We start from the raw sequence: 61,537 nt of genomic DNA, 5'->3' as shown, positions 1-61,537 counted from the left end.
CAAAAGAGCACTCTGCATCCATCACTGTTTCCCACGCTTCCGTCAGGACTAGTACACAACCAGGGACCATATTATACAATGATCCCAACACAAACCCGTCACAAACTGACAGATTAGGCCCGCTCCTATAAGCCAATTCTAGCCGGCAGACATAGTGAGGCTGATAGGTTTGAGAGTCTTTGTGATGTAACCGTTGAATCGCCTGAGGAGCTCATTGCACGAAACCCGCGTTACCAACGTCTTCAACGAAGTATTCGTGTTTCAATTCGCCGTGGTGTGTGAAAGCCTGCGTTCACTGCAGTCTGTCTAGGTATCCTCCCCATCAGCACATGCAGACTCGTCACTGCAGCAGCTGCGATTGATTTCAGCATAACAAATGGCATCGCCTGCAAAAATGCCTGAGCGGAACAATGGGGCCAGACAACAGGAAAGCGTCGGCAATAAACCCATTGAATACTTAAGTCTGTTCTCGATTACCGGAGAGGCATTTTTTCCTCACCCGTGCTGCCTGCTCAGCTGCTTCTCTGGGGGGCTGCACCTTCCAAACAGTCGTCACTGTAAATGCTCCTATGCCCCTTTACGTGCTATACGGCTGTGCACCGGGTCGAAAACGCGCCGGAGACAAAACTGAATTCTGAAATACGGCGTGTAACCCCAAGCCTATTTCTTTGGAAAGCAAGTCTTCTGATGGCACATACAGAAATCTCCCCTACCGTGAAATAATGCTGTACAATGTTATGCTATGTATTTTCGCTTTGAGCTTGAATGTGGAAGCGTACATCCTACTGCGAGTACAGTACAGAGAATAAGTGCAATAAAATGCAATAAGGTGCTTTCACTAGGACCCCTCATTTTGACTTCTGTATTCCCTGGTGTTCAATACTACTTGCTTCAGACTGCACCAGTGTGCATATGAATGAAGTTTGGTTTGGTTTAGGGGGTTCAACGTCCAAAAGCAACTCGGGCTATGAGACGGCGTAGTGGGATTTCGAAAAGATTACCTGGGGTTCCTTAACGTGCACTAATTGCACAGCAGTTCCGTGATAAAGGCCTACTATGAACAGGCTTCTCGCCTTACCAGAGTAAAGAATTCCAGTAGTTTCAAACTTGCTACAGTCACATACAGGCCGCTGTTTCAGGAAAGCCAGCCAGTGATCTTTAAATATGGGTTTTGTGAGGTGTAAATATGGCCTCTGAGGTAATACCAGTGTTAGAAGACATCAGAAGAGGTAAAACATGTTAACAGGTAAATCTTGGATAACTACTACTACGTAGTTTCAGCAATTTCCTCTGGAACAAAAAAAGACTGCCGATAAACGCTTGCTAGATAAATAAGCTAACCACCCTATGAAATTATAAGCAACAGACTTCTTATGCATCTGAATTGCTTGATGTGGTCCAACATAAAAAATTCCCTCTCACCCGTTCACAATGCGACAGCAATGCCTATTTTAAACTCAGTTAATGCACACCAATATTAAGTTCTTGCTTCCAATCTCCTGCCTTTTCATGCAATTGCTCAACGCCTATCAAATATTGCTTCCAAGTGCCTTTTATTTTTTTGGTTGGTAAAGCAGTCACGTTTATAATTGGGCCTGCATGTGCCCACTTGCGCTTGCTTTGAATTAACTTGCGTATGAGTGGAAGTTGATGAACATGTCATCATGAGAGGCTGGTAGTTTATTACATGTCATGCCAGGTTGCGGTGATGACGCAGTGGACACCCAGGCAGCGGCCAAGCGGAGCTGCCCGTTTACACCGCCATGGAGCAAACAAGTAGAGTGAACGGATCCAATAGCATGTGGCATTTATGTCATACCGCACCACACAATCAGAATTTACACGGATGCCGTCGCAGTTTCTCCTCCAATGCGGCATTTATGCTGTTGCAAAAATCAGTTCATTTATCATCAGCAGAGTAAGATTTACTGCTGGTCTACAGCAATATCAGTTTCTAAAATTTCAAATGCGTATATGCTCGGCGCTGTGACTCTGGAAACTTCTGAATATCACACTTCATTCCATCCCCACGTGCGCAGCAACATCAAGCGAGGCACCAGGGCGGCACAAAGAAGTAAATTAAATGCAGCCCTGTAATCCTGTCACACAGGATACCTGTTCTTGCTGGGGGAAATGGACCCTCATCTCCGCTCCCGCCTAATCAATGGCACATATCAGGCAGAGACACTCTCGCGATGCAGCCAAGCATACGTGATAATGTGACGGTAAGCATGTAGATTTGCTCCACATAAGTCATTGTCTTGCCTGACCTGGCTAGATGCGTCACTGAGCTAAAATGTGATGCGTGTAATATTCTAATTAAGCTTTACAAGATTATCAGTTGCTTTCGTTTTGCATCACCTTTCTGGTGATGCTTCTGTTGCAAGTAGTTCTACAGGGCAGAGGAAATGGCAGAGGCACAGCCAGTGGCCAATGCAATGAAGTACAGGTACCATGCACTCCAGCACTTTTATTGTCACAGGGGGAAGGCAACCATCTTGAGTTCAAAACAACACATTAGTTGTGGGGGACAGGTTCATTTGGGAAGAACATACAAAAATAAAAGCAAATCACAACATTTCAACATCATCTCTGTTTTACACAGATAAAAAAGATAATACAGTACTTTTTTTTCCCGAGAATGTGAATGCACCCAGCACATAGGCAGCACATCTCATTTTCACAGGTCACACATCTACATTGGGCTCTATGTACAGAGTATGGAGGGAAGGAATGGGGGGGTCACGTCAGACAGCATTGGCGAAGCTTTTGAGCTTCGTGCAGTAACAACAATGACCTCGAACTGCATTGGTCACAAATAAAGGTGAGCCGACAACTATGAGAAGATGAATGTGAAATGGTCTTCTTCGGTGAGATCAACTTCGGGGCCCATTCACCGTCGCTCGCGGTACCGGCGCTCGACACGGCTTGGCGGGGGGCGTGCTGTTCTCCTGATGAAGTCATCGACCGTCATTTCATACTGTGGCACAAATGAAAAGAGGGGATGGAGAGTAAATTCGGGTGACTGAGGCAATCAGAGCAGTTAGTCGTTAAAAAAAAGCGGTCTTAACTAGAACACTTCCCTCTCTTGTTTTGTTTTTTTTTTTTTTACAAATTTTTTCAACCCTGCATATCAACAACACATAGTTCATAATACCCCTTATAAAAGAATGGAACCAGTGCAGCTTCTTTGCATAAGTGGATACAGGTGTCCATCACCTAAGAATGCTCACTGAACTAACAATTCTTAATTTTGCATTGACAGAAATGACACAAAGGACCGATCAAGCTGACAATAAAAACGACTAACTTGTTGAACAAGTTAGGAACGGACTACTATTAATGCAAACTCAGTTAATCTGAACTGCTGGTTTATGCAAACTGTCACTTTGGTACCGTCAAATGTATTAAAACGGCACCGTTATTTCAGTCACACAGTTGGAATGACTGCAAGTTGGCTGTATGAAGAACAAAAAAAGTAGTCAAACCCGGTTATAACGAACAGCGTGATTTTCCAGGATTTGTTCGATATACCAAATATACCGTTATAGCCGAACTCGCTTTTAGCGAATTTCAGTACCTAGTTCGTTATACAGGACATTGCGAGGTCGGCGAAAACATGCTAATGAAAGTAATGCCACACCACTCACCATGCATAGTCTGCTCCGAAAGCAATTTATTGTTCAGCAATCTGCACTCACTTGCAGTCGGAAAGTGCTTCAGACAAAGTAGGACAAGGGCGATCATCTTCTGGCAGCGGCTCCTCATATTCCATGACGCCAGATGCCAGCACACCAGCAACAATTTCCGCATCGAGTGGGCTTGCCGTCACGGCTATCTCGTTATGAACAGCCACGAAATCTTCAAAGCAAACTTCATCGGGCACAGCGTACGGAATGCGGACAAGTTCTTCCCAAAGAGTGGCCAATTCTTCGGCTTCAGCTGCACTCGCGGTGCTGGTGGCCTTGGCACCCGCCTACGGAGTCCGGCATACCAAAAACAGTTCTCGATTGTGTTGCGTGTTACGTCTTGCCAGGTGCGGTTTATCATTTGGTTTGCGCCTAACAGATTTATCCTGGGATCTTCTTTCATCTGCAGGTTCACCAGGAGCCACTCAACTATGCACTTTCGGTATCCCTGCTTGAATCACGGATAATCCCCTGGTGTACTGGTTGCAACACTGTCGCCGCGTTCGGTGGCAGAAAAAAAAAGAGTTCAATGTTCCTGAGCGAGGTGCCACAATGGTGGGTTAAACAACTGTTCAGCAACAAGCAAATTTTGCATCCGCTAAGCGCAAGCTCACCGTCCCAGTCACTCAGCCACAACTCTAACAATGCCCTGGTCATCCAGGCTTTCCTGTTGGGAGTGGTACGTGACCAGCAGCGAAGCACATCCCCGAAGGCACATTGGTGACTTGAATTTCTCTATGACAAGTGGGTGCCAGTTCGATAAGCCGTCCATGTGCGCAGTAAGAAGCACTGCCACATGCTTTATGGAGTTTGCCGCCATGGCACTTCTCATTTTTAAGTGCCAGGGTTCTACTCAGCAGCATCTGCCAGAACAAAGCTGTCTCATCCATGTTAAATATTTCGCATGGTTTTACTTCTTTGTTACCTCATTCCAGGCATCCTCTATCCATTTGTTGGCATTTTCCGTGTCAACTGCCTGCCACTCTCCCTCAACCACCTTTCCTGTGAAGGGGCATAATGGTCCTTAAACCTCTGCAGCCATCCACTGTCCCCCCCCCCCCCCCCCCTCAAATTCCTTCAATATTCAAAATGCAGGCGAAATCTCTTGCCTTTTGTTGCAGTACGAGGCCACTGACAGGAAGATTTCGTGCACGCACATCCACAAAGCACGCATACAAGGATTTCTCAAGTTCGTCATAGGCAGCAGCTTCCGGATGCATCGGCCGTCAGCATTCAGTCATACGCAAGCATTTGCCTGAATGGCTGCTTTGTTTTTGAGGATCGTGCTCAGCATGCTCCTCGCGATACCAAAGTGCGCCGTGATGTCAGATGTTTTTCCTGCACGTTCGACGCAGTGAAGAATCTCCACTTTGTCGCAAAGCGGCAGACCTTGCCGCTTCTTCATCGTCATCCTGAAGCACCGAACGCACGAACACAGCAGGTACTAAGCTTGTTCAGAACCTTTACAGCACCACCACACCACAGTGACAAACAATGCGACAACGTCGTCGACTAATGTGAACAAAGAAAGAATGGAGGATAAAAAAAAAGGAGATAGGCTCTCTCCTCTTCTGAGTCCTGAAACCATCTCTGTCCGGTTTCTCCTCATTCATGATCGGCCTGGAGCAACAAGCACGTAGCTAGATCACGTGGTGAGCAGTTGCCGAATACAGTGAAGTCCATTTATAACGATACCAGATATAGCGATATATCGCTTATAACGATCAAATTCTTGAGATTTATCATTTTGCCTATTGCCCCTATGTAAAAACAAGCCAGATATACTAATCGATTATCGGCGGTACATTGGATATGATAGCTTTATCGCCACCCGATAGGTGTTTACTATGAAAATTTGACTGAATATTCAATAAAAGTGAAAATATTAAAAAGATAATGACGTGAAAGTTCGACATATGCAGCGAAAACGGAAGGAAATGAGCACTGTCATCATCGCAATCACAGCCGCGCAAAGGGTGCTGCTGTGGCCGTATCGCCATCGCCATCACTGATTCTGCGTTCGTGGAAGATGGCGGCGACCACATTGATGGACGGCGCGATAGCTCACGAGATGAAATGGCAGATTCATAGAGATTTTTGGCAGGGTTTCAAGGTTGGAAGCCTCGTGAAAAAATACGGACATTCACATTCTACGATTTTAACAATCATCAAGGCTGGGGATGTCCTTCAATTCATCCAGCCGGTAATGTTTCGTGCACGCAAAAAGGACTCCCGCAAGTGTGCACGCTACTGGAAGCGATGCTCACCGCGATTGTCAAGCTTCATGTGCTGCTCAAGCGAGCCCGAATTTGCAACTTCTTTAAGTTATTTAAGTTATTTACGGTGATTAGCATTATTCAACCAGATGTACTTATCGCTAGTAGCAAACAAGCCTACAACATGGGAAAATACGTGGGTGTGCTTTTTTTTTTTAATTTTTCTTTTTTTTTCCGCCAGTCCAGATATAATGATAATCAGTTATAACGATTGGATTTTCAGGTTTTCTCAATATTGTTATCAGTGGACTGTACTGTAGGAGCGCTGCAGTGCAGCGGGGCGATCGCGGCCGTGACAGCGGCATTAGCGGCGTCAAGGGGAAAGAGATAAAGGGAGGATGCGCAGAGGCAGCACAGAAGGGCTGCAGGGATGCTCGGCTTGTTTGGCGCTTGCCCACTCTCAGTGCGTGCTCTCCAAAGCAATTTATTGTGGTGGCACCAGCCGGCCAGGCCGTTTCCGGCACACCCGTGCATGTGGGTGTTCATCAATCACATGAAATCAAGTTTGCTATAACCAATGTCATTATAGAAAGTACATTTATCATGAATAATGCTAAGACAGCTTCGAGTGTTCGACATAAAGGATAATTCGCTCTACCCGGGTTCGTTATAAACGGGTTTGACTGTACAGTCACAGAAAAAAATTTGGGCCCCCAATATTTCGGACACGCTTGATTATTAGGTCTGTTTGGTAACACTGCAGCTTGTTCCATAGAACTAATGTGTATGAGCACCTGAAATTACGGACGTATTGACCGATTACTCCATTTTCCGTACTCCATTTGCATTTGCAGTGTCACCGCTGCCAATAGCCAAGCTTTCACGTATGATGGGACATTTTAGGCCTCAAGAGGATCCAAAATGTTATCAAATAAAGCAGAATTTAAGCTAGTAAGATGATATTAGAAATGGGGCCCTTTTCGCAGTGCGACGCAGTAGCAGCCTTCAGACAACCCTGCAGCGTTTTGAGGACGGTTCATTGCAAGGACTGCAATGGCTAATGCGGGCAAGCACCTTCAAGCTGATCTGATTCAGCGAACTCACAGTGGCAGATTCACTTTCGCATCTGGACTTCGCCTAAGCTTGTGCATTCATCAGCAAATGCACCAGCTTGTGCATTCACAGCCATCAAAAGCCGGTTACCACCCGTCGCCTGTGTAAACACTGAGCGGTGAGATAGTCAAGCATCGAAATTGACACAAAACTATTTTTCGGACATTTTCGCGGCCCCTAGCGTGTCCGAAAAATTGGTCGCCGACTGTAATTTGCTGTGCATACCGATCGCTTCTCCGGTGGTCTTGAAGGTCGAGAGGAGACTCCATGGTTGTACTCAATGTGATGAATGGTGCGGTCATAGTGATAAGCCATGGCATCCATTGGGAAAGGAGGCTATGGAAATGAGATGCCAAACCATCAGTTGCTTTCAGTGCCGGCTGGTCAACACGAGACCGGTCAGGTCCAACCACGTTTACGGCATGAAAACTGAACGTAAAGTGATGTGAGCAAGCATCCCGAGTTTTCACCTTGTCCTGCACATTTAGCACGTACAGTTTGACCATTTCTTTACCACTAGTACTGATAGAAAATTTTTCGGAACAGATGCCCAGCGCATAAAAAGAAGACTCACCGGTGGGCCATATGGCATTGGAGGCAAAGGTGGCCTCTGGTGGTGGTGGTACTCCCTGAGGTAGTCTTGGTAAGCCTGAAGGGTCAAATAAGTTTTATAACTGAAAAAGCATCCCAAGCTCATGAGAACAAAAAGCCCTGGGTGGCTACAATGCATCACTGCAGCATATTCTGTTAACCACCTACATCATCAGGCTCTTTGATAGTTTTCTAATTCTTTGACTTTAAGTGTAAGCCGCTACTTCGTCAGTAATCATAGACAACCAAAAACACAAGCGAAAACTTGACAAGTCCAGCTTTAAATGTAGATATGAAGGATGCAAGTCCTGAACCATGAATCTACTACAGTGAAAAAAAAAGAGCACTATTACTAGTACATACTTCCAATAGTAGCATTGGCTTGCGAATAAGCTGATGATGCACTTTGTTTTTTCACATAAATACAACTTAGACAGTTACAATAGCTCCTGTAGCATTCTTTGTGACGGCAATACAAAAGCGACCTTTACATAGAATAACTTGTAAATTAATTTTCTAGAAATATTATGGTTTATCTCTGCTTGAACTTGAACATGAACTTCCTCCACAATGTTGACCAAGCTTTCACGGCACCCTGCTCCCAAACATAAAAAGATTAAACCGTTATAAACGTAGTATAGTACAAAATGTTATGTGAGGTTATGACACAACTATCACAGCACACTGTTAGTCAAAGGTGTACCAGTTGCATGGAGGTCACAGAGGACTGAAAGGTCCCTGATGCATGCAATCTAAGCAGCCGTTATCACACACACAAAAAAAAGCAAAAACAAACAAACAAACAAAAAGGGAATGAAAGAAGCATTCCAGCCATACTTGCAAGTGTATCTCCCAGATTGACTTCTATGCATACAAAGAAATGCCAACCAAACAATAAAAACAGTGCAAAGCATGACAGTCATGCAAAAACTCAATAAAATAACCCTTCAACAAAAGTCAAACATTTAATTCAGTTCACGACTTTTCCCCTAATTGTTCACGATATCACAACTCAGGAATGGCTGACTAGCCGACTGCAGTTGGTCGCATAACACATGCCAATTCTCTACCACTGACAAAACCGCTATCATGCTTGGAAATGTTCAAACTTAGAGTAGCTAGAAACCAAATATATTTCCCAAAACACTGCAGCGCAATTTCCTAATATACCGAACCTACATCATCTACACACTATTTACCAACTTCTCCACTTTAAGCACTAAGCCTGCAGACCAGTCATATCCCAAAGAAAGCCAAGATATACATGATGAACAAGAAAGCTGTTAGACAAACACTGAAGATTCGAAGAATATAGCCAATTCAGAAGAAAAAAAAAGTATATAGCAATTTTGGCTTCCAACATAATACTCACTGTACACCATGTCTTCACTATAGCATGTAACATAATTATAATTTATTTCAGTGAAAAGCACAGTTTGTTTAAAGATATCAGTAACAGTATCAACATTAAAAAGTAAACCATATGTGGTAAATACAGATGAATCCTCATGCAGGCCTCGTCTGCAGAATGCAACGGATGAACAGTCAATCTTGCTATGCTGCCACTATGGGGGTCATTCATTCCACAGTTGATTTCAATTCCTTCCTGAACTGCCGAAACTCAGTTTTTAGGGGAGACATTACATGTCCCACATGTAGTTTAGGTCTTAAATTAGTTTCGTTCCCACAACAACAAACTTTAATGTCAGTGAACAAAGCACAAAAGATTCCAACAAAACAAGCCAAAGTGAATAAATAATCTATGCGATTAACACTTCAGTAGCGACACAATTGAAGATGAAACAACATGTTATGTGGACTTACTCCATTCAGTGACGGTGGCTCTCGTCTAACGGGATACCTATCCATGGGCATCCTGTGAAGAATGTTCAAGAATTTATGCAATTTCTATAAGAACACCAAAAGAAAGACACCACTGCAGCAAGTTGAAAAATGACTCCATGACAGTTTGTTCAGACATTGCTAAAAAGCACCAGTTTCCTAAGACTCCATGAAAGATCGTGGATTTAAGCACTATGCACAGAATTGCACGTCGTAGCTGCATTGTTTTCTACGCTTACGTTGCCAAAGACAGCGGTAAGGTCGACAGTATGAAGGAAAAAATTTTTATTTTGCCTTTCTTGCATGAATAGAACAAAAGAGGGCAGAAAATATCAGAATTTTAAAAGAAATGTTATGATTATAATGCAATCTATACCCCTCACCCTAATCATAACCAGGAGGCATGTTAAAATGCGGAAGCAGCGGCTATGTTGACATCATTTAAGACACAACACTAAGGGTGCACGTGCATGATTGAACGAAGCCTCACATACAGCAACCAGCAACACCAGACCACTTTAGCTAGCTTGGAAAGTTTAGAGAAAAAAAAACAAAAACAAGAATACATGCACTATATTGACTCCTAGGTTCCAAGGGACTTGCAGCATTTCGTGCAGCATTTTGTCTCTTTAATTTCAATTTGCAAAATTTACAATTTCTCATCACAGAACATGAGAAATTCCTTATTCAAGTACTTTCGCCATCTCCAAGCACCAAGACATACAGAAAGGTACCCACAATAGTTTTTGGCACATAAAAAAATCACACACAAAAAACTAAGCTGCCTGGCACTCTGCGTACCATGCACAATGCAACCCTTGTTGCCCAAACCAGCCTCCAGGCAGCAAGAAAATTAAGCTTATTTGTGGTTTGGGTGGTCTAAAAAGGTTTAAAACAACAAAATAAACCCCTACATTTTAGCTGCACACATACTTTTACACATTTTTTAACAGAATGCTGTAAAAGTGTCCCGTTCACCCCGCTTGCCTGTCTGTTGTTAGTCTCTATGCGCTGCTTCTTAACCAGACAAACTTATTCAGTTTCCTGGCTGTCTTTGCAATGAGCGAACAAAAGCAACATCCCAATCGGCTCTCAGTGGCCTTGATATCATGTGCATGTTGCAATACTGTATGCTCCATGCACCACCTACAGGGGCGCCACTGAAAGCCACCTAGCCGTCATAGCCACTCGTTCGCAGCGGCGATTTTGAATTTTTTTGTTTGGCCGTTGTCAATTTTTTTTCTACGCTGGCCTGAAGCATAAATAAAAGTACCCCTTTGAGCAGAAGCGAAAACTATGTATGACGACGCTGCAGCCACCTGGGAGATACTAATGCATAACACCTGCCTCTACAAACCAGCGCTAAATGCCTATCCTGAATGTAGAACAAAGCTCCATTGTGGGAGTGCTTCACCGGCTGATCATTACTTAAAGAATTTGCCGACCCTGCCTTTGCTTTGCAAGCATATTTCTTGTGCACATACTGATGCAACCTGACCCAATAAAATATTAGCGCCACTAGCCAATGGATTTTGCCAGCATCACTTTTATATTGATTGCTTATTGGCCAAATTCCGAGGGCTAACACGATGGCATTGTGACGTAAGGGTCTGGCGTGACGCAGGAAATCCGGCATCGTCATCATTGGCCCTGAGCAAGAAAGTCCTAATGGAACAATATTTAGGAATATGCCAAATGTTAGGACAGGTATTATATTTCTCACAAACGTTTCTGCAACTAAAGGAAAGTAATTAAACAGAAATGAAAATTGAGTTAGTTTAGAGTTGAAAATTGAGTGGGTGAAAGTTGAACACGACTTTAAGGTTGCGAGACAGACATGATGCTCATAGGCCAAGAAAGCTCGCTTGTTCAACAGTAATAAAGGTATACCCATCGAGAATGCGCAATGCGAACGGCATCCAACAGCACAATCGCGTTCTATTCTTAAAGGCAAAGCCTAATTAAACATCCCTATGTTTAAAGCATAACCCCATGGGATTAGCCAAGATGATTGATTAGATCGTGACAATGACCTGTTTCATAGGATACAGAGCCGTTAATGAGTGAAACGCGATAAAGCGAGCGCTTACAACCTTCGACAACCTTCTATGCTTCGCAAAGCTAGCTTTAGTAGTAACGCTTCGGTAAAAGCCCAAAAATATTTACAGATACAACTCTCAACAAGCACCACATATAAATGCAACTACCACGTGCTCATCATATCCATTTTAATTTGCACTCAAGATCTATGAAACAACTTGAAAAATTAAGCGCCACAATGCAGCACATGTTGCCCAAAACAAGGTGAACTATTACAGGATTACGTAGTAACCACCACATTTTGTTGCATGCACCTAAACACGAATGGTAGCGAACATCAGAAAATTCACGGCGATGCACCAATATTGTTACGAATACTTTCATATCCAAATAGTCACCTCAGTTAGTTTTCTAATTAGGCAGAATTAAAAAAATACACTCAGGATCTCCACACGACAGATATGCCGTTGCTTCGACCCCGCTGTGGTTTACTTTTTTTTTTTTAATCCTTGGTTCAAGCTACATGAAACGCGCTCTGTAAGCACGTAATGTGCATTTAAATTGGTATAGAATTTTACATTTGCTTTCAAACACTCCTGCTAGGCAAACATCTCGGTGTGTAACAAACCAAGAGCCACATTAAGCTGTCGGTACCCAATGACATTTTATTTCATTGTTACACGTTACACATTCTTTATATTCATGTTTTATTTGCATTACATCTGCCCTCCCTTTTCTGCTAAACCGGCTGCATTTTCTCTCATCCCCTCATACAACTGAGCACAGGGAACAAATATAAATGAGAACCTGTACAAAGCCCCCCACCCAATCCAGGCTATCACTTTTCGTGCTATCTTATTATGTGACTGATCAAATCGAACACAGGGAAATCAGAACAATGGCATCATGCCAAATACTAACTCATGATCAGGCCCGTACCTTCCACGGCGAGCCAGGCGGTAACCTAAGCAGAGCAGAACAAAAGAGAGCAATGGCAAGGGCAGTGTCACCATTACAAAATCCATAGAAATTAGAAAACATGAAAGGGCAGCCGCTCGCTACCATGCTCTCATGCACAGTCCAAATGCAGTCTTTTTGTCTCGCCAAGTTTTCTTGTAAGGCTCACAAAAACAAAAAAGAACAAATTGTTCACAGCAACGGCTGACAATCTACAAACATGAATTACGGCATTTAACACACCAAAGCAACACATGGATATAAGGGATGCTGCAGCAGAGGGCTCCAGAGTGATCAGACCCCACCTGGAGAACTTTACCATGTGCAGAGATCGCACAGCAAACGCAGGTAAAATGCATGTGAACTAGTGTGAGCACATAAAGATTATCTGTACTAGTCACGAAACTGACCTGGCACGAAATTTTCATGCCGCAAAAATGGTGCAAGAAAAACAGACTGGGTGATGACACTCACACCTCCCCGCAGGTAAGAGTGCTCACATACCGCATCTAGAAATAGCTTCAAATCAAGAGTAAATCACCACATTGTGACATAAACAAAGCTTTAACTCAGGTATCCAGGCGATGCTTATAAGATTAATGCCAGGGGTGTAGGAGCTTTTCTTTTTCACCAATACCCAAACAAAAATCCACTTCAAGCTCTGGCCACCTGGCACAAAAAGAGGCACCATTTACATGATCAATAATGAGCAGAGACTAGAAGCTCAAACCGAGTGGAAATAAATACTAATCAGTTTATCAACCTCCTGAACCCAACCGGAAATTTCAAAGGACCAGCTGTAAGAGGGACGTTAGCATGCAATTCACTCTCGCAATCACAAGTCTGCACGAGCCGAGAAGCACAAATGTGCAGCATGGAAAGATTAATCCTTGAATCTGATAAGTTCAAAGTTTCTTTACTGCCAACTAAGAAATTTAAATTAAATTTTAATTAAGAAGTTTAAGAAATGGGTGCAGGCAACACGGAACAGAAACAGTACTCAGCTTAGTTAATAGATGCCTCTCAATATAGGGCTATTGCAAAAAAAATTTATTAGTTCACATTATAAATATTCTAATTCTACATCCCATTTGACCTTGAATTACTGACAGTCGACAACTGCTGTATTTGAAACGGACGCAACCTTCATACCAATGCACAAGGCCTGCCCAGCTAGCTTACAATACATTTCCCATGAATTCTAGTTTCAGTAATGCCAGGACTTAAGACCTAACAATAGTGGAGCCATAGTAGAGCTGGGCAAGCAGCAACTGTGACAAACAAGGCAGAACTATGATTTGGAACTCAAGCTTTCAGGAGATTCGAGCATAGCAGGTACTGTGTTTCTTGCACCTGTACTATCTAGAAAAGCTAGTGGAACTTATGCAAAGCTAACTATAACAAAGTTAACACTTCAGGCCACAACTTGCTACTTGACCATATTTCACTTCCTTGTACCTTGAAAACAAAGCTTGCACTTTCAAAACTAAATTTTCACAGCCTACCCCTTCTGTCCCCACCGACCCTCCAACGATTTGCCATAGGTGTAAAACTTGAATGGACATGTTGAACTCCCCCAAAGCACAACAAGCTTGCCACTCTGTAAACCAGACATCTGAACACTGGAGGCCAGCTGTGCTACCATTTTCATGCAATCATGGGTGGAAGGAGGCTCGAGCCTCATGGAACCGCTCAGAAAGCAGCGATAAATCCAGTGTGGAGCAGCTTTGGAGCAATAAAATGAGAGCCTGGGATCACTCGAATTATGTTTTGGAGCACGTTTCTAGGGCCAAACACTTTCAATAACTGCAACTTCCTTTTGCTGGTAGTAAGGTTGAAAGTTGGGCGAGTTGAATCTGGTTCATTTTGAAGGTAGCGCGAAAAACGAGGACCGAGAATAGAAGGACACAACACGAGCTCGTGTTGTGTCCTTCTATTCTCGGTACTCGTTTTTCGCGCTACCTTCAAAATGTTCCTTTTGCTGACATCCAAAAATATTTAATTTCCTTCTTTTTAATTTAAAATTCAATGCTTTGCTGAGTACTGAGCAAGTTTAGAACAGAGTAGCAGCTAGAGGAATGCTTGCTTCTACACTTCATACCTGAACTTTAAGTTTCACCAAATGCTACTGACTATTTTGACTTGGCAGATTAAAACTTCGATCAGTTTGTAGTTCACATCAATGAGCAGCCCATTTCCCTTTCCTATCTTGCGTATATTCTCTTTAATCTTATGCCTGTGCTGAGCGATGCTGGGGGTTCTTTAATTTGAACATGTTAGCGATAGGATATGCTTTCCAGTACTCTTGAAAACATTTTTAGAGACTGGCACCACAGTGGCGTCACCCCAGTAACATCTCAAGCATGCTTTTTTCCGAAACGGGCTTCACACGTTACTAAGAGGCTCAATGGTAATGTACCTGCTTGTTTTCACAGCATGAACTGCTCGGGCAGTGCTCTGTTGCCAGACAAGTTTCTTAATGGCTCAAGGTAGCCCACAGAGACTGCTCAGCTCTCCGTTCTCGCTTCTCTCATCGCCGGCAATTCAAAAGGTTGGGGGAAGGTGCTATGCCAGGCACACAAAACATTTTTTCACAGCTAATTTAACTGTGAACAAACATTTATTACGCTCTATGCTTTGATACTTTATGAAAATTTTATATGTATAGTCGAACCCCGTTATAAGAGACACTGATGTAACAGACAGTCAGGTATGAGAGACACTATCCACCCAAATTGTTGGCAGCCCTATCCCATTAACTTTTTTTTTTTTTTTTTTAATAGACGTTGTATGTAGAAGACAATCGGCCGTAGAGGACAAGTTAGCCTTGACTTTTGGTACTTGGTTTCGCTTGTAACAGACATTTTAACATTAGATGCGGCCCCATCCATCTCCAGGTTCAGTTGCAGCCATGGCGAAAACACACAAGAGAGACACCTGCGCTGTCATTATTAATTAACGCGTCAGCAAGCAAACAGTAGGTCAGTCAGTTATGAAATGACTAAAAGAAGCCTCTACAGTGGGAGAAGCTCTTCAGGCTTGCCACGAAGAGCACAAGCGCGAGTGCACATTCGATCATCTGCACGAGTCTATCGGAAGCGCACGTTGGGTTCTCCAATTAGTGGAGCTTTGTATCAAGAAGCACCATAGGTGTTCTGTCCGTTAGTTTGAAGAATACAGCAGAAATTGTCTATCACATTACATTTCAGTATAAACAACAAATCTATCCAGTATATGCAAAGAAAGTGATCAGGTGGTGATGTAAACAAGCCATTGTGCTTAAAAGGCGAGATTTAGCCAAGCCAAGACCAAAACAAACGACATAAAAACAGAAGTGGTTCTGCTTTGGCGAGGACAAATAAACTGCTCTGGTTGCTATTCAACCACTTTCAACTCCACTCAGAAAGCCTCATTTGCTTTTTATTTTTTGTCAGAGTAGCAACATTCACAGACTTCTTACTCATAGCCTCTGTTACCATTCGTCCAACACAAATTTCTACACGGTATTTCTGCTGGTGATGTTTTATAGTTTTGGCTGCTTCTAGCACCTTGGTGGTAAGCTGGCTACTTTTAAGATTTCGTGGCACTTTTTAGACCTAAGTTCTTGAATTGTTACCAGACACGTAACCTTTTTCGTAACTGCGAATCGCTAGTTGCGGTGCCACGTCAAATCGCGATGGCACTATGCAATCGCTGCACTTTGAAGAGGCCGCATCAGCTGGGCTGGTCTCCGGTTCCCTCTTTCAGAAGCGAGATGCCTACAGGCCAAAGGTCTCAAGTAGGTCATTAGTGATGTCTGCACAATACCCCCACCCCGGCAAGGCAAACACAGTTTCCCACCATATACAGCTTTGGCCTAGCAGCCATGAGACACTTTACCTGATTGTCAAGCTCTAAGAGCTGTGTTGACAACAGCATTGATGCAGCCATGAAGCAAAGATTTACAACTATTTCAAAGCAAATAAATGTAAGAAAGCTGCCAGCTGTGCTCAGTGCCGTGGTCCACCAAGCAAATGCAATATGCAAGTGAAAGCTATAATAACGCTTTTGCTATAGGATATACCCTTCTTTCTTTTGCGTATGTTAGCCGTAGGATGCCCACATCGAAATAAGGTCTGGTTAGCAAACGGGAATGTGGTACCCTGCTTATAAGGGACCTCTCATATAAGAGACAAAAAACTGCTCCCCAGTGCATGTCCTTTATAAAGGGGTTCAACTGTATTAGGCCCAGGGTGAGGTGCATAATAACTCTGTCACCATTGTGCTGTCACTGCTTAGACTATGACGGCCCATACAGCGTGTACGTGCAAGTCACAGTATGCCATCGCCTCGCTGTGCTTCTCACAACCACTTAATTGAATTGCATTCGATCACATTTTTTGTAAAATAGGCAATATCACTAATGGTCTACTGTGCAGAAAAAATCTGCGTTCTGCTAAATCTGATGGAAGACCACCGAAGCAGCTAGCTTGGAGCTGTTTTAAAGCAATATTACGTTTTGTAGCAGGAAAAGCAGTTTGGAGCAGAATGGAACGAATGGAGCAGCACTTCCGACCCCTGTGCAATGTGGGTGATGAATACACTCACAATGGGTAGAGTGCTATTTAAGTTGCTGTGTAAACTTTAAAAGCAACCTGTGAAGCAGGGTAGCAGAGGGCACTGCCAGGCTCAAGATACTATTCGATTTAACTACAAAACTGGTATTAGACAAATGCACATGGGCACTGTAGATGTGATGGCTATACGTATCTGTTATGGAAGCAACTGCGCTGCATAAGAAATAGCGCATTCAATCACAGCAGCCAGCTGTCGCTTTGCATTACAAAGGCACACAGTAACCTCAACGAGTTTTTGCCAACTGCTCCGTCATCATCCAAACAGAGTCACGATCATGTCGTGTGACTGCACTTCTAAACCTCATCTGTTTCAGAGTACCTACACGAAACGGGTTGGCGAGACACAACACAAACTTCACAGCAGTGTCACCACTTGGAGATTTCTTGCACCATGATCGCAGCGTACAATGTTTAGAAACATTTGAACAAAATTCTGGCCACGTGCTACAGTTTCCGACCCTTGCCCTTGACATAGCTGTGTCAGTGTATGGACATAACCACCATTCAGACTTTACCATCGTCGGAACTCTCCCTGCGGTGCCTTGGACGGGGGGAGTGCGAACCATGGCTATTGCGAGAGCGCCGGCTATGCAGCCTGAAAAATGGTAAGGGGTGCAAAAGTAAAGGCCAATTAAACATGCACAAACGCACACACAAAACCGTCGCCACCTGCCGAGATGGTCACACTGATGACCAGTGTGCGACAGCACTGCTGAAACTGCGGTCACAAACAAGCGACAAGTGGCCCTTACAAGTGGGGCGCCACTAGAATTGGTGGGTCACTTGCGATTCACGTCACACCTGCAAAAACAGCAAAGGTGAAACAGCCAAGGGAGGAACAGAGAGAAAAATGAAAGAGGACATGTGCGATAGGTGCTTTCTAATTTTAGACTTGTACGGGTGCGTCCTTAGTACAAGAAAAGAGATGTGCTCTTTCTACACAGGGGTGCGCCTCAACCTAAAATACGATGATGCTCGGCAACCAATCACAATATCCTATGAGGTAAAACTCGCATCGCGGAGAGAAGTCTCCAAGAGTGGTGGGTCTGCACTTTTTGTCCCGACAATGAAGTAAGCCAGCACCAAGCAATGATACCTGGGTCAAAACTGAAAAAGCGCGCCGCTCTAAAGACAAAGCTGCCATTGAGGAAGGTTCAACAATACAGTCGAACCCGGATAATTCAAATTTTGGTTATATCGAACTCACGGAATATCCCCTTGAAAATCCCATGTAGAAGTTCAGGCAAGCTGCATTGTACCATATCGAACTCAATTTCATAGATCGTTCGATATATAGAACTCTGCACCAGGCACTGGAAGGTGCGCCTTCCCTAAAGACGATCGCATCACCCTCGGCCATTTGCCGCATGACATTTTCAAGCCACGCACGGAAGGAATGAGACGGAACAGGTCGGCGACGGCTAGTCTAGAGCAGCGCCACACCCTTTCCCCAAAGGCGCGCGCATCTGCGGTGATCGTTTGCTGCACGCCAGCACGTGACATTTGCAAGCCATGTGCGTGAAGGAACAAGAGGGAACCGGTTTGGCAACGGCCGGTACGGAGTGGACGCAGTTAATGCAGCCGTGGTGTTCGGGAGAGGGGAAAAACACGATAAAGCGAAGCGAAAGGGTGTGTCCATTCTTATGCTGAGCTTTCTCTCTCCTTCCTCCATAGGCCATAGCAGCGGAGATAGCGTACAAGAAGGCCGGGTGAGCTGGTGCTGCACAGTCGGCTGCTATGCAGAAAGTTGCTTGTTATCACACAAGCCTTTGTCCTCACCAAGTAGTCAGTTCAGATACGCCTTTATGTCAGGCTAGCACAAGGGATATCCGCCGCTACCGTAGCGCGCCTCGATGTGGCGGTAGGGACAATGCATAGAATGATGCTTGAGCGCGCTATTGCAGCCCGAGTTGGAAGCGACTCCACGCGCGGTGTTATAAATAATTAGGATATTTGTAATCGCAGTTTTGCTATGCCGATCGCCTAAGGGACAACGGTTGCGAGCTGTACAGCAGTGGTGAACAGCTATTCGCGTTAACTGCGGTTAAGTTCGATCCACAGTTTTCGCGTATGTTGATGTGGTCTTTATCACCTTCACCTTTGCATCTGGAATTAAACGGCTTAAGTGGAACGCTATCAACTTAGGTGCGTTGTTAGCTGCACTTCGTCTATGTTCGTCCATGTTTATATGAAGCCAGTTTACAGACGAAGGCCAGTATACTGTACCTGAATATTGCCCAAATGCATCGCCAAATTCGGCATTGTGAAATGATGTAAAAAAAATTCGGAGGCAGTGTGCAACGAGTGCATCGCGAAACGGCGAGGTAAATAGTGTATCCCTTCGGCCCGCCCCGTGGTCCAGCTTGTTGGCTGCTATTTTGGCATGCCGTGTGGATGCTGTCACGGGCCAGACCAAGCCGGACCGTGCGCGGTCGACACCACGTGACCGGTCCGCGGCCCAATCCGTGGTCCGTCGCGTGGATACATTTTAAGAAGTGGCAGATTTTTATTTTATGCTTTCCAATGATTTTGTGGCAGTGGACTACGCCCGCCCCAAGCACAGCGTGATAAATCGAACCAGGCTTGTGCAATCAAGCCATCATGAGCACACTGCCAAGTTCGCTCCCCGCCACCACAGGAGCTATCAAACGATAAACACTATGACGTTATCGCTGGGCAGCATCTTGGCGCACTGCCAATAAGCTGTGAAAGCAACGGCCGAAACCTGAAACGGAGGGACGCGCCACCGACTAAACGCTGTTTCACAAGCAAGTGGAAACGCTCACAATTTCTCTCGCGGCGAAGCAAAACCTGTTTTGAGCTGTTGCGGCGACTCGAGCGACGCAGTTCCAACAAGTTGGAAATTTTTCGCTCTGCTGTTGCCACTCATCGGTCGCATGTGAACCGACCTTAAAATTTTTTTTTTCTTTTTAATCCTCGGCGGCAAATGTGTAGGATGGGTTCATTATGTGAGTGGTTTGATGACGCGACAAATACGGTATTATTTTTCACGATCGTAAGCGGCGTCTCAAGCCGATTTCTGTATACCAACTATCGATACAGCTAACCATTTCACTACCCTATTCGAGTTCGATATATCCGGGCTCGACTGTACATGCACTGCACAGCCCTGAAAAGTTCTTTTTTAAAGCCGGCGTACATTTCATTACGTGCTTCATTTGGCTCACAAGCACTGCCCGTCATAACGCACCGTATAATTCAACACTAGTGTAACCTCAAGATAGAGACACTAGTAACCAAACAATTATTCAGAAATTGTTAGAGCTAGTTCAGCACATATACTGAGGTTAAAGTCTGCTACGTTTACGATGAAGACCATACGGGCAACCAACTAGTTGTACAGGCACTCCGGTTTCGCATGTATCTTTAAATGTTGACAAAGTAGGATCAGCAAATAAATCAAAGTGACATAAGTGCCAATGATGAAGCAAGGTACAGAAAGCACGCACCTACCGCCAAGCGATCTGCGCAACGTCCCGCACGTGTTTTGACGTCTCACTTCGCGCACACATCACCGACCGAGTGTCCCATAGGGGGTAGCACGAGCATAAAGAGTTCCAGCAGCAGGAGGGCAACGAGAGAAAGGGGGAGGAGGAGGCACTTTTTCCCTTTCTACAGCCTTCTGGCTGGAGCTGGCTGTCGCTGGTCGAGAACGCTACACCCCTTCCGAGAAATGTCCAAACGCGTGCACCTCTTTCTGCTTTCCTTCCATGCACACACCGTGCACAAATTCTTCACACTTGCTACCAAAGAGCCCCCCAGTTAAAAATTTAAAAAATCTCCACAAAAATATCTATATATATGTTCACACCGCACCCGACAGTTTTCCCCACGAAGTCCTCATTTACAAGAGGGGCACGTTCACCAGCACAAGGGCGCTCGCGTAATCCTTGCACCACCAACACAGGTGCAACACCTGGTGTGCCGGAGTCCAGAGAGATCGAGCTCCTTCCACCTCTCTCCGGGAGGAACGCACTCGAGCCGTCAAGAAGAAGAGGTCCATGCAACAGCCCTCCCCCTTCCCTTGCATGCTGTTTCCTCCTCCCCTCCCTCGGGTAACTGGCGCCGCAGCTTCTCTCAATAACTTCATCTCCAAACGGGAGGAGATAGCACGAGATGTGGTAATAAGTCCCGGCAGCTGGGGGGGGTAGAAGGCTTGTGTGACAAGCGACGTCACAGGAGCACTGCCTCACATCACAACACAGTCCAGGATTGGAGACACGCCAACTCTCCAGGCGTAATGGGCCGAAAAGGAAAAAACAAAAAATTGCAAACGGTGAGCAATGCGTGAGCAACCGACATCTCATGCTCTCCGCTCGTTCTAGCGCAATGCAGATAAAGTGCTGCAATCGGCTTCAGCTAGAGGAAAAGCTGCGTGGCGATCTCGAACCACTTGTTGAGGGCCGATGCCTAGCTTCAAGTTGGTATTTCTGGCACACTGCACATGCTAGCTACACAAGCCTATCTGCTTTTAAACTGCTGTCTCATTTCTCACACTTTTCAGAGTGACAAGTCTGGCATTACGACTTCAACTGCACTCCTCTTAACAGCAGGTAAAAGAACAAGTTGTCCTGAGCCACTGTCTCTGGATACCAGATTAAATGGGTGGTTTCGCTACAGACATCCACCACCAGAACTGTTTCTTCTAACGAGACTCACGCCCACCACAGTCCTCCAATCCAATGCGCGCTCAAATTAAAACCCACGCCCACTACACCCTTCCCACTAAATCCGAAAAGTACAATGCTCAAAGTGAAGTTCAGGCAAACTAGACAGATTGTCACTTTTCTAATGCCTTTCTTTCGACAGCTGTTGTTGCCTGCATTTGGTTTCGCTTTTCTAACACCTTTCTTTCGACAGCCGTTATCGCTTGCGCTTGGTTTCGCTTTTCTAACACCTTTCTTTCGACAGCCGGTACCGCTTGCGCTTGGTTTCGCTTTTCTAATGCCTTTCTTTCAGCAGCCGTATGACGCAGCGGAAGCCACCGCTGCAACTGCCCACGCACACATGCTTTGTACACGCACTGCCCAAAATCCGAACTGGCGGCAGCCTTGCGATACACGCTCAGCCACCCTCCAGAGTCCCACGGCACGGGTCGAACACAGTCTGGCACCACAGCCACGGCAACAAGTCCGTCGGTCCTAACCTCGCCAGGCGCAGGCGAGCTTCGTCTCCTCCGCTGGTGCGGTGGTGGCGCCGGTGACGAGAAGAAGAGACAGAGCGGCGTGATGGCGAGCGGCGGTGGTGCGTACGGCTGCGGCGAGAGGAGCGGCCGCTGCGGTGCAGGATGCCACGGAGGTCAATGAGCTCGTCCGCGGGGAACAGCCGGCACAGCTCTTCAGCTACCCGAGGCTCAATTTCCTGTTCCAAGTGAAACGAAGAATGAACGCAGATGAGGCTTGGCACACACTGCAACAATAGTGTGCAATTTTCTGCTGCTGCCAATGCTATCGCATCCACCTTCTTGCTTGTGAAGACTACTTTGTGAATTAAGGCAGACCATCAGATAGCTTTAAAGGAGCAGAAAAACCAAAATTTTGAATCTAGTTTTTTCTCTCTGGAATAGTGTGAAGACAATGGCGTATACAATACATGATGTGGAAAACACCAATGCTGGCTAAACAGCTTATAACTGAATTTTTTTCTCATGCAGTTTTGATTTTAGTTTCAATCGAACAATGCCTGTTGCGTCACAGAGGACGAGGAGGAGGAGGAAAAAACTATTTTACGAAGAATTTAAGACACATAGGCCTCCTGCGCCTCCGCACGACCTCACTCGCGACCTAAACGTTCATGTGATGTTGGTCCATGACGTATGCGACCCGACTCACGACAATCTTCTGCCTGGCCGGGTCCGCTGACCGCAGTGAGGTCTCCCAGTCCTTTCAAGTTCAGAGAGGCACCAGCCCGGCGGGGGAAAGAGACGCCGGGCAGGATAAAAGAATGTGGGTGAAGGTGGCCTTGGGGTGGAAGCACAAAGTGCGTATGGGGGATACCGGCTTAAATTTTGACAGTAGAGCTGGTGTCGGTAGCGTTCGTGTCTGCAGGCAACGCCACATTGACTGTCTCTGGTAGTGTGGGATGGGTGGGGTGACGGATAGATGAGGCGCTCAGCGCGGGAGTTTGCAGTGAACTCGGCAAACGAGTGCATGCGCTCCTTCGAGAAATCCACCCCGAGGTCCGCCTGTGCCCAATTTCTAGACCCTCGGGCTAAGGAGTCAGCGGCCTCGTTGCCGGGATTTCCCGAGTGCGCAGGCACCCAGATGAGCTCAACCCGTCGGGGAGGTGGGGAATGGGCATGTACAGCAAGCAGTGCGCCGGAGAATGAACCCGGCCCCTGGCATAATTTAGAATGGCCTAGACAAGTTCCCGGTAGTGATTAAAAAGATATGACATAATTACTAATTATGAATTTTTGAGATTCCAGCTCTCAGGCAGGACTGTGCACAAATTAATGCAAACTGAAAAGCACAAAGCAGTGACCACACTGCAGTTTTTGTGTCAAATCGTCTGTGACGTCACAGCCCCCGTTTGGCCACCGAAGCCAAAGCAGCATGGGGAAAAATAGCAATTATGAATTATTTACCACTTTACTTCGTGATTCCCATAGCTGTTCATTTTTTGTAATGTACTGCACATCATTCCGAAGACAAAACCCACAAACAAAATATAGTGTGAGTATTATTCCTTTAACTGCCTTACAGTGAAGTAAAGGCCCTTATGTGCAAATCTGGTTTAAGTGAACTAGTAATTTGGTTAAGATTATTCTTGAAGTGAAGATTTTGAACAGTACCTTAGTGCGTGGAAAAAGGTTGAGTGGCAAAATTAAGCAAATAAGTACCACTACTTTTCTAGTAAACAGAATCCTGGAGTAATAAAAAGATTGCAAAGATACTTAGCAACACAACTTACATATTTAAAACAAGTACCTTAAATGCAAAGAAAATTTTTACCTGCCAGGTAACAGATAAACTAGGTTACTACACAAAGCAGAATCTCAATGACACAAACGTTGATACAAATTTTAGGACGGCACAATTGTGAAATTCCTGGGTTGCATTTTACATTTGCTATGTTTTGGACGCTGTGAACACTCTCCCACATCCTGATAGTAGTAGTAGTAGTAATAAACATTTATTTGGGAAAATGGTTTCTGGGTTAAAAGCGGGTTTGGTCAGGTCCTGAGACCACGACTCCGTTGGCTGAAGCTGCTGCCCGAGCTCTCGCAACCAAGGTCCTTTGTGCCGCTAGGCCGGAGCTGGACAGGGCCATATCCCAATCTGTCCATGTTGGGTTTTCTTTATGAGGCACGAATTGATTTCCTTGGCAAGCTCATATATATGGTAAAGGTCTGGTTTCTGGCTGCAAAACGTGCATTCAGCTGAGAAATAATCCAAGATAATAATTTTGTGCAGTCTAGATGAAAGACATCACAATCACAAATCATTCTGTACCTATTGTGAGCGGTAAGCTGTGACCTCCTGGCTGGAAGTAAATTCTATCAGCTGTAAACCGATCAGTGTGAATCCATTTGCCAAGCTTCTGCATATGATCTTAGTTTGTTTTGGATGAAATGAAAATTTCTAATAAGGCCTCTTTCACGGCCCGAGTAAAATTTGTATCATCGAGCTTCTACAGTATTCCCCAAAATAAAATTACAACCAAGCATTACAGACAAACTGTCCACAGCTAATTTTGCACGACTATAGTAGATATTGGTATTTCTATACTTTACCCACACCTATTACAGTAGAACGAATTTTTCCAAACTGAAGATCAGGCAGAAGAAAGACAAAATACATATACAGTCGAACCCGGATATATCGAACTAGAAGGGGATCGCGAAATAGTTCGATATACAGAAATCGGCTTGTGACGGCACTTACGATGCGAAAAAACGATATCGTATTTGTCGCGTAACCAATCCACTCACATAATGAACCCACCCTCCACTTTTGCATCGAAAATTTGAAAAAAAAAAAAAAATAAAAATAAAAATGCCAGCTAGCTCACATGCAAGCGATTGAGCAATCTTAGCGACGAGCAGCAGCGACAGAGCGAAACATTTCAAACTTGTTGGAACTGCATCCCTCTCGCCGCGGCAGCTCAAAACAAGGTTTCTGTGTCGCCGCAGAAATTGCCAGCGTTTTCACTTGCATGTCGATGGCGCGCGTCACTCCGTTTCGGTCGTCTCATCCACGGCTCATTTCTTGGCAGCATGCCAAGAAGCTGGCAGGGATAACGTTGGGGCGCGTTTATCTTTTGATAGCTCCTTCGGTGGCGGGGAGCGAACTTGGCATGACAGAGTGCCCGTGATGGCTTGATTGCACAAGCCTGATTCGATTTATCACCCCGCGCTTGAGGCGGGCGTCAAGATCACAGCAGCTGACCGCATGCTTTCGTTGATTCATACATGCAAGAATAAACGACTCCCGCAAAAAAAAAAAAGAAAAAAAAAAAAGAACTGCCGCTTCTTAACGTCCAAACAGCACAACGATAGGATGACTAGCAAAAAAAAAAAAAAAAAAAAAAAACAGCTGCCGTTTTTTAACGTCCACACGCGCCATAGCCACGTCAGCCGAGCCGCCGCGTGCAGAGGGTTCGCAACACACGCTGGAGAAAGCGTCCGACGCCTGTCTGAAAACGGGCTGAGCTGGCTTGGCGCATGTGTAGCGCGTGCTGAAGGACAGAGCTCGGCAAAAGGATGGGCACACCCCCGCACAAGGCTTGCAAACGTAATGTGTTGGCGCGCGGGAAACGATAACTGCAGATGCGAGCCTTTGGGGAATGGGCGCGGCGCTGCCCAGACCAGCCGTCGCCGAACTGTCCCCTCTCATTCCTTCCGCGCGTGGCTTGAAAACGTCACACGGCAAACGGCCAAGGGTGATGCGATCGTCTTTGGGGAAGGCACACTTTCCAGTGCGTGATGTGGAGTTCAATATATCGAACGACCGGTAAAATTATGTTCGATATATGACGCGGCTTTCCTATACTTTTACATGGGATTTTCAAGGCGATATTTCGTGAGTTCGATATAACCAAAATTCGATATATCCGGGTTCGATATAACCGGGTTCGACTCTACTAGAAGCCTTTCAAGTGAGGCCTGAGCTGAAATATGCAGTCAACAAAGAAAAAAAAACAAACAGACACAGAGGAGGCCTCCATTTAATGCATCACTAAGTTACCTGTCCGTCGCGGCCTATCTTGACCTGCTTTCCATCATTCCACGGGTTGTAGAGGTGAGCAGTCTTTGTGAAGGGAAGTTCACGCCTGCGGTGGAAAAGCAAAATGGTCAGCCGCAGCATGACACAAAAAAAATTTAGAAGAGCTCTCTCTCACTTGCTCGTGCATGCACCGACATTAAGTAATAAATATAATAAAAGGCTCTAAAGCTTTCTGGACCTCCTCCCTATGCATTGTTTATGTCTTGAAATGTAATGCAAAGGGACAATGAAATCTACAGCTGCATAATACGTTTCACTGGATACAACTGAGCAGGTTTCAGAGGGACAACGGTATACCACGATCCGACACGAGCAAAAGAACAATGGGTGCAGGAGATATATATAATCAGTTGCCACCTTCCTGCCTTGTGTACCTTTTATGCCAATGGAAGCAACTCCTCACACGCTCAACAGTAGACATGTACACAACAACCCCCACCAAAGCCCATGGGAAGCACAACAGCAGGCAGAGATAACTGCCACACAAGGAGCAGCACTTGGCAGTTCAATTTGCCACCTGCCACGATCCCTGCCATATGCGCAACTGAGCATGCCATCCCTCACCTGCAGATCCAGTCCACCTGGAACACCCCGCCCAGAGCCCTGGCGCTCAGTCCAGGCGGCAGCACCCACTGGATTGGAGGGCAGTTGTGGTTCGACTCGGACGCCAAGCGTGCAAAGCCTGGATGGGCAAGAGAGAGGTGGTATGGTATATGGAGTTAAGCAGCCCAATGCAACACTGGTCATGTGAGGCAAGGTTGTGGAAGGGTCCGGTTTAATTTTGACCACTTCGGGTTTTGTTGCGAAATCAACACTATGCCAGCCAGCTCGGCTCATCGCGAATGCCGTATCAGCAAATGGCAGGCGCTGCCAACTTGGGTCTCTTGTCTCACATGGGACGGTGGTTATGGCAGAATCAGCCTGCTAGGACCCTGGTATTCACGTTACCCCTATAAGCCACCAAGGCACATTCATACGGGGCTTTATATGTGGGCTGGCAGCCTACGCTATCACATCATACCCTTAAAGGCGGAGCTTAAGTGTCCCCCATATTTAGATGCAATAAGCACCTTTACCACCACCACCTAAAACGCCGGTGAAATTTGATGCGTTTAACGAAATGCTGGTAGTGTTCGATGCAACGCTCGGTCACCCGCAGCCAAAGCTTTCGCTCCACACTTGTATGCCGTAGCCACAAATTGCAGGCGCTAAGAAACCCTCAGGAGACGACGTACAGAAGAAACGGACGAAGAGCGCGCTGCCCATCTCGAGAAAAGAAGGAAGAGGGCTTTGGCCGGTTTAATCGCTGAGGTGGTCAGCGCGCAGACTTTGCACAAAGAGTGGGCAAGCACGAGTAGGCCACGCGAGTTTCACCACCGCTTCACGAATGACCCTTTTAGAATTGTGAGTTTTGTGTGCGACCGGCTGTGGCATGAAAATATCTAACACCGGTGAGTGAACTTATGCATCTGACTCTTCATTTGGCCACAAGCGTAGCCATGCAGCCGTTGCTTTCACAATTCAACTAGGGTTAACCAGAGCTAAACCACAGCCAACTTTTTCTAACATGCACTGACACGGCGCCATAGCTGGAACTGAATCCGTGTCCTCGAGCTCAGCAGTTGTGCAAGGGAGAGGAGGAACATTGGGGGCCTCCTGTCTAGCTCTTGTTTCAGCACTGGTACCTATGTACACTTCTAGGGGCAGCAGCAGTTCTTCACTTTCCGTCGCTGTTAAAAGCAGCAGTCAAAAGTGGGAGAACAGAAAAGTGATCACCTTGAAACTTGCCACTTTCCTTGACCGAGTAGATGAGAATGACGTTCTTGCACTCCTGCAGAAACAAGAGAGAAAAAGCGTTCTACCTGTGCCGCCAAGTAGTGAGGCCAGCATTGGGCCAAAATTATGAAAATAATGCGTGCCACTCACCCTGAAAGCTTGATTCAGCTTTGCCTCATTCTGGGGAGGTGTTGACCACACTCCCTAAAAAACAGAAGCAGACAACACTCAGTTGCAAACTGCACAACGTGCTGGAAAGCAACGTAACCTTAAAAGCTGTAGAGATACTAAATTTAAACTATAAGCTTTCTGAAGTGTGCAAGCAATAAATCACTGATGGAAATGCAAAAAACAGCCATTGTCGTGCTGTTCTCGTCTAAAAACGAGGCGGCCCTTGCCCAGTCTTCCACTAAATAAATTTACCACGATCACTCGATACCACGGGGTCACCACGAGGTCCCTTAATAATTTGAACCCAGCAAACTTGAACGTTTTCTCCGGTCCTTTGAGGAGGTTCGAATTAACATGCTTTTTATGCAGTACACATAAAAGCTCAGAACATTCATCAGACCGTGAACACCTGGATGAATGCTGCAACAGATCGCTCACCTTTGCTTTAGAGAGCGCGACATTTTCATGGTTGTTGCTTTTCACGAGGAAGAACCTGGCATTCCGGAAAAAGTACTTTATGAGATGTTGGTCAGTGTGCTCAGAATGCTCTGCAAACAAGGCCATGAAAGGAAAGCATATTTCAACCAATGCCACCAAAGTGAACAACTGGACAGAGCAAAATTCAAATGTTTTGTACCAGCTCCAAGCAACATTGTCAGCTGGTTTTAGTCACTGCAGCAATTTTAATACAAAAAAAAAAAAACACTTTAAAGTGCAATACACACGTGGAACTTGTGTTCACACACAACAAAAAGCATCTAAACAAAAGAACGCCAAATTCAACAGCAGTTGCCAAATTCATCAGCAGATGGTAAAGTCTAATTTACAACAGTACATCCCATTAGGTCTAAGGAAGCTGCAGAGCACATGCTGCCTAGGTCATAAAGCCGCAAAACAATGTGTAGACTCACCGCGCCTTCCAACAGACGAAGAGACACGTGGCCGCTTCGGTGCTTCTGAATAAAAAGAAAGAAAAAAAAAAGAGCATTTGCATTATTTTTTTCGCTTTACTGCAAATGACAATCGAATCTCATGGCAAAATCTCCCCAGCAATTTTCAAGTTCACCCTGTACCGAAGTAAAAACAAATGAATACACAGGGAAAACGAATGTTAAACAACTAAAGCCTTCCTGTGAACACCAAAAACTTTAAGGCAAGACTTTTTCTCGTCGAAAATTGAACGTTTTGAAAACGCCATTAAATCATCAGCTAGCCTGCTTTGCCTCAAAGACACCTTGAACGGTGCTTTATCATCTAACTAGACGTTTCCTAGCCTAAGAAACTGACAGCTTTATTGATGCATTATAAGGTCAATAATCGTTCGTTAAGGTTAAGCTATGACGGGCTTTTGCAATGCTTTCAGCAGAAGTACAAGTGAAGAAAGCCTAACGAGAGCCATCAGTAGTGGAAAGCTAAAAAAGCGCCGACTTGTCCAAATAGCGACAGTGGTGCGACCAGACCTGAAGGCTACCACCAATAACACACCATGTTCATCACATTGCGCAGTTTTGTGAAGTCTCCAAGAAGCTAGCGAGGCCAGTAGAGCACAGAAGCGCCACTAGGAAAAACGCCACTTACTGGGGCATGTTCAGTGCTCGTATATTTTTGCATATAATTTTATATTCTTTGACGGCGAAATCGGCTTTATCCGCACACCCTACCAAAAAGCAAAGACATAAATGACCCGAATAAACTTAATCACGTGAAATTCGAACGACAACTACAATAAAAATTTAGAGTAGTGCTTTGCACAATTGCGTAATCTACACGCGCTGCCTGTCTCAACTGTTTAGTTTGCTTTACTGTACTTATTAATACGCTGCAACAAGTTGGGAGCCCTAAATTATTCTAAACAAATCGAGTAATCCTGGCCTTAAAAACGTTTGAAGGAGTGAATGACCACCCTTCATGTATTTCGAAAAGAACTCAAGGCTCAGCTGTGTCTCAATAAGAATTAACTAATTCAAAATAGTAAGCTGTAGAGACGACACTCACTTTCCACGCTCCTGTTCTTTCTGTCGTAAACGATTGGAGAATGGCGCCGCTTGCGCGAAACGTGATGCCTCGGTGAGTGTCCACCTGGAGAGATGAAGGCGTTGAAAAGGCCCTTGTAGGGTTGAGCAACCGATCATCAAATTTATTAAAACTGCAGTCCACCACACAGAAGGAGTTAGGTTAGGTATAGGCTTTTACAGCCAAAGTAACAACACAACTTGAGAAATGGTAACTGAATGGCTCCAGACTAATGTTGGCCACATAGAATATTCTTTATTTGCCCCGAAGCACCTATGTGTACGGTTTTGTTTGTACTCTCCTCAATTTTTTTTTTTTTTCATTTTGTCTGCATTGCAATGCAGCTGCTGCATCTGGATTCGAACCCATAACCTTGCCCTTGGCAAACAGAATGCCACAACCACAGAGCTATCATGAGGTGTAATCGTAAAGTTATCCAAAATTCAACAGTGCAATTAAATGACTATTTTATTCATTGATGTCATTACAATTTTCTTGCTGTCTGTACAAAAGAAACCCCATGATTATTTTATGACTTCTTTACGAGGAACCACCAAGGCGAAAAAATTGAACTCAGCTGAAGAAACAGACAGCGGCTAGTGATAAAAAGAAACATAAAAGAATTGAACTTGGCTGAAGAAACAGATCTTGGCTAGTGATAAAAAAAAAACACATTAAGAAACACATAAGAAACACGTAAGACAACATAAGAAATACAGGCTTAACAAGGCCTTTCCAGGATTGCTTCAAACCCACTTGGACATGCATTCTTACCAGGCTCCGACACCACCGATGACGATCCAGTGTAAGACTGCGACCTCGAACGTGACCTGGACCTGGATCTGGACCTCGACCTCGACGAGCTTGAGCCTAGGCTGCACGAGCAGCTCTCGTGACCTGAGGAGGATGCTTCACTTCGAGTATCGTAGTCTGGGTTGCCTGTCGTATTTCCGCCCCCACGGCCCTCGGTAGTGCCGCTTGCGTGACCCCCACCGCCACCACTGCTGCCCATGACGAAACTGACGACCGGGTCTGAAGGGCGCGAGCCAAGCAGGCTCGATGAGGAGCTGCCACCGACTGCCGCGACAGGTGGTGGAAGCGGTTCCTCTGCAACTTGCAGCTCTTCCGCAGTGGGCGTCACATGAAGCCGGTCCTGATCTTCATCCGGTGCTTCAGTCTTCACAACGACCATGGGAGAGGTCACAGCTGGCTTGGGGGCTGTCGGACGAGAGAGCACGGTTTCATGCATTTCATGAAGCGCATCACAATTCTAACACAAACAAGAGCAAATATTTGTTTATAGTTTGCAAAGTCCAAATCAACACAAGGCTTCCTAATGCGCCCGAAGTTGAAAGGACCTAATCATTGGTTCAAATAAACCAACAGTCTGGAGCAACAAGAGAATACCGTAATTGGGGGCTGCTGAAAGAATAACAGCCACAACATATTCTGCCTGCTTTATCATTACATAATCTTAGGTGAAATTAACACAAGCCTCAAGAAGTGCACTTTCTTTTTTATGCTGTATCCATTATTACTTCAGAAAGCTCTCTAACGAACTGCTCCGACTTGGCATTCTGAAGATTAATAGTAGTTCAGCAGGCTAGTACCCAACAACCCCAAGGCATAAGTGGTAGAAAAAAAAAAGGGCGAGCAAAATGCAGTGGAATTTCAATGGTTGATACTTCAAAATTGCCTGACTAAAGTGCGTTATGTACAGTGTGCAGAATTCAAATGCACCAAACACTCTTTCCCGCCATTACAAATGATATGAACACGAGAGCTGCAACAGCACATGAAGCAGCCCGTGCTGCTCGCACATCGCCAAAGCCAGTCACTAGTGCCACTATAGGCACCACATATGAGTGTCTTAAATGCTCAGTGGAAACGGTGCGTTCCGCCTGTACGCTGGTCATGTTGCATTCAGTGTACGCTGCAAGCAGTGAGCACCAGCGCGACCGCAAAGTAATCCTGTCAATCTTGCCGAATGCACCTAGAGGCTTTTTGAAAAGCCTTTCGTTCATTCCGGATGACGCGAATACAGTAAAATTTCGTTGATTTGGACTTCAAGGGACCAGGAAGAGTTCCTAAATTACCAAACAGCACCAGAAACACTGTCAGCAATGTCAAAGAGCTTCCCCAAATTGCAGGTGCCTCCACGGCCCCTTTTTGCAGTGCGATGCAGCAGCAGTAGCATACAGCCTCATCGCAATTTAAAGGGTCCGGAAATGCTATTTGAGAGGGAAATTAAACAGATTAGCGATAGGTATTCCATTACCCACCACTCCACTGAAAGAACTTTTGAGTTGGCCTGATTAGCAATGCAGATATCAGTGATTAAAAATGACGTTCCTCCACTCCCCTTCCACAATTCATACACTTGAAGAGACCGAGAAATAAATAAAGTAGCTTGAAGACTGTGCCCCACCCATGAATAAAACATCGCATGATGCTTGGTTCGACATCTCCCGGGTGTCGCGCCCGTTATATTGAGTATACTATTTTTCTCTCCCACACACTCGTTGGTCACTGTCTTCCTTTTTCTTTTCTGTCTGCACTGCCTGCTAATAGAAAGATGCTGCAGAGGTAAACTGAAACCATGTGTGCAAAGGCATTGGCCTCGCCCACACGAGCCGAAAGGACTAAAAGAGCAACCGAAGAAGATGATTTTCACAGCTATGATCGAAACTATCCTGACATTGTGGGCATAAAAGCATAAAAAGCGGCATTGGTCGGCCAGAGCAAGCAGGGCCATAGCACTATTGTTTGAGGCTTTTATAGCCTGCACTGACCTTCCAGGCTGGCTCAGCTAACCTAGGAGATGCAAAAGGGCTTCCACGACAAAAACAAAAACCCCCAAACCTTCGAAAGTGTTGAAGTGATGGCCCCAATGGAAAAGAAAAGCCTCGTAGCCTTGACAATGTTGAGTTTAAAAACATTTCACACAACGAGGCGCTTGTTAAAGTCGTTGAAACAGATTAAACCTTTGCGCATAGCCACGCAACATTCTTAAAATCAAGACCCGCCATGCAAGAAGCATCTTTACACACAACACACTACTCAGGCCAAAGGCTACCCCATCAGGTTCGATTTGAGATGGCAAATATTTTTTCAAGCTAGAGTAAGAGTTCTCGTTGCAGTCAGCACACCATGTCCCAAGCGCTGCATTACTAAACCCACTTTAAGCAGAAAATGAAGGAGGAAGTGAGGGGCTCATTATGATGCACAAAGGAAAGAGTCAACAGTCGGTGAGCCAAATAAAAGTGTAGGGATTTTTTTTTTTTACTATGTTATGAGCCTATACTAGAACTGTGATCAGTTTAGGGTGAAAGATAAATACAAAGTAGAAAGAAAAACAGCACACTGATGGTGGGGACAGAGCCCAAGACCTCAAAAACAGAGCTACATCGTTCTACCTGTCTAGGTATCAATGCTGCCTGTTACCGAACTTTGAGAGTGCAATACTCAGAGGTCGTGGGTTTGGTTCCCACCAATGGCATGCTGTTTTTCCTTTGAACCCTTCGAACCCATTTCCTGATCTCTTTGAGAATATTTTACCGCTTACAGCACCCTCAATATGTGACAGTTTAGCGTTGAGCAAGCACGTGGATGCGAGAAAGAAATAAGCATAGGAGTTGGGACAGCATGATGCCATCCCGAAATAAAACTAAACAACCAGTGAAGTGCAAAGAAGTGTCCAATATAGCACAATGGCCAATTTGCATGCCCAATGGTAGCGGTACGATGGTGTGCAAGAGAAGAGAAAAAACCTGCGCTGCTGGGCTATAATATTTCAGCAACAGGAAACTTCCGTTCGTTGCTGCGCGTGTCACAGTATACAGGCCCCGCTTCTCCATGCAATTCAGGTTCGGGGAAGTGTATATGGTCGATCGCTGGGTTCGTGGTTCGTGCCCTGAAGTGACCCTCTGTCCTAATGAGAGCCTGGCCATGTGCAAATTAACGAGTGTCCCATGCCATAAAATTACATGGGCGTCAGCTGCGACTGCGTTCCTAGTTCGAATAGTCAGAATGTCCGAATCAACGAAGATCGAATTAGTCAGACCCACTTCTGACAATACTGAAGTGCCACGAAAATCTAATAATTGTTATAGCTGGGCTAAGCCAAAGCAACAAAAACTTGAAAAACATGACAAATTTTATTAAAGAGGAAGTAGTTTGCACTTTTCACTTATTTGCAGGCAAAAATATGTAATCAATCAGCTTAAATTTATTTGGCACTGCTTCCCGCCAATATTTTTGACATCTCTCTACAGAGCGTCACTCTGCTACATAAAGCTGAGCACAAATGATGTCCCGCAGGCAATTGACCAGACTTCATGACGTGATTTGGCTGGCATGGTTGCAGTGTTTGCGAATTTTGTTTTCCTGTTTAGGCTTGCACTCAGTAACCGAATGTAATTGTTATAACCAATAATCTACTGTTACAGCATTGTTATATGCGGGTCATTTTACCATAGAACAGATGGCAAAGTTGACAGTGCTGCGGCTGTCCATTGTTATATCCAATATATTGTTTAAAGTGGTGTTATAAGTGGGTGTGACAGTAGCAAAAGTTTATTCCATTTTTCCGGTTCGTATCAATGAGGTCTTAATCTACCAATTAAGCTAATCTAATAAAAATAAACCATCCTAATCTGCAGCTTTCTGTCTAATCATCATTATGAGCCTAGCCTCAGGAACACCTAATTCTAACCCACCACTTCTTCCTCAACCTCAAAAGATAAAAACACAATTGATGCAGAAGTAAAAAAACTGCAATGCTAAGTTTGGCAATAATTGGAGCAAGATGCCGTTTTTAAAAAGCACCTTCCTGCCTATGCTATTTAGTTTAGAGTGGCTTGATTCAGTTCAACAATCCAAAGCGACTTGGTCTACGAGGGGCATTACATTGAAGGGCTCCGGAAGTTTCTACCACCTGGGTTCCGTTTGCTCCGGTCATTAAAAGGATTTCGAAATACATATGAACCACTAACATAAGCCATTTTCAAGCCCTCGCTTCACAACTGCCGCAGAACGGTCAAGAGATATGGGGACATATGCACACAGATGCTAAAGACTCTACAGCTGGTCTAATAACAGGTTTGTACCACAAACGCTACCTAGATGGAAACACCTGTTCTAGCTGCATAAGCATGTCTAATATCTTAAATAAACCAGACTAGACATAGACTACGCCCTGTACATCTGAGCTGTGTGATTAAGTGCCACCCACAACTCTCTAAGAACAGCTTCAATTAATAATTGCCATCTCACGGTCGTCATCGTGACGCATCTCCTCCTGTTCTTGTCCACATATATTTTACATGTACTATTCACTAACCGACACAGTATACTAACTGGAAGGTTGCTTTGCATTAGATAAATATACATTGCCAGCTAAACTTACCGGTCACAGCCACTTTCTCAGCCTTCACTTTCGTAGGGGATAGGGTCTCGGGGGCTTTCTGAACGGCAGTCGGCTTTGGCGCTGCCACTGGCTTCTTCACCGGCTTGTTCGGTGTCTGAAGCGTGGTCGGTATCTTTTTCACAACTGTCTTCTTGATCACCATGCCTACAGAACAACAGACAAGGGCATCAGTTCTGATGCAAGGTCAGGGGCTAAAATTAAAAAAAAATATATATAAATAAAATATTTGCCACTCAAATAAATAAGGAAAGAGTGCAATTAGACAAATGGTCCTCCGTATAAAGCAGTTTGATAGCCATTAAAAGACTGATCCGCGACTGCTTCTAGTCCCCTGCACATTTTCCCAAACCAACCTTTGCCCATGCCTTCCGACCTTCCTTGTGCAAACGACCGTTACAACCCAGGCCAGAGCAATCCAACCTCTTCACGCAATACACCGTTAGTGACCAGTAAACCAATCGCTTGCATCTCTCTAGAGCAAGCCGCACTACTAGCATGCTGCTTTTGCTGCGTTCTACGATACGCTGAAAGCAAGCGTGGAGCTGTAACAGCTGTTGTGCTGCTATTGTGTAGGGGACATCAACACACGCCAGGGATGACAGCAGAGCACAGCAGGACCTAAAACTAGAGTCAAAGCGAAAGAGAGGCCGCTTACAAATGCTACAACGATTCCTTTTTAAAAAACACAGGTACATGAATCGAAAGGAGCCTGCCTGAACCTGAACAAAAGACAACAGAGGGAAACACGAGAGTTTGCAAGCCCCTCAAAATGACGCTGAAAAGTTCTTTGTTGCTAAAAAACTGCTCGGTTATTATTTGGTGCAACTCAGGTTTACATGAACGTGTCTAAAATTATTCTCGTGATTTCTCCACAACATTAACTGATAATAAAATTGCCAATTACATCAACCCTTTGGAAGCAACAAAGGCCTTGGAGGGGCACGTCAACTTGTATAATTCAAGTGAGTTGAATTTGTTTTCCTTATTACTCGCAAACGAGACAACCACCAAGAATGGAGGTTGCTAATAATACCCTTCATCAATCACTCGTCAAACAAATCTCAGGTTATTAAAAACTTCCAAATCTAACTTCAATTTCAGTTCAGGAATGTTTGGTTTATATCAGAGTTCAAAACCTCTAATGCCAAATTACTGAACAGCTTTATTTTATTTTTGAAATTCAAAGTGCTCCGGCCTTGTGAATCAATGCCCTATCACAAAAACCCTTCAGAATTTTAACTCTTGTGCTTTCCAGCATACTGAATACCACTAATAACCCTTTCACAGAAGTCATGTCCCAAAAGTTGATTGTAATTTATTTTTTAACACTGATATACCACTGACACAGCTACGTGATTTAAATCGAGTGTAAATATTTCAGTCTGATCCAATCTTTATCAGCAGATTTGGTTCAAGAGCCCACAAAAAAGACAGACGCACGTGCACGGTACAATCCTTGCAAATTTTTAACGGCAGCTAATACCTTTTTGGGAAGCCTGTTCCGCTGTCAGCAGGTCTTCAGCAGACAGCTTTGGTTCGCCTGTCGCAGAGACCACAGGCTTGGCTTTCATCACCACAGTTTTCTCAGTAGTCACGGGAGCCTTGGTCGCAATCTTGGCCTGCAACGGTGATGAAACAATATGCTTGTTCACTGCAGCGGGCCATGTGCATATTCCCGTCCTATGTACACATTTTGCGCACATCCCTATCCATGTACAGAGGGTTAAAAACCAACCAATCTGCCTTGTCATTGCTGTCACACTGAACAAGTGAATAAGCGCAGCTTCAGGAAATGTCTCATCAGGATTTGGCCCGAACACAGAAGCGCTCAATGCACAATTTCTGTGCCTTCAATGCAAGTCACAAAATAACGGTCTTGGAAATAATTTGGGTTCGAATCCCTCAAGATTCACTATTCATGCGCTCTTCCTATCTCCAGCTAGAAAACAAAGTGGCAAGTGACGGAATGCGCCATACAAGCTACAATTAGCTCTCAAACTCCTCACAGCTGACTTCTTCCGCCAGCATTGAAAAGGACTAAAGGGGTAATCTCCCACTCCCGTGACGCTAGTTTCGAGGCGTTTGTGTTTCTTTACATTTTCGTGCTTAATCCCCATTTGTAAAATTTCTGGACCCTATAAGCATGAAGAAAGCAGTCGGAGCTTTTGTAAACCTTTGAAAGTCCAATTCGATGCCGACAAGGCAGTACAGTTCTGAAGACAAAACATGTTTAGGTCTTGCCTGAGGATCCAGAACTTGGCAGGCATTCAAACTGCTTCCAAAATATAGCCTAAGTGTTCAATATGCAGAAGAAATATTTTTCAGCGTTCACACAAAGCATAACTCCTTCAAAAATAGGTTTGTTTGAAATTCACAATCACATTGGCCAGCACGTCGGTAGTTTCTGAAATGTTTCCCCAAACGTAAGGCCATGGCTATGGTGGAGTTATGGAGCCTGGTGCTGCCATCCCCCCTCCCCCCAAAAAAATGCAAGAAAAGGAGCCCACAACACTGATTCAAACAAACCACTGCAGATGCCACAAATGAAGATGAAATGCGAAGAGCCTGTTTCTGATGTTCCTAAAGAGGAGCAGGACGAGAGCCCCGTAACTGTGCAAACACTTGCACAGCAACTACAGTTCCAGAAGGACCGAAGTGACCCTTCGTGCAACAAGGCACTAAGTGTCCTCCACTTGAGAGGCGCAAAAGAAAAGAAGGAAAGCCAGTGTGCAAAACAAAATAGAAAAAAAGAACGGAACATGCTTGAGACTACTCAGACGGTTGGTTTGAGAGCTACAAGCTTGTTAGGCAGCCTCAGCACCTGTATCACATCTTCCACTCAGGGTGCAAAGTCTGTTGCATACCCACGCATGGCTTTGGAAGCAGGAAGGAGGAAGAAGACTGCGGATGGACTGGAGCATGCGCTGCCATCGCCAGCATTCTGCAGCTGGTTTATATACAGGGCATACTTGTAGAATACAAACTTTGTCAAATCAAGTCATGCCTTGAGATCACGGTCCAGAATGCGGTTATAATTACAGCAGCATAAGCAGCAACTGACCTGATGGGACAGGAAGTCAACAAACCGGGTAGAAGCATGGACATATTCATGGGCAGAGCATTGGAGTGTATGAGTTAATAGGGGAGATGGAAGAAACAATACTTAACTGCCGACATCTTCAGTGTTAAAGGGACTATGAAATGCCTAAAATGAGGTAGAGCAAAAGGGTGAGAGATCAGTCTTCTCTCACTGTCACTTCATAGCAAGAGTTCTATAGCTAGGTTGATTAACACCGGAGATATTGTCAACTAAAAATGGCGCTCCTCCTTTCCTGCCTCAACTCTATACTCCAAGACACCAAAAAAAGAAAAAGCTCGGGGACTGCAACCCATCCATGACCACTTCATCGGCTGAAGCTCAGTTTGTAGACTACCGGTTGCAACGCCTGTTTTTCCAAGCATGGATTTCCACTCTCCTGTACCACCCACACATTCATTGGTCTCCCCTTTTCAACCTTCTTGTCTACGTTGTCTGCTTGCATAGCTTTCGACCTTGTCTTGTGTCCGTCTCGGCTGCCGACTTCTGCAGTTTCTTGACCCCTTGGACATCGGCGGCTGCCGCAGGGAAGCACTTCCCTTCATATCCCTGTCCCATCAAGTGCAAATTAGCGTGCACTCCTGCCCAGTGCGGCTTCCCACAAGACCCCTTTCTTCTTGCACACTGCCCATTAGTCACCAGTGCCTGTGGTTTGACCTCAGCGGCCGGCCTCCTCGCCGAGTTGGCGCGACAACCAGTGACTCTGCGAGCATGCTGACAAACGAGTGTGCGAGTTGAACACATGCAAACATGAAGGCATCATTTTTAGCTACGATGAGTGCTTACACGAGGGTCGATGAGAGGCATCTCTCGTGCATAACGAATGGAATGTGCCTATCATATCGGCGCGAGCACAAACTGATCATTTCAAGAGATCGCTACAATGTTGGGGCATAGGATTCGGCGCGTGAGTACGAATTACTCGTTCGGATGTCTTAAGAATTAATTTTAACAAGAGAAATTCTTCTACATATTGTTAGGAAGTGCCAAATATTAATGTGCATGCACGTTTTATCTCATTTGTATGCATCGTCCGAGCCAGAATAGCCGGCACAAAACATCAGCAAAGCAGCTTCGCAGATGCAGCTTGCGGCGCAGAGTGTCACAGATTTCCGTGGCTCTACGCAGGAATCGTACACGGCAGAAAGCATGCATGTGACTACACTGGAGAGGTCGCAGAGGAGCCTTGCTGAGATGTTTTTCCGATGTAAGGAAAGTGCTCGCACTGTATGCGCAGAGGCTTCCGATACGTGTTGTCAGGCGAAAGAGACATGTTTCCAGAGAGTTCGAGCCAATGTAGTGTGACAGGGTTGCCACAATTATGCGAACACGCTGCTGACTGACAGGGTTGACCAGCTGTTTTCGCAGTGACACATTTCAAGAAATTTAAGGTGCATTTCCAAACATCGCTCGGTTATTTGCAACATAGCATTGAGATAAAATTGGGCCAAAAATGAACCCTCTTGGCGACTGCTGAAAGATCCCGAGTTGCTGGTAGAAGCGACAGCTGTGATAAACATAAGTTACACACGCAGTATTATATCAGCTGATGCTGGTCTAACTCAGCTTACCCTGTCAGCTTGTATGCTAGCCCGCTGCTCTGGCGTCGCTGAACAATCATTTCTTTATATTTTCATGAAGTAATACTGTTGACCATAAGGCAGTGCCATGTGTGAACTGTCTGCTAGTGCCCTGGCCACTACCAAAACGCCGCCCGCCATAGCTTCCATGCCAAATAAACAAGGCCTAGTGACAACCACGCAGTGGCGCATGGCCAGAGTGCTTTCGTGAGCACTATAACTTTCGTGATGCAGCTGAAGGCAGATGGTTTTTGATGCACATTCCATTTAATTTAATTAGCAACACACCGTACAAACGATAGATGATATGACGGGACGGGACTAGTACGCTGTTGCTGCACAATCGGTCGGTGCTCAAAGGTCGCTGCCGCCTATTTTATGCGTTTCTCCTGAAACATGATCTAAAGCCGAAGTGTACGACATTGAATCGGTCCAGCTCGTGCGCTTTTGGCACTCAGGTGCCGTCGTGGTTGCACCGAATGGCAACCTCCAGCGCGAATTTTAAAAGGCACTGTTTTTAAAAATTATTAAATCACTAGCGTTGTTCCAAGGAGTTACACTTTGGGCAAATGCTCAAAAGCCTTAGTTCTACACATTGAAAACGTTTATCAGTGGCCTTTGCTGCCATTTTATAGTCCCTTTAATGAAGCTAACTAAAACATTCTTGTGGTGGTGTGAAGAGCAATGGAATACCCATCACTCGTCTGCTTTACTAAAGTTCGGTAAACATCTTTTCCTAGTCCTTCTAAAACTTCTGAGGTAAACATTACTGCTACGGATAGTCTAAGAGAAAAAGGGGCATAGTGCAGTAGTACTGAGAACCAAGTGCATGCTTCTGCAGTGTACGAAAAAGTGCACATTTGTGGGCAAGAGGGGAGCATTGAGTGGCCTGCCCTTGCCACTTCATAAAATTCTGGTGACTGCAAAATAGTTTTGAAGCTTAAATTTGGTTCAATTTGCAAAGCTACTCAACATCTATGCAACTATGCAACTCAACAAAACTACTCAACAGCGAACAGCCCTTTGGAAATAGTCACTAGCATATTTGTGGAACTGGCTTACTATAATTTCAGTTGTGTCATAAATTGTCTCACAGTAAACATAATTTCGGCGACGCCTTAGCAGCGGAGCTACAGCACAAGATCGGATGAGCTGCACGTACCACGCCGGCGTAACAGCTGCTACGGGACTGTGAGCAGAAAATCGCTCTGATGCTATTTGGCATGTTTCATAAAATTTAATGACTAGCTACAAAATTATAGACGCACAGTAGTATTATAATGCCTATGGCACTTTTGCAGTTTATTTTGGGTGCACAATCTCACTGAGGCTCTGGTATAGAGATAACACATGTTCTATTGACGTGTTCATCAAATATCAATATATTTTTTCTGCAGCAGCACAGAAATGTGATTTTGAGCAAATATCATTCGATGGAAATGACATTAAATTTGCCGTGTGGCACAGGTATTAGAGAGATGCACCTTCAGCACTCAATGGACATCATCACACAGATGTCAGCACATTCATTACAGCCTAAAAAAACCTTAAAAGGCAGCGGCACATCTGGGCCATGATGCCCACACAAGAAGTCTCTCCAACCAGTCTATAGCACTGTTTACTCTATATACCTGCAGTGGACACCGGCGCTATTTGCTAGATTGGAGGGAGCGGCAAACATGAACGCAATAGGTGCGAGAAATAGCAAAATGATACAAAAAAGAGGGAAGAGAACTATCACTATTTTAAATATCCACGCCTTTTCCAAGTTTTCTCTGACGAGTGAAGAGGCTCAAAGATGTAGCTGCTGATGATAACACGCACAGACGAACAATTTACAGCAAAAAGCTATTTATAAATTATATTCTGTAATTTACAATAGTTAAAAGGCTGTCATAAGTGTTAATGACAGTTAAGAACGTCAAAAGTTTACTGAAAATTAAAAGCGCACTAATACCAGCCTTTATGCACCCAAGCCCCCCCTCGCCTTACCCCGCAAACAGCCGACCCCATCCAATCCATTATGGCCACGTGTGCGCGCATGGCAGCACAGCTCGCCGATCGCTTTCACGCTGCCCGCTACCAGTGTGGCTATTCCTGCTTTTTGTCGAGAAGTACTCTCACGCAGCGCTTTCGCATATTTTATTGAGTACCCACCCCACATGCGTATTGGTTCTGCTGTGGCAGCTCAGCGATACACTAGCGTCAAAATAATATATGTTGCACCGCGGCCGCGCGCTGCCAAAACAGCGCAAAAAAAAAAGAATATCTGCATGAATAGCATACTTGCTGTGCGCCAGCTTAACGTGAAAATGCACTGCAGAATATATTGTGCATTTTCCCTGATTTGCCGAAATTTTTGATGGTTTCCCTGACATTTTACCGATTTTTCCCAGTGCATAAAATTTCCCCGAAAATTCCCGGTTTCCCGGATTGCTAGACACCCCGCTAATTCAACTAGCCAATTATTTCGCATCGGTAAGCCACTTGCAATGCTACCAGACGTTGTACAACAATACGCCGACGCCACTCGGAGGAAGGCCTCCCCCTTTAAGCGGCATTTACCCCTTTGTTCTTGGGTTGTGAACGAATACAGAATCTCTGACGCTTAGCCCTTTGATGAAAGCTGTACTTTTTTGACCGAACGACAAAGTGTGATGGTAAATGCGGTCATTCAACTCCTACATGAGAACACAATGGAAACAGTAAGAAAACCCAGGCTATGCGCGCCATTACACAGCCTAGTGAGCAGAGAAAGAATCTTGAAGTATGGCCTATCCATCTGAAGGCAGGGGTGTCCATGCAAGGACCAAGCCGTTAATATCTGATTCTGTGCATCAGCGTGGCAGGGCTGTTTTAATCATCCAGGCAGCCAAACTACTTGGCGGAATGACAAAGTTACAGATACCCCACCCCTTCTTTTCACTGCCAAGAAAAGCTGTGTCCAGATGTGCAATGCATATATATATCGATATAGCAATAACACCCATCATATACAGCAAAACAAAATCACCCCAATACTTATTGCTTTACAGAATACGTACTTCATAACCAAAAGCACTCTTTTCCTCTCTAACTCCAGTTCCCTGAACACTGTGCAGCACTTGAAAAGAATGAAAGCCATATGAGTAATGCAGTCTGGCTCCGTTCTCATTGCCAGTGCTACAAATCTCTCCGAGAAGGGAGAAGTCTGTACCGCCATATTCACAAGCGGCCCTCGAAGCCTGTTTTTCACTTCAGAAGCCGACCTCCACTCAAATCGCTCCACAACTGAAGGAGAAAAGTTCAGAGTTCAAGTCGGCAAGGACACTAGCTAGGGAGCTCCTCAGCCACCATTACACTTGTAAACGTGGTAGACGTCGCACACTTAGCTACCTGCGTGGAATTCATCCTACTGGTATACCAAGCTCTTCATGAAAGTCGATACAAAGAGGATGCACAGCTCTAAGGCGTCGGCTAGGTGACAGCCTCATCAGCTCGAACCGGAACTTCTGATCATTTTACGTGTGTGGCTGCAGCTATAGCTTTCTGACGTCTGTGTAGCTGACACTGGGTATGGATAACCAAGGGTGCACCACCAACTTAAATGCTGTAGTTGATCATCGCATTACACTTCTGCAGCATGGGTACATTTCAAGTTGTCACCGAATGCAACGTTTTAGAACCTACTGAGTGCACAGTTTCGGTGCACTGCCAGGATCAATGACTTGCCCATCGCCTCAGAAGACTTAAGTACATTTTCGAACATGCAGCGCTTCGGACACTCTGCTGTAAACCCTGAATAACAAATCTTGTGATCCAAATTTAGCCGCTGGGTGAAATTTTGTTGGAATACAAATCAATTATAAAACTCTCCACATCACAGCTTCAATTGGTGCACTTCTGAGGGCAACCTTCCATCCGTGACATCAGTTTTGCATGTCCCCCAAAATTTGCTCTGCATCTGACAAAGAAAAAACATTTCAAAAGAACGCCGATCCCAGCTATCGCTCAGTGGCTAGATTAGCCAATCAACGCGCACATCCTAGATTTTGTGACAGTGCTCTTTGCAGTACTCACAGGAATCTTCTTGACCAGCTTTGGTTGAGCGCTTGGCTTGGCTTGAGCTGATGTGGCACTTGCAGCAGCAGTTGACCCAGTTGACGCCGGTGCAGATGTTGCCGAACTGACTGGCGTGCCAGTGGCAGGCTTCTTCCTGGGCGAAGCTGCAGCTGCCTTAGTGACCGGAGCCTTGGGAGCGACCATAACCTTCTTCTGTGATGCAGCAGTTTCAGCTGGTGCCGGCTTTTTGACTGCCTTGGCCACAGGCTTCTTTTTGACAACAGCCATAGAGGGGGCCTTGGTGGACGGGGGTATGCTTGGTGTCGAAGGAGCCCGCTTGCCTATGAGGGATAGAAATGCGCAAAGTCGAAAATTCCATGAAGGTAGCTCCTAGCACTTGCCGCCATGGGAGTGCTCAGACACTAGCACTGTAGTCACCTCAAGAGGGGATATTGCTACAAAAGCTCAAGCTATATAAAGCCGAGTAATCAAATGGTAGTCTGTAAACAACGTGTTGACAATAATACCCCGGTTCTCAGTAGCAAGCTGACGATTCACACATCGTAGTAAGCACGAGATTAAAATGTAAAAAGCTTGCTTCCCTGTACACATAAAGAAACATAAAATTAACCACTAATGCAACTGCAGATATTCTAGACAAGTTTTTCATTAACCTGCCTTCCTGTTACCTCTATATACCATTTGCCAACCAGCCACTCAGCCAATGAACGAAAATGTCATATCCATGCTTACTGAAAGTTTATCTTAAATTCCTGTTGGTATTCCCATTGGACCGTTGGTATTCCATTTAGAACTTGCAACTGGGAAATAAAGCAGAATACGAAGTGAACTCTAAAAAGAAAATAGAAGCACCACTTCGTAAATGCTAAAACCAAAAATTATCAGCCATATAATGCACCATAAGCTTTTCATGGACCATAATGAAAAAAGGCACTGCAAGACATTGTGAAGATATAAACAGGAACCACTACGATGATCATGCAACTTGTAATGAAGGAGCATAGCAAAACGTTTTGAAGGCAGTTCAGCAGAGGAACTAACTGTCTCTCATCCTTGAAGCACTGTTGTCATTTCTTTTCATTTCTTGAGCCACCAACTAGTCCAACTTTCTTGCTTTCAAAGTTTGTTTGACTGCTTGAAATTCGTGAACAAATTATCACAGTATGCATGTGCTTCCTGGCTTTTAGGAGCTTTTGCTTCGAAACCTTGATGACATAAATATCTGAAGAAGAGGTGCTGCAAACCATTTTTTTTTTTTTTCTCAAATTTTATGGCACATAAATTTAACAACTTCAAGAAAATGAGGAAAATTAGCTTGAAAACTTAAAACGGAAGCAGCAGGACTTGCACAAGCACTATGCAGATGTCAACAAAATTTCCCTTAGATATGCGGATGATACCACTTTAATGGCAAAAAGTGAAGTGTTAGGAAGATAGTGAGAGACCGGAAAGCGTGGCGTGATATGGTCCATAGGGTCACGAAGAGTCGGACACGACTGAACTGAACTGATGCAGATGTCAACAAAAATTTCAAGCAAAACTCACAACTCTACTAAACACAATTTACACAATCTACTAAGCTTCCATGACAAAGTGAGGGCTGTGCATTGATCATGTATATGCTTTTCATTGGCGCATGGAAACAAAACTGAGTAAATTGGAAAGCAACCAACAAATAAAAAGCAGCATTCATTTCGCAAGCACCCAGAAGAATAATCTGGCTGAAATTCTCTGGTACTTTTGATATGCTGATGCAACCAATGCTACATTCTGCCATGAATACAATGAATGATTGTTGGTACCCTGGTGGCCATTCCTCAAGAAAGAAAAAAAAAGCTCCAGACGTCTTGTACCACACTGTAGTGTTCGAAATTTTCATCAACCCAAACTCTACTGCTCCATAGGTTGCAAGCAAGTGCGAGAAAGGACATACCTAGGGGTTCTCATTGAGGTCTTCATTAATGTCAGATTTATTATTTGCAACACATAACAGCCCACCTATATATCAGCACAGCGCATCGAACGAAGTGAATCTGCTATGAGGGTATTGAAAAAATAATAAGCACAAAAACAGTTAAGTCGAGTCAGGAATGCACACAACAGGCACTTTCAGTTAGCTCGAGACAAGAGGGGACTAGTGCATGTCCTCTGCAGCACTAAAGGGCTTAAGTTTTCGTTGCCCTTGGTTCCAACTATTACTCAATGCTGTCACTTAAGTGCGTCAAGCTGTGCGGATTATGATCAGTCTAACTTTAGTCAGTTCACAGTAGCTGAGAAGGGCCACAATAACAACAACTGGGCATACATTATACATTATACATGAATGCTGGGCCAGTCTGGCAGTTTTCCCCGCCGCGGCTAAATGAACTCTCGGAGCAATCGGAGATCGAAAAAAAATAATAAAAAGTGGCAAAATTGCTCTCACGCCGGCCTAAGAATAGCCACTCAGAGAAAGCGCTGGCCTATCCGTTCTGCCCACTGATTCTGCTGGCTGTCTGTAGAAACGGGCATTGTCTAAATAAAAGCAGCATCTTAACTACTGAGGGAGCTGTACGCACCAATTTTCTTTTCTTCGTTGTTCAACTCCGCCGCCAAGTCGTCGTCATCGGCGTTCTCCAGGAGCTCGTCCAAGACGTTGACCTCCATATCTGCGAGGCGAGCGGACACATTGACAGATGACACAAGCAGAGGCCCTGCTACATAAGTGACGATTTGTGTCAATGGCGTCGCACGGGTGATTGGCTTCCCGCGACTTGTTTCGTGAAGCACGCGCTGACACAACAAACAGCCCTCCACGATGCAGTGACCGCACGACTTAAATGAGAGTCGAAACTGCCATAACCTATGATATAGTGCATTTAGGTAACCGACACTGCTACGCAAATTTCCGAACAGACGAACTACACAATAAGCAAAACAAGCGGTTAACACTACTCACGCATTTGCTCTCCTGCGGCAATAATGCAGTCCAAGAGAGCAGTGAAAAGCGTTCAGCTGACACTGCTAACCTTTACGAAGGCCATAAACGAAGCTTTTCACAAGTGATGGCACGCAAATCACATCAGAAGCAAAACAATCGATCTACCATGCCCGAAAGGTGAATGCTTGTATCAACGACAACGCCTCAACAGCAACCATTAAGCATGCACACTAATTTAGCAAGGAACCTGAAAACAATCATCTCGCTCAAAGCTATCGGTTTTCCCTGCTAGACAATGATAACAAAAGACCCTACTGGGACCCCTAAATGCCCTGAATGCAGCCTTTTGCGAGTGCTGACGTGCAAATTTGTAAAAAAAACTCATGCATTAGCAGGTCACTGCGTAACTAATTATTCAGCACGGCTCACCTTTGTTTTCGGCGTCTTCGGAAGCCATTCTTGCTCCCAATGGCTTTCCGAAAATGCGATAATTAAATGATTAATGCAGCATACATCGGCACGTTAACCGGGAAACAATCGAAAACATGTGTGCGCATGCGCAAGGAAACTGGAGACCATCTGACCATCTTATGGATTTGAATGGATTCTCGACGCAGATACAAAAATAGTCACTACGAGTTTGTTTTAGTTTCGGTTATGGACATAGTTCTGGAAAGATGTCGGCATGGGCATGAGCCCGTGGAAAGTGTTCCTTTTCTTTCTTTTTTTTTTGTCAGCAGCTTTCGTGGGTCACATTCTTAGAACGAACAACTGAAATAGATCGCAGAAATAAGAAAACTTTGAGAGCACGGCAGAGATTTGCACTGGAGAAATGCGAAAGCGTATGAGTTGGCTGCTCGGTTAGTAGCTCCAAGAGTGTCATGACTCAGCACTTTTTAGTGTCATAACTCGGCATTGCAGTATTCCTTCGTTCGCCTAACTTAATTAATCAGTATAAATTGTAGCCGCCTTTTCATTACCCTGAGAAAGACAATGTCAGTGTAAAGGTTATAGGTCGCCTTGAAAAACAGTTAGCTATGCTACTATGTTTCCGATCAAGCTACAATTTACCTGCTACTTTAAATTACAAAGAGTTACAGTGCGCACACAAAGCTTCATCGGGGACACCGCTGCAGAGAGAAAAAAGATGAAAATGGACACTAGTATGCTTTCCTAGCGCATACCCATTCCTGTTGGAAAGGCAAGTTCCAATTGAATTTCCAGCTGGATTGCCAATTTCATCTGAAAGGGGATGTGATTCCAGCTGCAGCCTGACTGGAAGTGTAAATATCGCAGCTGGAAACAGGAACATTCGAGCTGAACATGATTTCCGGTTCAGTAATCCAGCTGGCAATAGATGTCATTTTAGCTAGAATTTCCTTCTTCCAGCTGGAAAAGCGTTGTTTCGTGCTGGAAAATTTGGTCACAATGTTCTTCAACCCAGCTGGATATGAGTTTCTTTTTGTTATCGCCTGGGAATGAATTTTGTTAACTGGGATGCATCTCGGGACTTCAAAGTGGCGCTGCTGTCACAAGGAAGTTTCTTTATTGCGCGATGTATCGTTTTCGGCAGGTAAAAAAGACTATACGTATATCTTTATGTAAATGCTATAGCTTGATGGAACGGAGCTAGTCGTTTATCGAGAAGAATCTTTAACTTTTACTATATAGATGCTATAAAATTTCGCGTCTGTACCCAAATCTTTATACATTTAACGCTGGCTTTTCCCAACCTCGACGTGGTCGGTGGACGCCGGCTGGCAAACTCACGACACATGATCGCCGCGATAGCAGGGACGGACGTACAGAAGTGGATCCGTTACTTGGTGTGCGAACTTCGACTTTTTCCTTTCCATGACCGGGTGGAGGCATGCTATAATCTGCTAGAGGACGGGAATCGGACAGATGTTTGTCCGTTTCCTCACCGGAATCTGTGTCGCCGTTGTGGCGGGGACCATCCACCACCGCTGGAATTAAGTAGCTCAGCCTATCTAAAATGTGTCGCCCAAGCCGCCTGATCTGGCCTTGGCATATGGTCTACGTCATATAAAATAGCGGCCCATCTGTGACGTGCCATGTCACCTGCCAAGTACCCCTAATAGAGACATTCCCTTGAGGAGGACCGAAAATACAAACACACAGACACACGCCACCTCCAAGTTTGCAGTAAATGTCCCCGATAAAACCAAACACCAGCTGCAAGAGGCATGCTCATTTTTGTACCATGTTTATATACGCAGCAGAATATTCTCGTAACAGGGCTAGAAATGATCTCACACTAGAAGAAAAAAAAAGATTACTGCATGTACGGGGGCTGTGCGAAGCCCTTTCTATCCCGGGATTCCGAGACCGTCAGGCTGCACTTCGGTCGGACTTTGCTACCCGCCCCGTCCCTCAAACTGCCATCCTCTGGAAGACAGCGGGAAAGTGGCGGGAACCACAGCAACCCCAGCGGCGGAACGTTTGATTCCCGACATGGAGCGCTATATGCACATCCACCCGCAAGGAACCTCACCGCCTCCCATATCCGTGTATGCAAGCAGCCTTAACCACTCGCCCACGAATCTGGTGAGTATATTAGGTTTTAGGTATCTTATGTACGAGCAAGGTCATGCGATATTGAGGCGTTCAATGCTGCTTAGAGAAATAACGTTAATGGGTAACATCAGCGACCTGGAGTCTTCAATGCCACTTCGTAGACGCGGGCACTGTCTTATAATAATAATAATAATAATAATAATAATAATAATAATAATAATAATAATAATAATAATAATAATAATAATAATAATAATAATAATGATAATAATAATAATAATAATAATAATAATAATAATAATAAAATTTGGAGGACGCTTAAGCTTCGCCTTCAAGAGTGGAACGCGATAGCGTTATTACATCGCAGGGGACGCTTTCCCATCAGAAGCGCTACGGCGCAGCGATCACGTCAGAGGCGTCGGGAATCAGACGCTGCACCTAGCAATCGCGCTGTGAGCGGAAAGAGGAGCCGCGTCGCTAAACACCACTGTTCGAGTGACGCACGCTGGATGTTGGAAGGGGAGAGAGCGAGAAAACTTATTAAACGCAAGGGTATTGGGGCATCCTCGCACCGGTACCAGCGCGGCCCGAAGGGGAGAAGCGGGTGAGCGAAGATAGCGATCTAAAGAAAGGAAAGACGCTTGATTTTACAACCCGTGAGGGCGCACGGCGAAACGTCAGGGGCGAGTGGCGCGCCACGTGTCGGGGCAGCGCCGCACGTGGAAGTTGCTTTTTATTTATGAAGTGCATGCCGGGATTTATCGCTCACGGCCAACGCCGCCGACGACACCGGCTTTTCTGCGACACGAGCTCCTTAACGCTACCGCGTTAATAACAATAATAATATAATCACATTTGCTTCTGTGAACACCCGAACCGCGCCGTAAGGGAAGGGAGGAAGGTGGGAGTAAAAGTGGAAAGAGAGAAAGAGGAGCCGTAGGGGGAGGGCTACGGAGTAATTTCGACCACCTGGGGATTTTTAACGTGCGCTGACATCGCACAGTACACGGACGCCACTTCGTTTCGCCTCCATCGAAACGCAGCCGCCGCGGTCGGGATCGAGCCCGGGTACTCCGGCACAGTAGTCGGGCGTCTTGCCACTGCACAACCGCGGCGGGGCCGGACACTGTCTTAACAAGAGACATTTAGTAAACCCGGTTTAAAAAAAAAAAAAAAAATTGTTCTTCAGCGGCGTCGACCGTTTGAAGCATTGTAGCCTTGAAAAAAAAAAAAAAAACATTGAAAGTGCATCTGGCTGGCTTTCAACGCGAGAGTGCTAGTACACAACAAGTAATTGCGGCGTCTACGTTGGTGGCCTGAAACATTCTAGTCTCGAAAAATCACAAGACGCGCCCCTGACATATGGCAGTTATCAGGTGACAATGCTATGGCACGCCGGCGCTCATTTATTAATGCGAAAGCCTTACTTTGCTATGTTCACAGATGTCCGCAGACCGCGTCCACAAAATTGTGTCCGCGCGGCAGTTGTAACTGAGAAGTGGTAGAGGTTAATGAGTGGAGTCAATTGATAGAGGGTGACGTAATGTTGTGTCTGAAAATAATTAGACCAATAAGTTAATTAGCTAATTAATTAGAGGCCAAAAAATGTTAACGAAAAGGCGAAAATGGTCTCGGCGAATGACTTGGCGCCACATTTGAATGTATCAAATTAAAATAGTTAAGTCAGTATATTAGGGTGACGTTAAGATGTATCAAATACTAAATAAATAGTTGATTAAATCAGTAAATTAAGGTGACGTCAAGGATGTGACGTCTCGCAACCTGAATTCGTGCCAAAAAGGGCAAAGGAAGGGATTGGCGCGCAATTTGAAAGTTCCAAAGACTAAAATGGGTAAATAGAAGTGAATCAAGCAACTAGAAGCAACCAACAGCAGCATCCGTGCTTTCACATCACTCCGGTGCAGATTCTGCAGTGCTGTTTAATTTTCGTTTTGGCTCATCGATGTCGCCAGACGTGTGATTGGTCAGCAGGTCGTGTGACATCACGAGACCAGATGACATGGTCGAGTTGCAAGGAGCTTCCAATTCGGGCAGGTTCTTTCATAGAGAAGGGTGAAGTTGTAAGGGATCCTTGAAGGGAAGGAACACATGGGATCCTTGCATGTCCCGTTTGAAACCTCGCCTCATCGTTGTTCGCCGTATCACGACGTGTTCGAAAAGTCTCCCCAGGCACGAAATGAGAGAGATGGGGTAAAGGTTGGCTAGTGTGAGGTGTTTGGTTTGGGGATAAATGTGACCTTGGCATGACGCCAAAACGGGGGAGAGGGCCCTCCGCCCAGCATTTGTTAAAGTAGTCCGTAATCTGGATGATCGATTGATCATCCTGGTTACGGAGCGTGGAGCCGGGGGTTTTGTCAACACCAGGAGCGGAAGAGGTACGGAGAGTCAGGAGGGCCACTCTGACCTCGGCTGCTGTAATTTCTAAATAGAGAGTTGAGCTTGGTTGGCCTGTGTAGGAAAGAAGGGGACCGGAAGTGCTTGGCGGTGTATGCTTTTGTTTGCTATTTTTTAAGAGGTCCTCTGGGGTCAAGTCCTTGTTGTGCATGAGTCAAGTGACGTGGTGTTGCGTAGCTGTTTTGAACATTGTGGGGTCGGTGAGATGTCAAAGGATTGCCAGGCTCACTTGGTGGACAGGTTTCCGGCCATGCTGTCACAAACTTGTCTCCAGTTGGATCGGCAGAGTCCCTTTGCATGTTGGGTGATTTGTGACTGCAGTGCGGCCGGCCGCTTTTTCAGACTGCGGTTTGATTAGAGTAGAGGAACGAGGGGAAAACGGATATGAAGTGACAGAAAAGAACTGCGGAGGTTTGTCCCGATTTAACCCTAATTATCAGGAAGTAAGCAGCTGAAAAGCATAGATACACATCAGATGACCCCCTTCGTCGAATTGTTGACGCGCTTGGACCGGAATGTACCTTATCCATGGTGAGATTGAGTAACTAAAGTGCCGCTGAAGCAGTTATTAAACCCACCGTCAAGTCACGTGGTCAGTGCACGTTAAAGTTACCCCAGGTGGTGCCAAAAAGGACTAAAAAGGGTAGGGGGCTTAGTAATTTGCCAGACTAACTGCCGTGCCACAATCATTAGTCATTTGCAAGACTAACTGCGAAAGGAGGAAAGGGGTGCAGCAGTTAGTACTTAGTTATCCCCGGTAGGAGCCGTTTAAAAAAAAACGCGAACCAAGCAAGGTTCACGGCGTAATTTAAAGCGGAGCAGTCCTATTACATCTTTTACTTGGGACATCACAGTCCATTACATACAACTATAAAGGTAACAGAAAGAAACCAGAAAATTCTATGACAATACCAGGATTCGAGCCATCGACCGTTGTATTGGCAACCGAGCGCGGATATGACCAGGCCACCACAGCAATCTTTTTCTTTATTCCATGGGAAAACTTCCATAAAAAAACAAAAACTCAATTTACTTAAACTTGTTCATGTCTGAAGTTACCGGGCTGCTTAATACGAGCCCGCAATATCCCTAGCCCGACAATGCACCACCATAAAAAAAAAAAAAAACAAAATTCTGGGAGGCACACACATGCATCTATACTTCTTCTCTAAGATGTTTGCAGCACTGCAAAAGGCAGAGACACCCCTGTCCAATCAGGATCACGCGCAAATAGGCAATTGCCCCTTTCGCCCCCCAAATTGGCGGGGGTGACACTGGGAGCACAATTCTCTATTATAGTGCGCAGGGGCGAGAGGCACTTAGGAGCACATTTGCAAGGGCTCCTCTGCCTTAGCAGTGCTGCAGATATCTTATGAGACGAAGTATAGGTACGGCAGCCAATTTGGAGGTTCTTCGCGTGCAGCATATATACTCCTCACCAAAGCACAGTGCTCCCGAAACACGGATTTGGACGATCTTGGTGGCTCAGCATGCCTGTCCCATCATATGGCTTTTTCAAAGACTGAACAGTCCTATCAACACAATAGATCATAAGGCACACAATTTTTTTGTCAAGAGGCCAAAATCTAATAGGCCACCACAGCAATCTTTTTCTCTATTCCTTGGGAAAACTTCCATAAAAAAAAACAAAAACTAAATTTACTTAAACTTGTTCATGTCTTAAGTTACCGGGCTGCTTAATACGAGCCCGCCATATCCCTAGCCCGACAATGCACCACCATAAAAACACCAAAATTCTGGGAGGCACACACATGCATCTATACTTCTTCTCATAAGATGTTTGCAGCACTGCAAAAGGCAGAAACACCCCTGTCCAATCAGGATCACGCGCACTACAATAAGCAATTGCGCCTCTCGCCCCCCAAATTGGCGGGGGTGACAGTGGGAGCCCAATTCCCTATTATAGTGCGCAGGGGCGAGACGCACTTAGGAGCACATTTGCAAGGGCTCCTCTGCCTTAGCAGTGCTGCAGATATCTTGTGAGACGAAGTATAGGTACGGCAGCCAATTTGGAGGTTCTTCGCGTGCAGCCTATAGACCTTCGCATTGGGTGAGGAGGTTGTTGAAACGCCTCCTCTCTGGACTGTTGCAAACCGGTTCTGCTGCCGCCTCTACCGTGTTGACGTCAGGCGCACACTACAGCCCAGCGAGAAATATGGTGACGCCCAGGAGGCCATCGTTGCAAAGGTCTATACACGCCTCACCAAAGCACAGTGCTCCCGAAACACGGATTTGGACTATCTTGGTGGCTTGGAATGCCTGTCCATAATATGGCTTTTTCAAAGACTGAACAGTCCCATCAACACAAATAGATCATAAGGCACAGCAGAGTTTTTGTCAAGAGGCAAAAATCCCACCACAGCAAACGTTTCGGAGCAGAAAGCAAACGCCTTATCTACGAAGCACACACATTGCTCGTGTCCGTTCGCAGTTTTATAAAAACTACCGCTGCATGTTTAGAGCCATTTATTGTGATTTTACTGTCATGTGATTCCTTAAAGCATACGCACAGCGGTCTAAATCGATTTTTGATAAAAAAAGTAACAGTGCACACCTTACTGCCGGTACTTGACAAGCACAAATCCTTGTTTTATTTTCACTTTTTGCAGATAAGACAGCTGCACATAGCGGCCTGTTGCAAACAGAGTTAGCCGTGGTTCATTTCGTTTATTTTGTTTTTCCTGGTGGACGGCGACGGGGAATGGACAGTTTGTGGCTCACCATTTCGCTAAGTGTCTCCGGTACTTACACAGCTTTACAGAAGCTCGTAAACAAAAGGCAACGAAATGAAACTACGTATTCTTGCTTAACGCTAAGCATTTTAAATCACTTTCGGAACGTACTGAAGCTCGATGCCGGTTAGATTCTATGAAGCCTTTTTTAATGCAAAATAGGCTGTCCCCGTCGGCGCGGACAGCGGCGGTGCTGTCACTGGCCTTATAGTGCGTTCCCACTTTGCATTTAACGGTGAGACCGAACGAAATCCGCCGCCGCCGAAATGCTGCCTCGTTCACAGTTCCCGACCACCACGTCGCCGCTCATTGCGTACACAGATGTGGACCGAGATGAGTATAAATTCACGCTGCCTACGTAATGAAACGAAACGACTGACCGTTTCCCCTTTTATGGTCAGTGAATGCACCGAGAAGGACAGTAGCAACGAAGAAATCACTCTGAAGTCAGGGGTCCTGCTTTGAAAGGGGCCGTCATGTTTGTTTTGGAGAGTAATGGCGAAGCAATGGGAGCAAATTCTGCCGTTCGTCCTTTATTTAGTCTTTTTCAGGCCAAGGAGGAGGAGAAGGAAGGAAAGGCAGGGAGGTTAACACGTAAAAGTAACCGGCTTGCTACACTGCACTGGGGGAAAGGGATGAGTGGATATAAAAGTTGTGAGAGAGGGATCGGTGAAGTTAGTACAGTCACATCACAGACATGTCACATCACATCATGTCACAGTCATATCACGTAACATAACTGCAAAATCATAGTCTTTCAATTAGGCCAAGGAGTAAGCAATTTGATCCATGCAGTTTGCCCACGGCACGCACGCGGTTTCAATTGGTCCTTTAGCGCTGCTCACGAGGACTAACAGTATGGCTGTTGCTCCCACGGTACTGATTTTGGCTAATTATATACGGCGTCTCTCGTGTGAAGGTCAAATTTGCGGCGCCACGTCATCTTGCATTGCAAGAAAGAGCTCACGCTCTAAACAAGGAAGAAAGAAATGGGATTGAAGCGTTCAGAGCGGCTCTCAGCGCAGCCGAAGGTTACTGCCAGCCAGGCTACCGCGTCTGAGCGAGCGGCCGATATCAGGCATCAGGACCCATGTGAGCATTTCATTTCCACGACTTCTATCTCACCTAAACCTCACATAAAATTTCGGAGCCTTACTCAACCTCAACCCAACAAACTGAAGTAGCCAACGAACGGAAAATCTATTGCATAAACACGAAGGATTATCGGTCTGCCGTAATCTCAATTGGTTTAGCTGCTGTACGATGTATTATTATTGAGCTTTCCTTACCTTTTTTTTAATTTTTACTTTCTACTAGGGTAGTTCGACCAAAGGGGCGGATGCCACACCAAAAGTATGGCTGCCAACACAATTGGTTAGTTAGTGGAAAGCAGACTCAAATTGGGTATCCTGCGCCACGAAGCAAGACTTCTACCTCTCCATGAGGAAGGACCTTTTTTCTCTGAGAGGGTATTTACGCCGTGAAAAGTCCCATTCACCACTAAATCTGGCGTCAGGGTTGTGAGCGAAAATTATAGCATCGCACCACATGGCAGTAGCAGCTAACATGACTGAGTGCTGACTGGACGCGGGGTTGCCTGACGATAAGTTTAGCAGGAGCTGCCCACTCGGGCCTCTCCTTTCATGTGGGAGAACGAGATCAGAATCAGCCTGCCAGGAATCTCGAATTCACGTTACGTCACACAGGCACGTTCATATACGGCTTGGTTACAGCGGTGCTTTATATTTCGGGTGGTAGGCCACGCTATGACGTCATCCCCTAAAGGCGGAACTTAGGTGTCCGCAATATTTATTTTTGCATCACGGAGGTACCTGCTTTCAACAGCTATACAGGGAAACTATGCGGCTAGCGAAGCACCGGATGTAATCAGGGTAGAAGGAGACGGCTTCGTGTCGGCAGAGCGCCAGCAGCGTGACTCTGAAAAAGGGTGGGTGAGTGACGTGTTATTAGAGATTTAACTTATCGTGATCCGCAATCCGCCACCGCGCGTTCCACTGCGTATGCCCACACCCCCTTGACGCCGATAGATGGCGCCACATACTGAATGTCGGCAGATAGACCTGCCGCGTCGGGACCAATCAGCTTGTGCGCCCCGCTCACGCGCTGTAGAGGGTCGTGGTGGTGGATCGCGGATCACGGTAAGCTAAATCTCTCGATTATAAGAGAGATTTAGCTTACCGGGATCCGCGATCCGCCACCATGGCCCTCTATCGCGTGTGGGCGGGGCGCACAAACTGATTGGTCTCGACGCGGCAGGTCCATGTGGCGGATGGATGGATGGAATGGATTCCATCCATCCATCCGGCACATAGACCTGCCGCCCACGCGCCGTAGAGGGTCACGGTGGTGGATCGCGGATCACGGTTCTCTAAATCCCTCTATTAGAGAGATTTAGCTTACCGTGATCCGCGATCTGCTACCGTGGCTCTCTACCGCGCGTGGGCGGGGCGCACAAACTGATTGGTATCGACGCGGCAGGTCTATGTGCCGACATCCAGTATGTGGCGCCATCTATCGGCGTCAGGAGAATCTGGGCACGCGCAGTGGAACGCGCGGTGGCGGATCACGGTAGCGGATCGCGGATCACGGTAAGCTAAAATCCTCTATTGAAAGTGAGGCGCGGTGCAGGGATTTTTACGCAAGGAGGGTTTCAGGAGTTCCTTGACTATATTTTAACGCGATAGCTTCAAAGCTGATAGCCGTTCTTCAGAAAATCAGGCGTCGGCGTTGTGCACCTTTTAACCACATCATCGCGATGGGCCTCCATTGTTGGCGGGCGGCACGGCCGGGCACTGATTGGCCGGCAGGTTATGTGACGTCACAATACCACGTGACATGGCCAAGGTGGCAGGCGCTGCTTACTCCGGGACTCGTGGATCCGGAGACGGACATGCTAAGGCCATGGCACACAGGCGCGCTCGTATAAGGCTTGGTAAAGCAGGGGCTTTATATCTATGTGAAGTGTTCTTTTTTTTTTACATGGTGAGGGATTTTACATAGCTTACTCTGTATGCTATGAGTATGTGGGAGATAAGAGAGGTAGAGATTAGGGGATTGGCGAGTAAGCCTGCTTCAAAGGGAACGTATACACAAACAAGTGTCTGCAAAGGAAGCTGTCGCGTTAATGGCTACTCCACTCGCTTAATCATTATTCCCTCAAAATATGCCGCTATTATATCAACCGTTCATATTCATTTCAAATACCATCCACGGGGTGGTGCAGTGGTTACGGCACTCGACTACTGTTCCCAAGGATGCGGGATGGAATCCCGGCCTTGGCTGCCGCTTTTCGATGGAGGCGAAAAGCAAGGCGCCCGTGTGCTGCGCGATGTCAGTGCACGTTAAAGAACTCCAGGTAGTCGAAATTTCCGGTGTCCTCCACTACGGCGTCTCTCATAGCCTGAGTCGCTTTGGGACGTTAAACCCCACGAACCAAACCAAACCATCTCACTCATACATTAAGTAAATCGTTACCAATATACCGTATGTACGAAAGTTTCAATGTCCCTCGAAGTTTTGCTCCAAGCATATATACATATATATATACATACATACATATATATATATATATATATATATATATATATATATATATATATATAGGGTCTTGAATATTTGGGGGCTGGGATTTAAAAAATTCCTATGCAAAATCTACTGCCCCATTCGAGCTGAAATAACGTTCACAAAGTAGCAAAATATCGTCTATGTTATCTCATAAGTGATTCAACATCGGTACTTGCCTAGATTTTCCGAAATCGAGAAAAAACTGCTCTCGGCGGCGTGCACAATTTTCGCAGAAGAGAGTCGAAAAGCTACTTTGACATGATGCGTCATCTGTCGGGCAGCAAGGCAAGCGCGCCAACGGCCGGGATGGAGCTTGTCTCACTGGTCGACAGATGACGTCTCATGTCAAAATAGCTTTTCGACTCTCTTCTGCGAAAATTGTGCACGCCGCCGAGAGCAGTTTTTTCTCGATTTCGGAAAATCTAGGCAAGTACCGATGTTGAATCACTTATCAGATAACGTAGACGATATTTTGCTACTTTGTGAACGTTATTTCAGCTCGAATGGTGTAGTAGATTTTGCATAGGAATGTTTTAAATCCCAGCCCCCAAATATTCAAAACCCTGTATATATATATATATATATATATATATATATATATATATATATATATATATATATATATATATATATATATATATATATATATATATATATATATATATATATACATACATACATATATAGCCCCGCCGGGGTGGTGCAGTGGTAAGACGCCCGACTACTGTGCCGGAGTTCCCGGGATCGAATCCCGGCCTCGGCGGCTGCGTTTCGATGGAGGCGAAACGAAGTGGCGTCCGTGTGCTGTGCGATGTCAGCGCACGTTAAAGATCCCCAGGTGGTCGAAATTACTCCGTAGCCCTCCACTACGGCCCCCCTTTCTCTCTATCCACTTTCACTCCCACCTTCCTCCCTTCCCTTACGGCGCGGTTCAGGTGTCCACAGAGCAAGTGTGACAGATACTGCGCCTTTCCCTTCCTATGAACCAACCAACCATGAACCAACCATACATATATATATATATATATATATATATATATATATATATATATATATATATATATATATATATATGTATATATATATATATGTATATATACGCTATTCCTAGAACCAATGCCATAATCACCCATTGCCTGATCTCCTGGTTGCTTTTCCTCTACCTTGGCATTAAAGTCACCCATTAGTACAGTATACTGCGTATTTAATTTCCGCCTTGCCAATTCTACATGTTCATAGATGAAGTTTTCGACTGCCTGGTCATCATAACTATATGTTGGTGCGTAGGCCTGTACAACCTTCAGTTTATACCGCTTATTAAGCTTAATTACGAGGTCTGCCACCCTCTCATTAATGCTATAGAATTCATCTATATTACCAGCTATATACTTATTGACCAGGAAACCTACCCCTAGTTCTCGCTTCTCCGGTAAACCTCGATAACACAGTACGGGCCCGTCCTTCAGTACAGTATATGCCACATTTGGCCTCCTAACCACATTAAGCCCTATGACATCCCATTTCAAACCTTCTAGTTCCTCTAACAGCACAGCTAAACTAGCTTCACTAGCTAGTGTTCTAGCGTTAAAGGTTCCAGAGTCAGTTTCCAATAACGGCCTGTCCATCGGAGCCAGAGATTCTTAGCACCAAGATTCCGGAGCTCCAAAATCTGGCGAAAAACCGGCAGCAGGCGGCAGGAACCCGCCAGGGAGTCCGCAGGAGTGACGCTTACCTGCGTTTGGTTGGTCGGATCCGAGAGCCCGGCTCGGTGATGACGGCGCAGGCAATGGCCGCCGGTGTTGGCCGCGAACCAAGATCAGCGGTGGAAAAAACCCGGTTAAAAACCGGGTTCGGATCCCGCAGGTCAGCCCCGCCGGGGTGGTGCAGTGGTAAGACGCCCGACTACTGTGCCGGAGTTCCCGGGTTCGAACCCGACCGCGGCGGCTGCGTTTCGATGGAGGCGAAACGAAGAGGCGTCGTGTGCTGTGCGATGTCAGCGCACGTTAAAGATCCCCAGGTGGTCGAAATTGCACCGTAGCCCTCCACTACGGCTCCTCTTTCTCTCTTTCCACTTTCATTCCCACCCTCCTCCCTTCCCCTACGGCGCGGTTCGGGTGTCCACAGAGCAAGTGTGACAGTTACTGCGCCTTTCCCTTCCTGTGAACCAATTTATTTATCCCGCAGGTCGCCCGCGGTGGTCGCGAGGATGAACCTTAGACTGCAATCAAGCAAAGGATCAAGCAGGGTTTCGGAAACGGTACTCTACCATCGATCATATCCATACCATCAATCAGGTGATAGAAAAATGCTCGGAATATAACCAGCCCTTATACATAGCATTCATTGATTACGAAAAAGCATTTGACTCAGTTGGAACCTCGGCGGTGATGCAGGCATTGCGAAATCAGGGGGTAGACGAGCCGTACGTGAAAGTGCTGGAAGATATATATAGTGGCTGCACAGCAACCATAGTTCTGCATAAATAAAGTAACAACACTCCTATAAAGAAAGGTGTTAGGCAAGGAGACACGACTTCCCCAGTACTATTCACAGCTTACTTAGAAGTATTCAGAGACTTGAAATGGGAGCAGTTAGGGATAAAAGTAGATGGAGAATACCTCAGTAATCTGCAATTCGCTGATGATATTGCCTCGCTAGGTAACTCAGGTGATGAATTACAAAGACTGACTGATGACCTGGAAAAAAAGTAAAAAAGTAGGCTTGAAAATCAATACGCAGAAGACTAAGGTAATGTTCAATAGCCTAGGGAAGGAACAGCAGTTTACATTAGGTAGCGAAGCACTGGAAGTAGTAGGCAAATATATATATATTTAGGACAGGTAGTAACCGCAGATCCAGACCATGAAAAGGAAATAACAAGAAGAAT

General features: G+C 45.4%; 1 protein-coding gene across 3 annotated transcripts; it reads right to left on the bottom strand.

Moving 5' to 3' along the window:
* Positions 1-2,271: 2,271 nt before the first annotated feature.
* On the bottom strand, positions 2,272-47,932 carry LOC146181778 (uncharacterized). 3 transcript variants are annotated; one of them, XM_084576786.1, is made up of 20 exons: positions 47,789-47,931; positions 46,998-47,087; positions 44,437-44,759; positions 37,184-37,319; positions 35,680-35,844; positions 31,047-31,490; positions 30,255-30,338; positions 29,171-29,215; positions 28,698-28,807; positions 28,239-28,292; positions 28,089-28,143; positions 26,877-26,994; positions 26,274-26,358; positions 22,232-22,446; positions 17,580-17,659; positions 12,413-12,455; positions 9,434-9,485; positions 7,593-7,667; positions 7,244-7,354; positions 2,282-2,980 (listed from the first exon to the last, which is right to left on the bottom strand). In XM_084576786.1, the coding sequence occupies exons 1-20, from the start codon at positions 47,814-47,816 to the stop codon at positions 2,894-2,896; spliced, it is 2,400 nt and encodes a 799-aa protein (XP_084432912.1). In that variant the 5' UTR covers positions 47,817-47,931; the 3' UTR covers positions 2,282-2,893. The 3 variants fall into 3 exon arrangements, 2 of the variants coding, with proteins under 2 accessions (XP_084432913.1, XP_084432912.1); XM_084576787.1 differs by lacking the exon at positions 7,244-7,354 and having other exon boundaries at positions 2,272-2,980; positions 47,789-47,932; XR_014700290.1 differs by lacking the exons at positions 2,282-2,980; positions 7,244-7,354; positions 7,593-7,667; positions 9,434-9,485 and having other exon boundaries at positions 12,409-12,455; positions 20,535-22,446; positions 47,789-47,932.
* Between the last annotated feature and the right edge of the window lie 13,605 nt (positions 47,933-61,537).

This window comes from Amblyomma maculatum, chromosome 8 (assembly GCF_055883805.1).
Source record: "Amblyomma maculatum isolate TAMU_Amacu chromosome 8, ASM5588380v1, whole genome shotgun sequence".
In the NCBI taxonomy this organism is placed as follows: domain Eukaryota; kingdom Metazoa; phylum Arthropoda; class Arachnida; order Ixodida; family Ixodidae; genus Amblyomma; species Amblyomma maculatum.
Note: the sequence above shows the minus strand (reverse complement) of the source record. Positions and strands in the feature narration are given on the sequence as shown.

Coding starts and splice junctions, on each gene's coding strand:
- LOC146181778 (XM_084576786.1), bottom strand. CDS start 47,816: ATGGCTTCCGAAGACGCCGAAAACAAAG. Junction 47,088..47,788: donor CGAAGACGCCGAAAACAAAG/GTGAGCCGTGCT, acceptor CTCGCCTCGCAG/ATATGGAGGTCAACGTCTTG. Junction 9,486..12,412: donor AGGTACGGGCCTGATCATGA/GTTAGTATTTGG, acceptor CATTCTTCACAG/GATGCCCATGGATAGGTATC.